At 38.8% G+C, this 72,089-nt stretch overlaps 1 protein-coding gene across 2 annotated transcripts; it reads left to right on the forward strand.

The window, feature by feature from the left end:
- The first annotated feature begins 30,938 nt into the window (after positions 1-30,938).
- WDR75 (WD repeat domain 75) lies at positions 30,939-48,616 on the forward strand. Of its 2 annotated transcripts, none has more exons than XM_074911310.1 (21): positions 30,939-31,039; positions 31,203-31,332; positions 32,212-32,277; positions 32,941-33,034; positions 33,751-33,875; positions 34,218-34,288; positions 34,824-34,940; positions 35,504-35,592; positions 36,372-36,530; positions 36,871-36,930; positions 37,020-37,135; positions 37,587-37,759; positions 38,572-38,752; positions 40,925-41,103; positions 42,957-43,051; positions 43,449-43,544; positions 44,127-44,296; positions 44,883-44,942; positions 46,020-46,163; positions 46,242-46,333; positions 48,248-48,616. In XM_074911310.1, exons 1-21 carry the CDS (start codon positions 30,954-30,956, stop codon positions 48,453-48,455), a joined length of 2,511 nt encoding a protein of 836 aa, XP_074767411.1. In that variant the 5' UTR covers positions 30,939-30,953; the 3' UTR covers positions 48,456-48,616. The 2 variants fall into 2 exon arrangements, with proteins under 2 accessions (XP_074767411.1, XP_074767410.1); XM_074911309.1 differs by having other exon boundaries at positions 38,572-38,735; positions 40,920-41,103; positions 48,248-48,614.
- The last annotated feature ends 23,473 nt before the right edge of the window (positions 48,617-72,089 follow it).

The following is a 72,089-nucleotide window of genomic DNA, read 5'->3' on the forward strand; positions in this document are numbered from 1 at the left end:
GTTTGTTCCCTGGACAAAAGCACAATGCCAGAGTGAAAATTTTGCCCTTCCCAATAGTCAAGGGCATGAAGGCCTCACCAAGGCAAGGATTAAGTTTCTACCACCATCATCCAGAACTCTTCACGGGCGCTAAGAAAGCAAGACAGGCATTGCTGCTCACTCTGTAGTCTCTGCAGTGGGACAGCTGTCTCCTGAATAAAAGTTATTAAACATGATACACAAGTGGTATCTAAAAAAGTTTATAGGAACCAAAATTTCTCACAATGAGAACAATGAGCCATTAGAATAATCTCCCCAGGGAAGTGGTGGATTCCACAACTTTGGACACTCTTGAGATTCAGTTGGACAGAGTACTGGGTCATCTTGTCTAGACCATGCTTTTGCCACAAAAGGTCAGACAGGATGACCCTTGAGGTCCCTTGCATCTGGGTATTCTATGATTCTGTGATAAGGATCCTGAGACCAACTTTACCGTGCTTAGTTTTTAGGCACAGTTTTACCAGTTTCAGTTAAACCTGAACTCAGTGTTTTCCACGGGTTTCACTGGGATATGATTTTAGCCTGAGATGTAACACTTTAGTATCAACCGTTCCACACAGTAATGTGTGTGAAAATGCACACAATGATTTCTCAGCATTCTAGACGCGTTTTAGAGCAAGACAGCTCCAGCTGTCTATACAGCAGGTTAGCCAGCTCTCAAACTCCAGGAAGTGCTTGGAGTGCTTTTAAACCAACCTCTAGCTGGCTTATGACTCTGCCTGAAGTCTGTGCTCTGAGCACCCAGCAATCTCGGACTAGACCTCCAAGTGTGGAGGCCTGAAATGCCATATGATACCCGGGAGATCATAAAAACCAGCCAAACTCAAACCCAGTCACTCTGCCTTTGGAAGTTGACTGTATGCAGAGAAATTGTTCTCATACCTCTACTATCTATATAACCTACTTTGCTCAGCTTTATTTATAAGTTAGGTTCCCAAAATTTGTTTCTAGAGCTTTGCTGATTCCTTACTTAGCAGCCATGTAGCAGCAGCGATTTTCACTTTGGCTACTTATTCAAAACAGATCCTAAAAATGCAGAGATATGAGCCCCCAAAACCTTCTCTCAACAGACCCATGCATTCCCCAGTGCACACCAGTTCAAGGGTAATTTGTTACAACTGCATGTAAATCTACAAGAGATTACCATGGGAAACCAAGAGTCTGCTGCCCTTGAAAGCTTCACACCCTTAACTCAGAGGCACAGCATGCTTGCCAATGTAATTTTTTTTAAAAAAAAGTATCCTTTATATTTGCAACAAAAAGTAGGGGAGTTTGGGAAGCGTAGTAGCTGTGGAAACTTTTCTTCTTACTTTCCATGAAAACATGGAAACCTTCCATGAAAGGTGGGCTGACAGTGGCAATGTACATGTCACCTCATTGCTGATAACAATGGAAAAATCATCTGCGGTGCAAGAGCTGGATTGAGCACTAAACTGCAAAGTGGGGATGAAAGTCTGGAGTGTATCCATGCTTGGAAAGCTTTATTACATCCATGTGAACATAGTGAAATGCAGAGAATAGCTAGGGTTGTCCTAGGTTTGACTTCTTAGACAGTCAGAGAAAGTATTTCTTTCCTTACCTCTTTACAGCTGCTCTTTCTGAAGACAGACAGATTTCTAGCATACTTCAAGAAAAAAGACATACAACACTAGACTCTCTGCCACTACCATTTATGCATTCCTCCTGCTTACTCCCTGACATTTGACACAGAAGCCTGAAAGAAAGGGTCCAAGTTTCATGCGGTATCTGTTGCAGAATACAAAAATTTAGTAAACAATGGATTTTTTCCCTTATTTGAACCATGTGTGTTCTGCTCTGTAATCTACCACAGATGGTACTGTCCTTGTTACAAAGATGTAGCATCTACTACTTTTAAGGAGTTATATGTGCGTGTTTTATGAGGGAAAAATATGATACTGTGAATTCAAGCAAAGATCTTTAAAAACAACCTGAAGGGTAGTTTATAATTACGGGGAGGCATAAAGCTACCTGGCATTGATGTGTACACAGAAGGACTGTTAAGGACAACAGACCACCTATTTGACTACAGCAAGACAAGGCCAGACAAGTTCAGTTGCTGATTCTTTTTGAGCATACTCAACATTTGTAAGCGTTCAGAGAAACAGTTCTGCTTCTATTTTCTGCATTAATTACCAGGCTGTTGACAATTTCTTTGGTTTCAATTTAAAGTTTGGACAAAAACCAAAATAAAAATCAAGCATACCCTTTAACACCTGTAAAAATACTGCAATTAATGGATGCCTAGGAGAGTGGGTCAGAAGAGAATATTTGAACACAGATAAAAGACATTTCCTTTGGCCACAATAGATTTTTTTATTAGCTACATATTTGAGGTCCTTTATTCAAATCCTGCAAAGAGTTTGAAAGAGATTTTAGACTAAAAATTGGTCAGCTGGGTAGTAGGAGATCGATGTGGTTCCTCTGATGTAGGATAAAATGAATTAAGAGTGTAGATATATTTCAGAGAGAGAAGCTTATTGTGAAAAAATGGGTTTGATTACAAATATAAAAGGAAAGATTCTTGAGAACTGGATTAAATTTCTGTGGCCATCAGATATTAGAAAGCAACAAGAACAGAAAACCTTGCCTATTACAACAGCAGTCACCACTAATGTGTGTTTTGAGGGAAATTTTAAGGTATTGTGTCTTTCTGTAAGGATTTCAAATCCAACCTGCAAGACAAGCACATATTCATTTTATAGTTTAAAGGAAAAAATTAAATTAATAGCACACTTTCATGCACTCAAGTGACCATTTGACTTCATTTTTTAAATCTAAACGTATCTTTGCAAGGTTAACATTTCTACTTTCCAGTTTTCAAAGAAAGAATATTCATTTTAGTGCCTGAAGAAAGGTAAGAACTTTGAGACTGTTTCTTGATGCTCTTTAATCTACGCAGCTAAGACAAATGGAGATCAAAGTCCAGTTAATAAATTACGTTAATAATTCACCTCTCTGAATATACAATTACTTCATTGGTTTCCTACAAACAATGGAGAGTTTAAAATATGTGGATGAACTATGACATCACAGGAAGGTAAAAGAAGAGTTGAAGCTTGCTTTGACATCGCAGTCCAGGCTGTGAAAAACAGGTAAATTCTACTACCTTGTATTAGAAGTAGGGAAAACTATTTATCTCTGTGTCTCATATCTTACATAGACACATGCTTTCTCAAATGCATACCAGAAAACTCACTTCAGAAGTGAATAATGCATTAAAACAAAGTTTCCCCTCCAAAACATTTTAGGTTGCCTTGAGAAGCACCTACAGCACAAACTGAAATATATATAAATTACTTTTAACCAAAATAGCAGAAGTGATTTCTCAGTCAGGTAAACACATCCATCATAATCCTCTGATATAAGCATACCAGTTAAAACTTATTTTACCACTCTAGCAAAACAGCTTAGCTTTACTGAGAATCAGAAAAGAAATCCAATCCAGATTAAGAAATATTACTTTAACTAGCAAATACTACTGCTCTATTATGTTTCTATAAAATTTCTCTTGTAGATTATTGGGCTGCTTGTAAAAACAAAACTTCAAATAGATTCAGCATATGGTTTGCAGATCGGATAGTTCACAGCTTTGTAGTTAGAGGTTTTGTTTTGATTTTAAGATACAACTTATACTTCATATTTCACATTTTATTAATGGGCATAGACCTAACCATCTGGTGTGTAAGAAGAGTCTAATTTTTTAACCCTTATCCAGCCCAGTCGATATGTTACCATTTTTCTGTTGTCAGTTTATGAAGCTTTCATTGAAATGTCAGTCATTCACATAGGTAACAAAGCCAGAGATAGGAGGGGAATTCACCTAACTGAGTTTTAGAGAAAATCTGTAGCTATTGTAGTCATGGTAATCACTGCCCTGGAATAAGTTCAGCCTTTTTTTTTTTTTTTTTTTAAATTTAAAGCAAATTATAGAGGTCAAATCCACAAAAGCCAATCACTTCACAGAATCAACTAGGTTGGAAAGGACCTCAAAGATCATCTAGTCCAACCATTAACCTCACACTGACAGTTCCCAACTACACCAGATCCTTAAGCTCTAAGTCAACCCGACTCTTAAACCTCTCCAGGGATGGGGACTCCACCATCTCCCTGGGCAGCCCATTCCAACGCCCGACAGCCCGTTCTGGAAATAAATACTTCCTGACATCTAGTCTAAACATTCCCTAGCACAACTTGAGGCCATTCCCTCTCGTCCTGTCACTTTCTACTAGGCTAAAGAGACTCATGCCCAGCTCTCTGCACCCTCCTTTCAGGGAGCTGTAGAGGGCGATGAGGTCTCCCCTCAGCCTCCTCTTCTCCAGACTAAACCCCCCCAGTTCCCTCAGCCGCTCCCCGTACGACCTGTGCTCCAGACCCTGCACCAGCTCCGTTGCCCTTCTCTGGACATGCTCGAGTCACTCAATGTCCTTTTCGTAGTGAGGGGCCCAAAACTGAACCCAGTCATCGAGGTGCGGCCTCACCAGTGCCGAGTACAGGGGTGAGATCCCTTCCCTGTCCCTGCTGGCCACGCTATTGCTGACACAAGCCAGGATGCCATTGGCCTTCTTGGCCACCTGGGCACACTGCTGGCTCCTGTTCAGCCGGCTGTCAATCACCCCCCAGGTCCCTCTCTGACTGGCAGCTCTCCAGCCACTCCTCCCCAAGCCTGTAGCGCTGCTGGGGGTTGTTGTGGCCCAAGGGCAGCCCCCGGCATTTGCCCTTATTGAAACTCCTCCAGTTGGGCTCAGCCCATGGCTCCAGCCTGTCCAGGTCTCTCTGCAGAGCCTCCCTGCCCTCGAGCACATCAACACTCCCACCCAACTGGGTGTCATCTGCAAACTGACTGAGGGTGCACTTGATCCCCTCATCCAGATCATCAATAAAGATGTTAAACAGGAGTGGCCCATGGACTTATTTCCATTCTTTTCACACATGTGCAAACCCTGAATAACAACTGAGAGGGAATGCAATCAACAGCTCTGATGCTTGAAAACAAGGAAATCTAGGGAATAACTTCTGCCTTTAGATACTCAACTGAGTATAGCTGCAGATAGTAGAAGTTACCAGTGCCCCATTTATTCAAGTAGGACTGTCTACACAGGTAAGCATTTGTCCATATAATTTTCCTTGTGTTACTGAAAATCAGCATGGATAGATCCTTGCTGGCAGATTTTAAAAATGGCTGTAAAATTCAAGATATCCAGGGGGATTTTTGTTTTTTCATACTACAGATTTTTATCTCCTCTCAATCATTTCCAGTGAATTAGTTGGGAGCAGAGAAATCAACAATATAGATATTAGTATCACAAAATATTAATAATTGTTTCTGGGTATTGCTGCAAAGTTTTACTGTACAAAAGAACTAATAATTCATCTGCATTTGTGGGTAAAATCTAACATTAACAATCTCCAGAAACTGAGTCCAAAAAGATCTGCAGGTGTCTGGTACACAAAGGCACAGCTATTACAGCATTCGTCTCATGTCAAAAATAATGGTTTCACACACTAGGAAACTCAACTTACGTTTCAGGAAAAAATTCTTCATATTTCTCCTTGGCCCTGCCACAGAGCTAAGTCCTATTAATTACTGACTTTCTTGGACTACCCTGGGGCAAGACTTCTCAAACTTTAACTCCTGCTACATTCCAAAGCTCCATACCTTCTCCAGAGATTATTTTTTAGTGCAATTAATATTTTTTTAAAATGTATTTTACCTGTTTGAAATTGCCTGCTTATTAGAAACAGGCAATAATTTCAAATAGCAGAAACCTAGGCTTTGCAGGTAGGTTTTGTCACGGAAAATTCTATTATGAGCATGCTACGTGTTGTTTCATTGTCAAAAAGGGCCGTAAGCATAACCAGATGGAGAGATCTACTAGAAACCCCTTATTATTTTTCTTTCTGAAATAGTATTTATTGTGGTGGCAGTTTAGCATTCAATTACCCAGCGATTCTGGTGGTAAATCTATTTTTGTGATGAAATGGTCCTGCAATACACTTCTTTAAAGTGCCAGCACGAGGCATGAGTGCAACTGTGAGGTCAGTTGCAGATTTATCATAAGCAAGGGTAAAATAATTGTGTTAACGTTAAACATGCAATAAAACTACTTAGTAAGTCCTCAAACCCGGAATTACAGTCATAACATGGCAAAGTGATATAGCACAGGTGGTGATATGGGAATACGAGCACCTCTGCTAAGCACAGACTAGCACTGGCATACTAAAGAAAGATTTACAGGAGGACAGACATAAGTCCGTGACAGTGGTTTCAATTGACTCAGATATAAACTTCTATAAATGTTTGAAATCAATGGGAAAATAAAAGTTCTTACTGATTTAGAAAGCAGTGGCAGCTGCTATGCTATATACCTGGTCAATGCAGTTCCAAGGAATCAGTGAAGTTCAGAGTTTAATTTTAGGATATTTCTGTTTGACTGACAAGAGCATCAGATGGTTCCTGGATTTCTTTTTATGGCATCAAAATCAGTTGGACATAATCTCTGGAATATATACAAGTGTTTATCCAGTTTTATTCTCCTCCTGTAGTTTTATAGTGCCTATTAAAGGGGGGGGGAAACAAACCCAACTTTCCATTCTCTCAACAAAGCTTTTCCAAATTTTGTCTTGCTGTGCTTCAAATCTATCCAAATGATTTGTGAAACAACTTTGAAACAGGGAGAAACTGTTCCTCAGAGCTAAGTTATTGTTACCTGCAGTAAGGTAAATCAATTCTAGTTTGAAAATAAACCCTCAACAGAGCCAAGAGACTGGGTAATAGAATAGACTCTATAACAGCCCATTAAAGAGGTTCAAACACATGTTTCATTATAAAGTCTTGGAAAGCTGCTGGTATGTATCCAACCAAGTTTTGCTTGTATGTATATGAAGCTGATGAAGGTTAAATCTACAGTGTATGAATGCTTAAAAATCTCGGCTGCTTAGAAACTTCATGTATAGGGTCCATCAGGCTCTAAAAATCTGTCTTACATGAGCAGACTTAATTAATTATATTTTTGGAAAAAAAAAATCAACTGAATAGTAAAAAAAAATTAAAGCCAGAAACTACAGTACCTAGTTGAAGCCTAGATGTTTACTTAAAAAGGTATCACTAGTTCTATGGTAAAACACCTTTAATGAACAGCTAAGGAATGAAGGCATCTTCTAATCAGTGATTACAGGATGACCTGCAGATTCCTCCTGCAATTTTGCAATAAGTGAATAATTATGTGCTGAGTGTGGTGGGATGTCTATATGGCATATATAAAGAAAGAACATGGAAATCCCAATATTATGATAGGAGACCATCCTGAATTTTTTTTTTTTTTTCAAACTTTCAAGAGGAAACAATAAAGTAAAATCTTTGTACCAATCTTCCATTAGTCCCAATGTTTTTTCTGAGAAAGTATCACACAACCAGTTCAGCTCTGGCAGAAAAGAAAATAAACAGAAAAAAAAAAAAATATCGGAGAAAAATCAAAATTTTATGGCGGAAAAAATTAAGTATGTTTATGGTTTCTTTTAAGAGAAACCAAAGAAGCAAGCAGAATATGAAAGTCTAAATACATGAAAGATTTAAACATTGAAGGGGAAACAGTACTCAGAAAATACTAATTAGGAGCACTGATAAAAAAATTCAGAGGTACACACGCTTCCTAACAATGAAATTGAGGGATTTCACTGTCAGCTGATATAGCTCCTTCTGCCAGTAGAACTACTTAGAGCCCTGTTCTTTAACAAAAAGCAAAAACACACTAATGTGGCAAAACACAAGCTGTGTCATGGACCCTATAATCCTACACTTTGCAAGAAAGCAGGCTATGATTTACAAGACATAGCTCTCAAGTCTGACTTGAAAGTGATCTTTGAAGGCTGGTTCTGAAGGAAAGAACAGTTCAATTATTAAATCCACCCTGTTTTCACATGCCTGATCTTTTACAAACCCATGGCAAAGTTTGGATTCACATTTGTATTGAAAGTTTTGTTGGAACCAGAAGTGAGATTACAAAACCAGGAGTAGGTTTTTAGCTGTAATACCACATCTTTTGCCAGGATGGAAAGAGCTGTAATAAATAGCACAGAATGTTCCAAAGGCTGGTAGAGATGAAAAATGTTGTGGGTTTGGTTTTTATTAATCCTGCTTGGACTAAGCTTTGTAAGCACAGACAAAAATGTGAGCAAGTTGCAGCTGATTCAGATATAAGTAGATTTCATCTCCAAACTGAAAGTCAATGGAGTTTTGTTAAATGCTTTATCCACCTTTATTCACAATTCTGAGGCAAAGGCAGCTTCCTTTCTGTAACTGAAGCAATGGGAACAGATCAAAGTAGGACTGATAATATACAGAGCTAAAATGCAGTTTTATAATTTCCACATATAATAATTTAAATTTTAAGATTGGAGAAAAATTATTTTAAAATTTCCTGGAAAAGCATTTTGAGAGCTCCATGGATAACTCCATGCCGAGAAAGAGGGGGAGACACCACCATTTGTCCTGCATCAGCACTTCCAGACACATGCAGGAGGCCAAGTGTCCAATACTCAGACATTATCTCCAGCTCTAGGACTCTGTCACTCCCATCTTCATTACCTGATAGCATTATCTGAGATACCACAGATTTCCCAACTTTCTTCAGAGGCTTAAGAAATAAATTCACTGGCACTTGTCTCATAGACTTAGGCAGACTGGCAATAAATAGTGTCCCATGCTGCAATAATAGTGATTTTTTTTTAAAAAAAAGTGTATAAATATAAAATGTGTACATATATCCAAAAATTATATATATAAAAAATAAAAACTTTATTAATGAGATAAAACTATGCAGTAGTGTTTCTGAACATAAACTGTAACTAGAAGATTAGAGGAGTTATGGAAAAACTGAGCTTTCAGCTGAAAAAAATCCACTGGTTTATTTTAGAAATTATTTAACTGGCAGTTGCTACACTTGGCCTTTTATCTGTTCCACAGTATAAACTCTGATGGTCTAACACACTCTTTCTTTCTCTCACTGCTGGCCAGTTCAAAGTGTGCATTTTCCAGTGACTATGTAATTCTGTTTTGGACTGATGTCATGGCTGCCACTCCAGCAGACACATTAAAAATATAAAACATACACATCTAGAACTTAAGCTGTTATCCAAACCAGAACCATGTGATTGCAGAAGCAAGCTATGCCACCTTATAAATGGGTTTTGTTATACAGATTCTGTTTTACTGAGAAATGCTGTAGATTCTTAACAACTAAATGTACACACAATTTAAGAGCATTTAAACTCCAGAAAAACAACACTGTGCAGCATGACAAGAATACCAGATTCCCCCAACTTTCTCTGATTGCAACTGTAGCCATAATAATATAATACATTGATGCAACTGTATTACTTATCAAAAGCACTATTCCACTAACATTCTTTCATGAAGCTGTATTATAATTCACTGGAACACAAGATTAAAGAGTGACAAGGCTGCTGCTTGAAAAAAAGCTTAATTAAGACATTAAAATAGGACTAAAATATAGCAAAAAATTCAGTGTTCCTTCAAAATGCAATCTCTTCGGGAATGCTGCACAAAAGGTCAAAAAAGATTTAAAAGCTTTTAAAAAGCGTACTTGATGACACTGGTCAGAAGACAAGTTGCCAAAAATCCATTTTCGTGCACAAAAGACTCATTTCACAGCATGTGCATATTTGAGAAAAGATGGACAGAAATAACTCAAAGGCATGCTTCGGCAAGTGTGTGATGAACATGCTTCCTTTCCTCTTAACTTTAAAAAACATCCCGTAGACATGAGGTTCTACACTTCATCATAGCAAGACCAGGTAACCGATAAGTACAGAAAAGCTTTAGTTTAGATTTATGAATCAAAAGATCAGTAGAATTTCTGAAAAAGATTGCATGTGTGGTACTAAAACTGTCAGCAAGAAGCAATTGCTAATAATTCTAGAAAAAAAACACATTTATTAAGGCTATTGCTGTCAATTATCTTGCCCAAATACACACAGGCTACACAACTGTGCTTTGAACTCAGGTGACTCTAGCTACATAATGTGGCTGTAATAGTGGAAAAGTCAGTAGGGTTAACTGCTTATCTAGTTTTCCTCAGAATGTAGAGTACAGCAGCTCAAGCGAAAACAAGTGACAGGTTAAAGAAAAAAACACCATTCACTACCAATGATGAAGAACTACAAATTCTCAAGCCTGACAACAAAAAGCTGTCTGAGTGACATCAGCAGTTCATCCTTTCTTAACTGTTGTTCATGGTTAGGTAGTGGCTAGTAACAAGGAAAATCATGACAAGAAAACAAAAGCCAAAAATTTACATTTTCATACAGAAGTATTTCATGGTCTCATTAACTAAGTCAGCACATGATATCTGGTACACCTGGACATAGCTAACAGATTGGAACAGACTGTTGATGCAGCTTTAAGGCAGATAGTTGGTTAAATATATTGATCAATATATTGATCACAGAATTCTAATGAGCAATCAAAAGGAATAGAGATCTTGAAAAAACTACATATCAACACTTTTTTTGTTAACATAGATTTTAAATATTTATTGCTGACTTGTATTGTACAAACAAACCAACCTATCCATAAGTCAACTTTCTGACAAAAAGTTTTTCAAAAGAGGTTCAAAACATACCAATACTAATTTACCTAGGAGTAAGAGTTTGCCATATACTTTCTCTTCCCATCCATCTCAAACATTAGGCAATGGAAATTCTTCTTTCACTACAACCAATTACAGGAACAATCTCCTTTAAACTACTGTAATAACATACACAACCGCAGCAGAGTAGTCAGAAGATATGCTAGACAGCAGAAGTGAAGGTATTAGCAAGCACAGATGATTTGACACCTCTGGTTGTACCTATCTTTGGGGAGACATGGACTAGTATAATCCTTTCTTAGACATACCTTCTTAGGACCACACCTACTTGTGATGCCAACTATACACATCACACACCTGAATGATGGTTAAGAAGACAGTGACTTGATTACTCCAGGTGTCAACAAAGACCCCCTTGAAGAAAAGTATCATTCTCTACTGCAAGTGCTGATATTCACACTCCTTATGTAGCACAGGGAAAGACATGGCTGACAAGTCCTGGCTGTTACCTGGCACTGATATCCAAAAGGGAAGGGGGGGAAGCTTCAGAGAGATCCAGAGAACTGTTTAAATTGTAGAGCTAACTTTTCTGAATTACTGCCAGTAAGTGCATTAAACTGAGAGCATTCCAACGCCACAATGCAAACTACAGAACACATTACTTGGTTTTCCTTCAGCCTCCCATCTTCTTTTCCTCCATCCTTCATGAAGAAAAGAGATGGCCACTAAAGTGTGCTTTCAGATAGTTAGGGTTGAAGTATTTCCTTTTCCTTGCTTTGGTCGCTTCCTGCAGAAAAACCACACCAACGTACAAAGCTAATGACTTGACATAGGCAGAACACACACAAATCAAAGTGATCTAATTACACTTTTAAATCAACACATTTCAAAGGAAGGATTTCCTAAAATTGTGATGATGCTGTAGTTTATTTCATTGTCTTAAAATTGTAATGACTTTTTTTTTAAAAAAAAGGAAACATCACAGACCAGTTCTTAACAATAAATGTGAAAACATCACTGTGATTTTTCTTCTGCTTTTGGGAGTGGGATTTTTGTGTTTGGGTATGAATAATTTAATCTCTACATTTCAGAAGCCATGGGGTCTTGGGAGTTTAAAAAGTTTACTGATTAGCCTTCAGTAATTAATCCTATTTCTGCATATTCTAGGAAGACAAAAAAAAAAAAAAAAAAAAAAAGTATCTGTAAAGAATCAATAAACTAAATAAGAGGAAACTTCCATTTCCTGATGAAGAGTTTTACTACCTGGCTGACACATGCCAGTGACTAACAGAGCCAGTGACACTGACATAACATCACATGACTTTTCCAGTTGTCTCTGTACAGCTACTGCTGGAAGACTTTGTTATTTGTTTCATTTACAAACTGAACAGCTTCAGTGATTTTAGTAAATTAGGTGAAAAAACACCTCCGAAGCAGGAATTCTGAGTAACTCTTAAGGCCCAGTTTGAGCTGAAACGATCATGTGCATCACATGACAAATTCCATCCTTAATGCTATTAAGCAGGAACATCCAATATTTTGTGCAATAGAAAGGAAAGTGAGTGCTGACAGACACTTCTAGAAGAGTGCCAAATAACAAAAATTAGAGAAGATTTATCCATTAGTCATGTTTATTTTGCCTTTCCGCTCCTGACAAATGCTGTTGTCACTTCTTCTCCAGAGCAGTAGTAGACCTTCCAGCACTTCCAGCCAGCAAAGAATAAAATGAAGTTACTGCTAGGCTTTTATTTCTGCTCAGGGTGTACGTGCTGACCAGGGACACTGGAGAGAGTTACAGTACATTAAACACCTTACAGATTGCAAAGCTGCCCATCACATGTCACGTAGAACAAGATGGCTAGAGATGGGAGAGAACCCAGGCACTAACTGGATAATGCAGCACATGAATCTTTGTTATCTTAATTAATTTACCACCTGTTTATTATTAAAAACCAGACCTTAGAACACAAAGCTAAACCGTTCTGGTCTCATTAGCCAAAGCCACAAACATAGGCAAGAGCCAAGACAGTACAGATTTTTTAGATATTAAGCTCAAATGATCAGATAAATGACTAGTTTTCAGTATTTTTTTTTTAAAGCAGTATTAGCTAAGTCTGCATGAAATGACAACCAAATAAAACAGAAAACTGAAAAGAATCCACTGTAGAGTCAAAAAGATACATTCCATCAGCACATTCAGCATCTTTCAACTACCTCATGGTAGCCTCAAAAGATGGAAAAATAGCTTGTCGTTAGAAGGAATGTTTTCAATATAAAAATACTACTGCCCTTATGAACACTGAAAAAGTTGTTCAAAAAGAGTAAGAGAACGTGTGTTTAGGTTACTGAGAACAAACAAGAAGGAAGAAACAAAAATTGTTAATCTCACTTTTTAAAACACAATGATGGACGAGTTATCCTGTCACCAACAATGGACAACAACAGGTGTCAGGAGATAATCCCACGTATAGGTCAAACCTATACTGATATTTTCCCACTGTCTAGTCATCCGAGCTAGTACAGGTCTCTGTAGGTGACTTGCAATCACTCAGCCTATGTAAAACATGACTGAAAATACTGACATGCAGTATTATATTTTGTATTCTGTATTTTGAGATCTTTGAACTATGAAGGATTTAAATATTAGCTAAAATGATCATTCTTAAAGGCCAAATAAGACACATCTATTTTAATTTATTTTGAACAAGTGTCTCAGGAATACAGAACAAAGATATTATTTTAGGTATCTGATATTTAAGTGTCCTTTTTAAAATGCCACAGTTTCAGAAAGCAGCATAGGGGATTAAGAGAAAATAATCCCACTCCTGACCAAAACCAGAAAGAAGAAAGAATGCAAAATATTTGTGTTAAGAGCATTTTGATGGAAAATCCCAGACCTCTATAGAAAAAGTAAGACAGTTGGTGCTCATACATGGAGTCTGTGAACTGCAAAGGTTATCTAAATAGTTTAGTGAAGAGAGCAGTGCAACATGAAAAAAAGAAACATCATGAGGATGGCTGTGCTGTATACTGTGTTGTTCCTCATGAAATTTCTATACTTTCTCTTCAGTTTTTGCTTGCAAGCATATCCCATAGAACTGCTTTTACAACCAAGCTAGTCTGAAGTTTTCAATGTGCAAATTACTTTTGTTTTTGATTTGCCTCCTGAATCCACTTATTCTAGCATCACTGCTGTTATTCTGCAGGTGTAAATCCCGTTTTAGAGGATTCCAGTTACTCCCATCCCCACCTTTCACAGCATCATCTGTAGTATCAACCCAGTCACACATCACAATTTAACATTGCTAACTGCTGTCGTGTGCAGTGAAGTCAAAAGAGCCACATGGGGGGAATCAACAACATTTACAAGTACTAAACTCCTGAAGATGAACACAAAAGAGCCAAAAATAAACATTTAGCTCTCTATTTGCAATCTGAAATTTTAAAGCCTGGTTCTCGGCATAGGTGGATCATGTAGATTTTCCAGTGAAGGCAGGTGGTTGTGAGCAAATTTGGGATTGGGAGGAAAAGTGTCACTTGATACGGCATTATGTTAAGTGCTTAGAAGATGCTGGCTTTGCCCTGTTCAATACAAGAAGGTATTCTGTAGGTATCTGGATTATGCAAAATAATCAGAAATCTGTTTTCTAAAAACATTCTAACGCTTACACTGATTATCAAAGAAGACCTCTGGGGGAAAAAAAAAAAAAAAATAATTTCAAATTCCCCCCACTGTTTCAGTCACTAATACAAATACCTATTTTGCAGTCTAGCTAAAATGCAAGGACACCTCCTTGAGTAGGAATAAAAGTCCCCTTTTTTTCCTACTAAAATCCCTTATATTTTTTTGATTAATAACGTGTCACATATTTGCTTGGCTGGTCTAACAACATGATGGAATGCTTTTTCCACTGTAACTAGAAAAAAGTTATTCCTATTCAGCATATGAATTATGACTTTGCTTTCCTCTAAAGAATTGGCTTTGAAATTGTTTTAGGCAACACCTTAAAAATAATGAGGGCTGGATACTACTTTTACTCTCCGAGAGGGTCAGTTCTACTAGACATCACTTTGAGTAAACACTGGAAACAGAATCAGGCTTTAAGACGCTCAAAATAACTAATGCTAAAATATTAAATAAAATATTAGTTTACATGCCCAAGTAATCTATATGTAGAATACTGGTAAACTACAAGTTTCATCACTCAGAGAAGGTGGGATATGTAGGAAGGATGGGATATAGGTAAGAAATACTGTTACAGAATACACATTGTTGAACTATATACATTAACCAGTGTAACTCTAGGATCCAAATGTATGTCAAAATTTTACATGCAAGTTAAACACAGCAGTCTGAGGTTTCTTGTTTTCAATCCACATTATCATTCATAAAATAACGAAAGGAACACAACAGATTTGCTGCTAGAGAACTAGTTAATTACTGAATGCCATTCTTGTATCACACCTCAGGACTTCATCTTTTTCCTACGCAGTGTAATGCACACCTAGGAGGAGCTAGTTTATTTAGGATGAGATACAGGCTTTGACCTTCTCCTACCTAAGCACCATAAAGTTCGAATATTTTGGCACTTATGTCTCAGTACAGAACAAGCGATACACTTCAAGCAAAATGTTTTGCCTTGGAAAAGTAATCCTTCCAAGTCTCAGCTGTACTCCTAAAGGCTGAATGGAAATGCACACAATTCAGGTTTCTCCATAGATTTGGCTGGTGCTTCAGATTTTAGGATATTTTTACTTTTCTTAAAATAAACCCATAGTCTCAAGACTTGTCTACACAACGTCTGTAGACTCCCCTCAAAGTTGCTAAAATCAAGAACACTGTTGTGTGGAGAGGACTAAAAGGAATTCATTCAGGTTTTATGGAAGACTGTCTTGAAGACCTCTTGCTTAAGCAATTAGTAATTAGTATTTTATTTTCTTTAAAAAATATGATGTCACATTCTAGAAAGCATATCCTGTGTTTGCCAGGGGACAGGCTTCAAAGACAAATTAAGCTTTTACGCAAAGGGCAAGTTATTTCCAACATTCTCCTTACTTATGGTAAGGTCTCCTGGAACTAAAAAGCATGACTGGAAATGAGCTGAAAGACACTACTCCCTTTTCATGAAAGGGAGGTAGAAGACTAAGTAATTAATTCAAAACAAAAATACCACTGTTTCGTTTTGAATTAACTGATCAACATAAAAAAAAATCTTAACTGCTCGGTATGAATCATTAGGCTCCAGCCACTCCTATTTCCTATGACACATCATCTTCCAGAATGTGGGGAGGATGACTTAGGAGCTGACTTCATGCAAACTCATTCAATCAGGGCTGTCCCCTGAATCCAGAAAGAGGAGCTGGCACAAAGAAAGTAGAGGAAGGGATTTTGAAACCATGTAGATATATAAAGGTGAACTAATAAACAACTGGGAACAGTATGAGCTGATGCAGGTTCCCTAATATATATTATCACACGTGTACTCTTCCTAAAATCACAGGGAGATATCCTTTAGCACCTGCTATGGTGACTATTTATTGAGCAGCTATCAGTATCTACATGGTGTATATTTAAACATACAGGCTACTGATGTACATAAATTATAACTTCCTCACACATTCTGAGAGCTAATTTATTAAACACCAGTGTGTAACATAAGGTGCTCAACAGTTACCTCAGTGGAAAAAATGATCAAATTGTTCCTCTGCCTGCTTCTCCCTCAGCCTGCTGCCAGAACACGGGGCAGCTGCCAAGGGGGAGTGCACAGCAGTCACATACGTTGATCATATTCTACAGCTCCTGTAAAAAGTCACAGGAGACTGTCTCAGAGAAAGCTGCAGGTGAGTAGAAACAAGGTCACACACTCCTGACAGTTGCAGAGCAGTGAAACTAGCACCCATGCCACTCACGTCTCCTGCTTTAGCAACTCCATACCTTTAACAGTTTGAACAGGAATCAGGATATCTAAGGGCAACCAAGAAAAAAAAAAAAAAAAAAAAAAAAAACACACCAAAAGCTGCACAGAAGTTACTATTCTTCTACCTCCTTTCTGTCTTCATTTTTAGGCATTTCATATTAGTCCTCTCAGTCAAAGAGTGTCCAGCCACTGCTTTTCTTCCTTCTGTCTCCCTCATTTAGGCTTTTAACAAATTTAGACCACAAAACTTTGTCTTTTCAATTTATTTTTTTTTTTTTTTTGCCGTTGCAAACAAGAAAACGCTATTGCCAAGGTTCAGGCAAACAGATCTTCTCTGCCAGTATTAACCTAGTTTCCTGAGAGAATAAGCCTTACCAACATCATGCCTGCTCTTAGTTTCAGTTTAACATATTTTAAACTAAATGTATGCATTTAAACTGAGTAATTTGAGAGATAAACAATACTGAAGAAAATGCAAGTATTACTGTGTCCTCCACAGACACATCCAAGGACCTCTCTTAGCTCTCTTAGCTGCAGCCATACACAACTCTCCCTCACAGTCACGAAACGATCCATCACTTCCAGCCCCTGAAATCAGCATTTTCCCAGCCTGTTCTCATATGCCTGTACTAGTAACAATTGTTTCTATCTACATGCCAGAAATAAGCATTATTTGACTTTATCCTTTTGATGCAGAGATCCAGAATATTCTGTATCTATAACCTGTCCTTTTCCTCATTAATCATGATGCCAGTCTCTCCTATCTGCAAACTTTGGTAATAATGTACTACAGCTATTAATAAACAACCTGTGTCTGCCTTCTCTTTCCAGATCTATCTGCTACAAGAGAATGATTCAGTTCTGACACAGTCATCATGACTTCCCCAGCTCTGCGGCAGTATGTAAGTACAGCCACATTCAAGTCAGCATAGTGTGCTTCAGCATTTATGAAGGTTGCTCTCAAAGAACAGCATCACATATAAAATGACAGCAAATATAACTGTTAAGACAGATGTGCCATGAGACAGTAACATTAGTCACAAGCAAAAATAGGCCAAATCAATTCTAGATAAAATTCTAACTTAATACAAGAATGAGTTTCACATGAAATAATTTAAACTTGGTAACAACTAAAAATGCTCATCACACACCACTTTTACATCAGAATTGAAGATGCAATTATCAAGTTCACTTATAGTCTGATCTTCACACTTTAAAAATTGTTCCACGTGCTTAGTAGCCCACTTTTTCATGTAAATTTCTGCTTGAATTACAAAGCCATTTTATAGAAAAAATACAACTGCATTCTTTTTCACTGCATAATTCCCAGCCCAAACTTTTCCAGCACCTCCATTTTGAATGGAATGACCTAATGAAAACACCTGAAAACAGATGCTTTCCCTAATATGCTCAGAGAAAAACGGCTGGTATTCTCCCATCAGCAGGACACTGCCAGTGGCAAGGTCCCTTCCTAAAAGGATTATCAGCTCTCCCTCAGGTAATTTCACTTTACCTATGTAAATTGTATCATCCACAGGGGCAATACAGAAACAAACCTCTGTAAACCTCCTCCTGTACTCGCATTCAGGGTAAATACTACCTACATGACCATTTGGATGAAATTGCAGCATGGTTGCATGTCATTCTGTGATTATTTGCTGCAAACTCAAAAGTTAGATGTTCATACTTCGTGCTCTAGTAAGACTGATAGTGAAAAACCTTTGGAAGGGATAAAAAGACCCTGATAAGAGAGGCCTGTCTTTGCTGCCAGGAACATGTTCATTTTGTTACCTGTGAAAGATTAAGCTGGCAATTTCCACTGTTTAATTTACAAGTTCTCTTTTTTCAGACTATATGTAATTTTATGGCTAATGAAGTGGGAGACAATGGTGAAAACTAGGAACTATGATTTCACCCACACAGCACAGGCAGTTGGCAGTAGTTGGCCTGTTTAACCATCTCCAGTTTCTCAAAACTCTGGGCTAGGTAACATCCCTAGAAACAAGTAAAATGCAAGTGATTCAGTTTCATGCTCTTCTAGTCCTTTGTACTTCTGCTGATCCTTCACCCCAAGTACAAATTTCTTGTTGTGTTGATGACTTTCCATAAGTATCTTTTCTGTATCTTGACCTTAGTCTTCTCAGGTCATTTCACATGGGACACAAAGGGAAAGACATTCCTCATTGTTAAGTCTCAAAAGTTTCAACCTAGGGCCTGCCTTTTCAGACTGTAATTACAGTCTACAACATTCAGCTTTCAACGCTGTCTTTCCCTCTCTTCCAAAAGCCTCACCTTTTTCACCCAGATACACTGTTCTGTTCAAGATTGTCTAAGAATTCCTGGTGTGCTTAACGAGTCAGAAGGCTGTAACATCACACTGAGATGTGTTCCCTCACTTATCACATGTTCTGTTCACCTACTGCCTTTTCAATATTGTCAGAAGAAAAGATATTTCTATCTTCATGCCATCTTGCTTCACCATCTTGACTCCCCTCTTATATTTTTATACATTACTTCTTTTGCTGCTGGAAAACCCAGCTGTCCTCTAGCTTTCAAAATCACACTGAGACAAAAAAATAATCTATTCAACAAAACTTTTTCCTCTTGTCCTTGAGAAGGTTCTTTTTCATCCGTCTGTGCCTAACACTAACATGCCTCTTAGGAATCTAGCATAAAATATTAAATATATTTGAAGGAAATGCTTGATAGATACCAAAAGCTATTTTTCAGTTTGAAGTTTTGAAGCAAAATTATTACATATGCAACCACAAAAAAAAAAAAAAAAAAAAAAAAAAGGAAATTAAAGCTTTAGTAATTTTTTTCAATATTATTCCATTTTAGTTTCAGGTGACTGTGTTTTTGACATCTGAACATCCTGGATCAAAGCAGGCTCTGTACTGGAAGCCTGTGTAATCCAAATTGTGAGTAAGGATAAAACTTACTTCTTTCCTTTGGACTTCCAAGGCAGCAAACAGCATAGCTTGCAATTGAAGCGTATTGTATGTTTCAGAGAAAAATATTTTTGTTGATTTCAGTCCATATCAAACAGAAGAGTTTCTACAGAACTTTCATACTTACTGCATTTTATTTTGGTTTATGTTTCGGTTTCTTCCACACACCTATAGATCAAACACTACACCTCCTGCACACAACCATAACAGACTTACCACCACAATGTGAGGGACAAGAGGGTAAGACATCAACACATGTACCCAAAAGAGAAAACAACAAAAAAATTATCCAACTAATCAGGTTGTGCCTGATACTTGCCTACCAGACACGACTAGCAAGGTCTGCTATTGTAACAGAAACAATAATGCTTCTTGTAACATTATTATAAAAGAGCAATTCTCAGAAATAACCTTTCATCAGTCAACATTCAATCAGCTTCAAGTAACAGAAAATAAGAACCTGCAGTACTGCTCATGGAAATAGTTTAGAAATACAGTAGTAATAGAGTTCTTTTGCTTGTGGGATCTCAGTAATACCAGCATCCAAGTAAAAGTAAACTGTAAGAAATTTCACTCAAACCATTTCATATGGAATTCCCTTAAACCATTTGTCCTTTTTTTAAAATCTAAATTGAACTCTTTAATCCACAAAGTTAATAGTTCGTTACTTCCACGGGCCTGAAGCACACCCATTCAAACAAAATGCAGATGTAAGCAAATTTCAGCATTTGCCATAGGCTGACTGAAGCCTGGCTTTCTAGATCTGTGCAGGAAACCTTTGTTGTATTTGGCAGCCACTCTCTTGTGGAGCTCTCAGGATTTTTTTTTTTGGTCTAGGGACATAATTGCTCAATACAGGAAGAAAATTTAGCCAAAAAAGTCAGTTGCAGATACCTTTGCTATTTTACTTTGACAATCTAGATTATTTTGAATGTTTCAAAAGCTACACATCCTCTACGACAAGATTGTTTAACACTACAAAATAACCTTCAGTCCTGCTACTCGGACCTGATAGTTACTTAAGAGCACAGATTCCACACAAGTCATTGTGTGGCTAACAAACAATACATTTTATACAGAAACTGAGTACTTATCAAATGCTCTGCTTTGTCAGCCAAGTCATTTAGTTCCTTCTAGGCCATCATGTAAGAGACTAAACATTTCTGATTCCTTTTTCTCCTCCATGCAGAAGTCACTGGATGCACTGCAGTAACAACATACCTAGTCTCTGGGGGAAGGGAGGGCCTCAAATTGCTCAAGAGCTAGCCTGCTGGCTAACCAAAGAGAAGATTTCAATGGCTCTGGCAGGAGCTCTGTCTGACCTTTCACAGCCAGGAACCCTGAGTTCTCCTAAATGATGACAGCTGCAATTCTTAGGGAAGAGCGGAAGGCAAAATATTTATCCACAAGTGTCAAGTATCATCTAATTTAATCATCTTTGAAATAGGAAATATCTGCATGAAATGATAAAAAGCAGGCACATGGCAAAATCTTAATGTAATTAATTAAAGGACATTAGCTACCTAAACACCTATTAAGGCAGCAAAACAGCAGGACACACCATCAGGACACAGATGTGGAATGCATTGGGAACATTTTTCTTTGGAGACAGAGGAAATCCCTAGGGAGTGTCAGTTTCTTTACCTCTGATACTGATCATGAAGCTATTCACAAATTTGAAATTCGGAAGAAATTAATTTGGAAATTTAAAAGTTTTGTATTCTAAGCAGGAAAGGTGTAGCAGTAGTAAAGACAGTGGGCTTCAGAGGAAAAAAAAAAAACATTTAATGCCGTTTTACTGTAGTTTACAAGTACAATAGCACTGAAGACAATTGAAAGCCTCTTACAGATCTTGAAGCAAAAGTACACAGAACGTATCACAAGAATTTATATGAATTACCTTCAAAAAGGGTGTAATAAAAGTTGAAGTAGTAAGGTCAGACTGAAGTCTGTTGGACTATGGAAACGATAATAGCTTCAGGATGTATTAATTTACTCAGAGCAAGCCATGAATTAAATACATAGTCAATAGGAGAATGCATTGAAACAAACAAACAGAAAAAAGGAACCAGCACAAATAAGCAAATAATTCCAATTAAAAATTTTGGAGGGAAAGGATTTAGAGGAACAGGTGTCTTGGGAAGATTCTCTCTCACAGGAATTACAAGTATGCAAAAAATAGGTAAATCAGATTAACATTAATTTTACCACAATGTCCAAAGAATTTTAATTGGCCTAAACTGACCCAGATGTCCTAAAACAGTACAATCTGAGGTGTTTATTCATAAAAACAAGACTTTAGTCCAAGAGAAAGAGAGTAAAACTACATCAAATACAATTTGAACAGGAGGCTGAGTTAGTGTTCATGAACACCAAGGTACCCCAAATAAACGCTTTCATTACACAGCGTGTGTTCTCTCACGTCCATTTAACTAATTATAAATTGTTTCTAATATCTGGTAAACTCCACCAGTTCTGTAACTCTTAAAAGCAAGTTTCTTTTACAGTGTTTTGGTGCAGATGGACCAGAAGCACAGTATGTAGCAACCTCAGGTTTTTTCTGTAGAATACATTTCAAGGCGGTCATGAAGTAAGTCCAGAAGTTCATGCAAGTGCTCATGCTGGGATCCTTCAATGAGACCTGCCATCATTTGAAGACAGCAAAGTCGTTGCTACTTCTGCCTGAAAAAATATGGCACTATCTTTATTAGTTCATTGGAACAATACCTTCCTTCTAAGTCATTAAATCAGTTGGAGATCGGTACTATGAACTTTTTACACTGTCAGTGCCCTGTGAGTACACTGTGTGGATCAGGAGCACACTGTGCCAATATAACATGCAGTCACTAGAAAAGATGTGCCAATAAAAGCTACAAATCATTAGCAACATGACTGATAGCAACAGTTGCTAAAGGCAACATGAACCTCAACCCAAAGACAGTATTTGCTCCTCCAGCTACCAAGTTCTAGTAAACTTTGGGAAAGGGTATGTAAAGTATGTAATGGATTAATATGTGCATACCATTTTATAAGATCCTTTAGTTAGAATTAGTGCCTATGAATTAAGGTTGTGAAAAGGGCAGGCATGCAATAGTATAACTGAGCAACTGTGTCTGGGTTAGGCAGGAGAGAATTTGAAGGGTGTCATGCCTAAACCACACTTCACACATTCACATAACCTGTTACTTGCAGGTAAGCTAGGAGATAGTCTCCTGTTAACTTATGCTTGTCAGTCCAATAGGTTTTAAGAAACAAAGCTATTTCATTGATGATAACTGTTGTTTCTAAAAGCCCCAGTTCAGAATACATCATGGTTTGAGGTGTTTGTTGTTTTTCTCCTGCTACTTAGAGCAGCAGCATTTACTCAGAATAATAAAAACATTGTGCATTAAATGATACCATGCAACTCTGAAATAAACAGTAAATCTGGACTCACTCTCCCTTCCAACATCTCTCTCTCAGTAGAGATCATGGTAACAACCACTTGGCAACAAAACAGTTTTCCCTACTATGAAACTCAATACAACTGTTCAAAAAATCCACTCTGCAGCTGCAGAGAAAAACCCAGACTTTACCAACAGGCATCTGGACTTGGGCCCTGGAACCAATTTGGAAAACGAGTTTTACCTCAGTTTGCATATACTTATAAACTAGAGTTCTGCTGGCATTGTTTATCTCAGAGCAGATCTGTAAATAGGAAAGGGTACATAGCCTTCAGCATCAGCCCATGTGTGTCAAATGCCAAGGCCTGACAGAAACCTCGGTGCAGAATGCAGGACAAAAGCAGAGGATACACTTCTCATGAAAAACAGGTGAGAGGAAAAAAAAAAAGGTAAACCCTACTAGTTGCAACACCAAAAGAGGGGAAGTGGGTCATGAACCTGACCCATTGTATTACATTACTTTGTTCAGAACACCCACTACTTCTAAGGCAGTTTAAAAGTAACTAACAAAAATATTGAAAAAATAAGTCTGTGCTTGCTGTCTGAATTGCTTCTCCAAAAGCAGTGCAGACAGTTAATCCTAATGAACTAATGCAAAAAAGTACCATTTTTCTCCATGAGTTCCAATTTTTACAATGAGACTTTTCACAAAGACACTTGCAGTTTAACCCCAGCTGGCAACTCAGCATCATGCAGCCACTTGCTCACTGTTCCCCCCCTGCCAGGCAGTCCCCAAGCAGCAATTGCCGCTCCCCCCCCTGCCAACTCCCCCCCGTTTCTGTAGGGAGCATGATGTCCTGTGGTATGGAATAGCCCTTTGGCTAGTTCAGGTCAGCTCTCCTGGCCGTGCTGCCTCCCAGCTTTTGGTGCACCTCCTGGCTGGCAGAGCACGGGAAACTGAAAAAAAATCCTTAATTTAGGATAAGCACTACTTAGCAACAATTAAAACATTATTCTCACACTAAATCCAAAACACAGCACTGTACCAGCTACTAGGAAGAAAATTAACTCTGGCCAGCCACAACCAGGATAACACTAAAAGCTGCTCCAAGACCCCAGTCTCTCTGGCCTGCTTCTTCCACATACTGTGCACAGCTGCAGGGCCCTGCTCTTCGTGGTTTCAACCAGAACAGGATGTGATCTAAAAAACCGAGTGACCATCAGTAATAGGGAAGTAACACAAGTCAGATGAAAAGAGAACAGTACAGTTTACAATCTGTTGCTTTGTGGCTGGAAATGCTAAGAGCAGAACACTGTTTACACACAGTAATACATAGTTACAGTTGGTTTGTATCAAGAGGAAAGGCCGTGAACATTTGTTAGACTACAAGCACAGAGTTTCTAATAGACTGAGTCTCTCCTTTTAATCCAGAATCTTTTAGTAAATATTGCAGTACTCACTCTCCCTAGCTGGACAAAGCTTGGCCTCTTTTACTAGTGGTAAAAAAAAAAAAATAAAAATTCAAAAACATTATGGAACAGGAAAGACTAGAGATTCAGCAGCTGCTTGAGGTAAATAAGCTCACTAGACTCATTTGATTCCCCACTCCTCTCAAACTGTATCATTGCTTACTAACAGCAACTATATAAAGAGAACAAAACATTGAAGCAAGATCTTCATACATAATATTTACATTCTTAAAGTATGTTTTTTTATAGCAGATTCTCTGCACAGAACAGTTTCAGTTCAGAATGAAGTTAAAGATACAGGTTCTGGTTTGCTTATCAGGGTATCTTTGGAATACTCAACATCTGCTTAGGAAAGTATGAGTTGCTCTGTTTTCAAGTTTGTGAAAGGAAGAAATGTCCAGCAGTAGTCAATGCCTTATCGATAAAGTAATTTAGTGTCATGGCTGACTACAAAGGACTTACTCTTGTTTATTTCAGAGGTTCTTTTTGTTACCAGTAGAGAGATGCCAGAACATAAAACCAGCACTGCACCTCTGCATCTGCCTGGTAGTAACAAACAGTTAAGAACAATGGGATGTGACTGGCATTGCCATCACAGAAGTGTACAATACATAACATCTATTTTTCAATGAGCAAAAATGTATGTGGATTAACACTCTGGCTCCACTCTCTCTGTTGGGTCAATATAGAAGACACTCCTGGAACTTGCTTGCCCACTTGAAGTCCTGACCTTTCTACGATTGCATTGGTATAAGGCACATACAGATGCATATAATGCAGGTGATGCACAGCTTTTTAAAACTGCCGCATGGGACAAGACATACACAGGCCCATATACAGGTCCTATACACAGCCCGCACACAAGAGCACAGCTGTACCTGTAGGGAGTTTGTTGGTAGCACATCTCCACAGGCTGTCCTTTCCAAAGGGAAAGGCACGACTCAGCGAATGAAGAAAAAGTTCAAACACATCCGCACTACCATAAGGTGAGCTTCTGCTGGCCTTTTACATTACAGTTTTTTTCTATTTCCATAAAAAGAAGAGCTTATTAACTACTAGAAATTACCAGAAAACAAAGCCTATTCCCTTTTGTCCCATTTAAACAAACAAACAAAAATTCGGAAACTCATGAAATGGGAAGAAATGTCGTTGAAATTTATGTTGGCAAATTCTAAAATGAATTCTCCACTTTATTTACTTGCAAGGCTTCTCACCATGTCATTACCTCCCTACTAGGTAACAGATATCATAAAATGTTGGTAACAAAACTTCCAACAAGCTCTATTGACAAACTAAATGCACTTCAGAAATTTGAGAACTTGCTGGCCAATATTTCCAAGATACTTAAAGAAATTATAAACCCCAAACTATTACGGGATGACATTATAATCAAGAACTCTGTAGTATGAAATATTCTTATAATCTCCAAAAGAGAACAATACATTCAAAATTAACTATTTAAAATTATACTAATTACTGTTTCACAGTTAACCAGAGACCAAAGCATACAGAGAGATTAAATTATTTAAAAGCTTACCTTCAGAATCACTATCAAAATTCAGATTTCCATTTATAAAACCTGCCTCTACTCATTCTTGCCAGATGCTAACAGTCATAATCTGCTAATTTACAGATGTCTCAAAGCAAAACTTCTTTGAAAAAATGGTTAGTTTAAATGATTTACATATGTTTTAAATAAAAAACACTAGCTAAAATACTCTTATGATGATGTTTTGCATCAGGAGGTGCTGGCCCATTATGATCTCAGTAAGAAAGGTTCTCAGACTTTGTAAATTATCATTTAAAATGCTATTGTTAAGGGCTAACACTATAGGGAGAGAATAGTCTAGATAATCTGAAATCCCTTTAGATGGTGGTGTAGCATCAAACAGGGCTCCACTCCACATGCAGCACACTGGGCAAACCCCACCTCCGTAGAAGAGCTTCTCCCCTTCCATCCATGAAGATCCTATCATAGGATTTTCTTACAAGAAAACCACTCTGCTGGTCATTTCCAGTGTCTAACGTAAGGGCTGCTCACATGAGGACTTCTTGCTGCATTCACAGAGGCCAGGCCACGCAGGCAGCATAGCCAGCGGTACCGCGCGGGAGGCTCCTCTGCTGCGGCGAGCTGGCTGAGCTCACCCCGTGGCCGAGGCATTTGTGCCACACAACGCAGGCCGATGGCTGAGCTGCACCCGCAGCGCAGTGCTGCTCATACGGGCTGGGGCGTACACAAGCTAGTTGTGCCATGGAGCACTAACTCCTCGGTGTACAATCGTCTGCTGGCCAGCATCACTCCTACATATGGTAACAGTCAATTAAGATGAGCATTTACACTTGAATTCTTCTTATGCTTTTTACTTTTGATGACACGTTGACGCTTTCATGGTCTCCTACAAGATACTATCATCTGTTGACCACTGCTGAGGAAACCGAGTATGCTACACAGCAGAGTTGCTATAGGTGACCGCCCTCCCTCTGCCTGTAGCAGATGCAGTAGCAGAACGCCAGCGTGCCATCTCTGGCAAGGCTGGGATGGAACTGATCTCTAAGGGACATCACAGCTCCAGCAAGTTCCACTTTTCTGGTATGCTGGGCTTTAAATACCGAGTTCTTCATGTTGCAGTTATTCTAGCACCCTCTGGTGTTCACAGCAACCACGAATTGTTACCGTAACGGGGACACGATCTCGTTTTAAACCGATCTTCCTCTCTAGGAAGAGCTGCTTTCCCAACTCAAAAAAGAAAACTACTGATGTGCTCCACTCTAGGAACTCCCCATCACAGCACATGTCCCTGTCGCATACCAAGTCGTAATCTCTGTCACGTTACATCTTATTTCAGTAAATAAATGAGATGCTAGTTTTCATGTACCACAGAATGGAAAACAATGTCATTTCCCTTCAAATAAATATATTCCTCAAACTGGAAATTAACATATGAATTCACTGCCTTAGCATTAAGCAAGTTTACACAGGCAAATCTGTAATCAATTACTTGAGTCGGTCATATAACCTAAACGACAGAGCTACAAAAACAAGCAGCCTTTCTGATCTCTTATTTCATTACAGAAGACAGCAAGGCATAAATTTCACAATGCTTTGCAATCCACAAGTTAGTTGAGGAAAAAAAAAAAAACCAAACCCCACAGCACAAAATTAAAGACCTGACACTATCTGATTTTTTTCTGTTACTTTGATTTTTGATGACAAAAAGATATTTAAGACCAACGCTGGAGTTTACAAACAGATCAAATTTTGAAATGTACCAGTGACATTGTCCTCATGCTGAAATGTCAGCTGACCAGGGTCTCACCGTGAAAGCAGTGTGCAGGGGAGCTGATCACCACACTCTAAGCAGCCTTCAGAACAGTCATTGATACACAGCCGGATAGTCCATGAAGGTGCAAGGCTGAGATGAAATAAGGTCTGAGAAAGTAAGAAAACTGCTGAAAAGGAAGTCAAATGTATAATATAATTAGCATTTCAAAACAGTTTTTGTCCTAAACTGTATTACTGACTTCATGAATTACAATGGTACCGTAGTGTTTCACACCCTGCCTTAAGGGACTGCCACCACGCTGCTCCCCTGAAGTCAGAGCTGTGGCTTTTTCCTGGTGGCTCTTATACTTTATTGACTGTATGGGCTTTCACAGATTTCTGAACTAGTAAGAAATTTACAGCCTAGACACAGTACACAAACCTAACTAGTAACCTTTGTTCAGAAAGAACTTGCCTCTTTGCATAGGATTTTATTTCTGAGATTTTCTTCTAAACTGATGATATTCAAATGTAATTCTGTTTTAATCTACAACATTCAGAACAAACGTTTCAGAACTACAAATGCCTTCTCTCCAATTAGTTTACCTAGAATTACACAATCACAGAGTGAATTCTAAATGCAGACAAATCTTTGGCCAATACATTGACTGTTTGCTCTATTCATTACAATACATTAACTACACTTTTACAGACACTTCTGAAAGAGTCAGAAATTAATTCCTCCTAAATAACCATCGGGCTTAATACACTAGAATTCTTACTGCATCAAGACATTACAAAACATTACTTCGGGAGAGACAAAGGCAAATTTCTTCAGACTTGCACAGACACAAATGAATTTTATATACTAGAAATGTAAATTTAAACAAATAAAGCAGAAAACCACCCAAAGCCCCCACTTCAACCAAATGCAATACCACAAACCAGATACTTTGAGCATCTCCTACTACCTCAAAGCCCAAGACCAGCACAGGTTAAGTTATGTTCTTTATACACCTGCACACCAAGCCACATTTTCCCCACTTAGAAATACAGGTTATGAAACTGAACTAAAAGGCTAAGTGCATTTAAAAAAACAGGAACAAAACTTTTTTCTTTTAAACTGCTACTACATTTAGGGCAACGATTTTAACTTTGAATACAAAAATCTTTAAGAGTTTTTTTTAAAATGAAACTCTGGTAAAATACTACCAGTTGCTTCATGAAGTGAGACCTGACCATCAGTTGTATACATAAGCTTATATTAATTAAATATGAGACAAAGTTTTCAGGATCAAATTTCTTTATAAACATCACAGTGGAAAGCCATTCAAATGGATGAAAAAAAATGGCAGGACAAATTTTAAATAAATTTAAAACAAAAAAAAGAGTAGAAAAGGAACACATAGCATTGGGTAGGAGCACAGACAGATAAAATAAGCCATATGCCACCGGTACCAGTAAAGAACACAGCTCCCCAGAGCACACTCACTGATTTCAGCAGTGAGTTTCTCTGCTTCCAGAAGCACAAGTTAATTCATATTTTCCTTTCCATGCTTAAGCATTAGAACACAGTGATGCAGCTACAAACAATCAACGTGATTTCAGTAGCAAAAGACCATTTGGTAGTTATGATATACAGGGTTTTTTCATCTGTAGGTGCATTGTCTAATTGTTCTAATTAATGCTTTCCAAAGATAGTAGTGCTATTCTAAGTACAGAACACATTACAAGTGAACTGGATTGTGTCACTATAATAGAACTGATACTTACCCTCCTACTTTGGGGGCAGTCTTGAGTTCTGTATGGTTTATTATCTTCAAAGCTCATGACCGACTTCTTAAAATGATAAAATCCAATGTGCATCACAATAGTATTATAAAAACATATGCATTAAGATGCACAAGATTTCATCAAGAAGAAAATTAAACAGGCCAAGTTTCTGTTTTAACTAGGCTTAGCTAGATGTAGCATAGACTTTGACTAAAGGGATTACTTTTCCCATTCACATAATTAAACGTGGTTTAAATTAAATGGACTATCGTTTCCTAGAGACCTTATGGTAGAACTCCAGCTTTACCCAGTAGCTGTGGCTCAGAATTCAGTCCTGCCATAGTCCCTCACAGGAAGAGCGTTGCAGTACATCTGCCTTCACTTTCTAAATATTCACCAGAATGAGAGACACAGCTGTTAAACCCAACAACTGTAATTAGGCAGAACTTGTAAATTCTGCTCTCAGCTCCAGAAGACGCATACTGTTTAACTAAAGCATTTGAGATTAGGAGCCAAGTTTCTGGATGCATTATGCTCTCTCACCCCCGTACCCAGTTCCCTGTAACCACAACACTCCAGTGTGTGCACTACTCTCCCTGTATGATCCTCACTTAACCTACAGACTAGAATTAAATCAGCAATTACGGAAAGGACATAACTTGGCCTACAGTAGGATAATCACAACCAGCCCTGTAGAATGCACCTGTTACTCCTATTGTTAAGTGGGACTGTTTAAAAATCAATTATGGGCATACCAGAGATTCTTTCAATAGCGTGAACAGCAGCCAAAAACGCACAGCTGTGCAACAATTCTAACTACTATTTTAAAGCAGAAGTGAAGCGCCCGGACATCACAAATCATGCCTTATTCCAGACATTGTTTGCTTCTGACAGTTGTCCTTCCGACGTGTTTCACGTACGTCATCAGCAACTCGGCAAACTCGCAGTTCGTCGAATTCAGTGAATAAGCGGGGTTTAACACAGCACACCCATCTATTTTTGCTGCTCGGCCTTTTCTGCCCACTTCAACGAGAGGGATATGCATTTTTCTCCTCAGATTATCGTACCCGCGCAATGCCAGGCCCAGCCAGAGGGCTGTCCCTTGCAGCAGCCCGGCAGCCTGCGCAGCCCTCCGCCGGAGTGGAGCGCTCCCGCTCCTGCCCCCGGGCTGGCGGGATCCCGCCCCAGGGCTCCCTCCGGCGCTCTAGCGCGGGAGCGCAGGAGGGCGGCCGGGGCCGGGGGACAGCCTCTACGGGAGGGCCGGACTCGGCCGACGGCCCAGCTCTGCCCCACGGGCCGCGACGCCAGCGCCCCCGCCGAGGGGTGCACCAGGCGGCGGAGCGCCCCGCAGCGGCGGGCGGGCGCAGGAGCGGGCGCGGCCCGCCCTCCGCGCGTCACGGGCGCGGCGCCGCCCCGCCGCCATGCCGCTGGCGGGCGGAACAGCCGCGCAGCCGGGCACGCCGAGGGGCGGCGGGGGGCGGGGCCAGAGCGGCCGGGCAGGGTGAAAGGTCGGGGCCGCGCCGAGGAAGATGGCGGCGCCGGCGACGCTCCGCGTGGTGCGATGCGGCGGCAGCACCCTTCACGGCGCCAGGGCTGTCTTCTCCGTCGATGCCAAGCAAGTGGGGCCGGGGGCCGGGACCTCCCGCCCTCGGGCGGGATTATGAGCTCCGCAGCGGGGGTGGCTGCTGGCCGGTGTTACCGCGGCCTGCCGCTCCCCGGGGGGCAGCTGTGTCCCCTCCCCCGCGGGCGGCAGAGTAATGGCTTTCCTGCCCCTCCAGGTACCTGCTCTGCGCCTCCGGCGACTTCGTGAAGATGTACAGCGTGGCGACCGAAAGGACTCTGCGCGTCATGGGGGGCCACGCCGACCTGGTGACGGGCATCCAGCTCAACCCCCACAACTACATGCAGGTCTCGGGGGGCGAAGTCGGGGTGGGGGGTGCTCCTGCCTCCTCGGCCGGGCTTCAGTGCCTCCGCGGGGCTTGTCACGTTGTTCGGGGGCTGGCTGGAATCTGAGAACGAGCTGTAAGCGATTATAGCGTTAAGATACCGTTTCTCCAAAATCTTCCGGGAAGGGTAAACCTTATATCCGTTTTCTCCAAATAAAAATGTGAAACTTCATGTGGATTACACTTGTTGAATGAAACGTCAGCAGAATGGGAATATCTACAAAACTCATGGGTTTTTATGTTTGAAGAGGGAGAAGCATGTAACAAAATGAGCAAAGCTTACAGTGCTCGGTGTTCGTCCCTCTCTGTCGGCTGACACAGATGCAGATTTGACTAAATCCCTTTAATTTGCCCAGTGGCTCTCTGCCTGTCGGCAGCATGCTTTCCCGATTCACTGACACTCCTGCTCCGGCTTTCAGTTTGCTCGGGTTTTTTTGGTGACTTAGCAAGAATTATTTGGTGTCTAAACAAGAATTATTTGCTAAAAAGTATGGCATCTGCATGTCATCTATGAAAAACCTGATCCAAATGTTAATAGGTGTTTACATAATGGACATTTAAATGCTCTGTTAGTCTCAAGTGATTAAACACGAATACCTGTTGTTTCTTTCACACTTCATGAAAACGTATGTTTCAAGGTAGAATAGTAGTGTTGTATTTCTGTGTCATTTTCTTCAAAGGCAGCACAGAGCTGCTCTGCGTCCTGTGTTTCTGGTGATTCAGCCACTTGGAGTCACAGTTTCATTGATCAATACAACTTTTAAACTGTGATTATATGTAAAAGCTGGCTTTGATATATTACTTTAACTTATAAATAACTGGATTTTTTTTTTTTCCTTAGCTCTATTCTGCCTCTCTTGATGGCAGCATTAAGCTGTGGGACTTCATGGATGGGATACTCATTAAAGTATGTTGAGTTATTTCTGTTGAGTAAATGTCAAAATTTTTCTTGACCCATTGATGGTAGAATGAGGATTTCTGCAGCTAATACAAATGAGCACAAATCAGTGAGATGTGTTGTTGTTCTGACATCCACACAGCCTGAAAACCGTCCATTTATGGCAGTAATGGAATATGGCAATTGATACTTGTGTCGATGCAGAATCTTTTTGGGGAAAAAGATGGGATATGTACTGATGTGCTAACTTGGCTACTTACTGCAGTTCAGAGTCCAGTGTAGCTCTTCAGGAGTGTGCTGCAGTTTGTGGTATGCCAATAGGAATTAATATGGTGGCTTGAAAATGTGGACTGCTAACTGTCTTGTTGCTCCTGTTTTCTTCTAGAGACACTTTCCTATAGGTGGGTGTACTAGGGGTAAATTACTTCAGGTTTTTTAGCAAACGTGATGTCTCATATTTTATTAGTACTGTCTTAATAATCACATTAGTCCTTGATAGACTAAAGGTCTTTTTATTTGACTTAGAATTGAGAATTTTATTTAATACATTAAGGTTTCTTTAAAGCAAATGTGTTTTCCTTATTGTAAAAACTTAGCATTATTCACTGTTGAAAACCATATGCGAAAGTGTAATGATTGTTGACCTCCTTTTCGCTTTTTGGGTTTTTTTAGACTTTCACTGTAGGATCCAAACTCCTGGCGCTGTACGCACCTGATAGTTTTGAGGACTCTGTGTTTGTTGTAATTCCGAAGAGTGGTGAAAGAGGTACTGTATGATTAGCATCATCCTTGTCATCTAAGACATTTTGTTTCTAAGCTGCTGTCATGTCAGTGAATGGTGTGCTGCAAGAACATGCTTTAATATATTAATATTGAAAATATTTCCTGAGTCCTATGACAGATGTCTGCAGTCCTGTATTTTGTACCTTTTTTCTGTTTTCTATGACATCTGGCTTTTTAGTATTTGTCTAGAATAGTGGTTAGCTTCACTTTTGAAGCATATACTATGTGTATTTGGTGTTGCAGATGCAATAAATATTTTAGTGCTTACCATGGTACAGGGTATGCTACAGTACTTGAGACTGCTTTAAGCAGTATTGACATAAATATACTTGTCCTGTTTTACAGCATGCCTAGATATGTTTTCCTTGGCTTTTGTCTGAAATGTAGCTTGACTTTACCCTTGCTATATTGCTACCGATGTCACTTGAGAGCAAGAGCAAATATTATGCAGCTTTGCTTGGCTTCTGCTTACAGTTGCACTGGTATCCGCTATCTAGTCTTCAATCTTCAATACTATTGTTTGAATCAACACCTGAAACATTTTTTTTTTAAAAGTATTACAGATTTTTTTTCAAACGTAAAAATATTCGAAGGTAGTAACATGTTTTGATGTAGAAGGGGTGTAAATCCCTTTGTCAGGGGTGTACATAAACTTGTTCATAAAAGCGTTTTGATAACAGATTTTTTTTCTTTGGTCAGATACATTCCAACTGGTCTCAGTTAAGCTGACAAAAGCAGTAGGCCAAGATCTGGAAGCCAAGGAACTGTCAGTCACTTTGGATGATGTGGATGCGTCACCAAAGTGTATTGCATTTGGAAGAGAAGTATATTCACTTTTTGGTTTTTTTTTTTTTTTTCTGTTGGGTATTGGTTGGGGTTTTTTTTTTTTCTTCTCAAATGAACTAGATGCTGTTTATGCTTTTATACAGGCACAGCAGCACTCAAACAAAACTGAAAGTAAATGAATCTGTGTAAGACCTATGCATTTTTTTATTAAAAAAAACCCCAAAACCTTCCACTATTTAATGTGAAAAATATTTACTTAACATCAGTTTTATTTTACAGTTTACAATTTTAAGTACTTTGTGGTGAAACATGATTTTATTTTTTCTTTCACGTGTGAGAGCATAATCTATATGTTCTAAGTTGCTATTTTACTATAACAGGGTGAATATGTGGCATCAGTGAAGGAGATCAATCTCCAAGTTTATTTTTTTAAACAGAAACAGTTGAACAGGTAAGAATGAAAATGTATTGATTCAATCTGATATATCATAAATGTTTGTTAACTGGTGATGTGTGTACACATTATTTTATATTTGTCAGCAACCATTTGGGTTTATGCGAGAGGGGACGTAGGCACTATATAAGAAGCTTCCCATAGAGGCAGACAGTGAGGTGCTGCAGTGGCGTTGGTAGCTTATCTTTTCAGCTCAGGCATGTATTTTTTCAGGTAGGTGCTTAGGCTGATGCTGGGATGAAACAAATGACAGTTTGGTCAGGGCCAAGACAGGGGCAGAGGGAGGAAGGGATCATGGAAGAAGAGAGAAAGAAAGAGGGAAGAATCTTTCAGCATGACTGAAGGCAAAGAACTAATGAAACAAAGTGAAAAATAAGTCTGTCACTATTTTTTGGAGAGTGCACGTAACTGTAACAACTTGGAAATGTTTAATTTTGCTAGTCAGAATTGTTTTTATGTGCATTAGCTGATTCTTTTGAAGTTTTTTTTAAAGGTACACATATGATGAAAGATGCTTTCTTAACTTTTGAAGGTTTTCTGTAAGTGCAGCGAAGACAAAAAGTGGAAACAATCACTTCATGTGCATAGCATGCCATCCTACGGAGGATTGTATTGCAACTGGCCATGCTGATGGAAAGATTCGCCTCTGGTATGCATATTTGGATTCAACTGTGTACCCCATACACTGATGTGACCACAGGAATTAAGTGAGACCTGAGTAAAGCAGTCTAATTCGTCCTTAGCATTGCCATTTTCAGAAGTCAGAATGAGTAAAGAATGGCAGGCCCTGTGAAGCTGCAGTGCTGACATTGACTTCAGGGTACAGCTTCAGTTTAATGTTAAATGGGAAAATACTCTGATTAAGCTATACTCTACCATTCTAAACTGTAATTGAAAAAGGTAGTGCAGGAGCAGCTGAAGTAACTCTTTATGGGCGAGTAGAGTCCTAGGGAGGGCACACGTGTGAAACTCCATGGTCAAGAACAATATGCTTTTCGAGTTGCTCAGTATGTCTAGGATGCTTGGTGTGCATCATGAAGGTGCCATAAACCAGCTACTGCGGTTCCTTCCCTCCCTTTGCACCACTTGAGCATACAAGAAACTCTAGTCTAGAAATTGAAAGGATGGTATACTTGATTCAATTCAGTATTTCCTTTCAGTAGCTCTGTTGCTGATGTTGTTTAAAGAACAGTTCTGTTCCTCCCCACATAGGAGGAATTTCCACCACAAGAAAGAGTACACATTTTCCACACTGCACTGGCATCATGATACCGTCATGGATCTAGCTTTTTCTCTACAGGGTGAGTTTAAAAAAAAAAAAAATTAAAAAAAAAAAAAAATTAAAAAAAAAAAAAAATTAAAAAAAAAAAAAAATCCTGAGAGTTGCTGTGGGGAGGGAAAAATCAATATAAGCTCAAGTTTGTCCACTTAGTAACAAATTAATTTCTAGAACTTTAAATATGTCCAGGAAGGAGCTAAAATAAAAATAGAAGCATTTTTTATTTTTTTATTTATTTTGATTGGCGTTCATAATGTCAAATACCTACCTTCTGTGGTAGAATGTAAAATCTAACCCCTCCTCTCTCCTCTTTTCCCCCACCTCCACTCTCCTTCCTCACCCCCCTTTCATCAGTAATGCTGATGAGGTCTTGCCAGAGTCTTATTTGCATGCAGAAAAAACAGCCAGTCTTGTCAGAGCTCAAACCTAGTGGCGAAAATACTGATCTGAACTGTTCTCCTTAGGATATTTATTACTCCAATGTAAGTTCTGATAGGAGAACAGTTCAGCTACGTTCTCATCTGATTCAGAAAGCATGGGATCTACTGCTCCCAAAGCATTGTTTAAATTCTACTGTAGTCACAAATTCTTGTTACTTAATCCAAGTTTCTCTAGCAATTTAACATGGGAGAACGAGAAACATATCTCTGTTGCCCAGGCTAGATAGGAGGAATAATTGCATTGTATGTGACAGTTTAAGAAAGGTTTTTGAGAAGCTTGTGTTTTTCACTGTAAACGTGTATGCTAATGATACTTTTTTTTTAAGCAAAACCTGTAACTATGTTTTTATTACCGGAAAAGGAACCAGCTTGCTGAGTGGTGGAGTTGAATCTGTTATAGTTCTGTGGCGCAACGAATCGGAGCGTCAGAGGGATTTCCTTCCTCGCTTGGGATCTGCTATTGAGTACATCTCCGTGTCACCTGATGGCACACTCTGTTGCACCTTGCATACCGACAACAGTAAGCTAAAATATATTTTAAGTATCACTTAATGCAGAATGGAATGCAAATCTGTATGAGCTTTTTTATTAATTTCAGATGAATTAACTAGATACTATGTGAGTTCAATACTGATTTGAAGAAACAGATGCTTGAAGTGATCTCTTGCTTTTTCATTAGTTCTGTGAATTTGTCTGGTGACTGCTGCAACTTGGCTTTACCACCTTGATGTAGGGTGTCATAAATTGAGAAAAGATATGTTTATGGAATTAAGTGCCGTTGGTTAAGGTCCCTTCCCCACCATGAGATGTCGTTAGATTGCAGAAGCCTTTTGCAAGACTTTATCTGCTTTTCCTTTCAGGAATTACAATAATCAACAGCAACCTAAGATTTTCCAGAAGTATTCAAGGGCTGATCAAAAGTAAGTGCAATAAAATTTATCTTACACTTAGAGAGCTGAATGTGTCACTTCACATCTTGGGTCATTTGTCATCTGATTTTTGTTTCCAGGTACAAATGTTAAGACTGGTCTCGTGGTTGATCCTAGAACCAAAGCTTTGGTCCTGAATGGAGAGCCTGGCCACTTGCAGTTCTATTGTCTCCAGAGTGACCAACAGCTGTTCAGTGTAAGTTGGATGGGCTTTTACTAAAACTTATTCAATCAAGTTATGCATCAATTTATTTGAAGATGAAATATGGCAAACAGGGAAAAAAAACGGTAGCTATACTGTGAGACAGATTCCAAGCTGAAATGTTTCTGATTTTATCGCAAATTTCTTTTACTTGTTAAGCATAGCTAAATGTTGATAGCTAAATAAATACTTCAAAACAGTGTGCTGCTCCTGTTAAATGTCAAAATTTTCTTTTTTTTTCCTATTTCCTACACTTAGCGTTATTGTGGAATATATATATATATATATATGCGCCCTAATTCTGCCTTCCCTATGTAGTTTTTTTTACATCACAGCCCAGTCAATTCTAATCAGTGCTTTCAGAACATCCTTTCTCCATGGTTTTATGAATATCATCTCTAAATCTACACTTCTGAAATTTCCTATTGGCCTTGTTGTTTTGCAGTTGGATATTGTGCAACGACAGTACATTCATCAGTCAGGCTTAAACCAAACTGACTTGGTAAAAGTTGCGTTTAGTGCACAAGGAGAGTGGTTGGCAACAGTAGAAGAGAGAGAAGAAGTAACTGACCCTGAGCTGCAGTTGAAGCTGTGGTTCTATGATGAAGAAACACAAAGGTAAGGATAATAGAGCTGGATTTCTAGGAGTCAAAATCTAAAATATCACACAGATATCTCCACAGGCTTTGTCTTGCAAAGGCAGTTTTTCCAGATCAACTAGTAAAACTCTAGGGAAGATCCTGGGGAGAGTTTACCATGCATGCTACACATGTCTGAAACAACACACAGAGTTGAAGCAAACACAGATTGGAAATAATTGCTCTGAATCTAATTTACTTATATTATTCAAACAGGCTGTTCTAACCATGGGACTTAAATTCACATATTTACTTAGTATTAAAAATCACGGACTTGACAGAATGGTTCTATAGCTTGTTCAGTTTTCCCACCTCTCTCTAATCCATCATCAATTAGTCCTTCTCAGATACAGAAGATTATGGCTTTATTGTTGTTTTTTTTTCTTTAGCTAACATATGCATCTGGTTCAGACACTTTTCCCAGTTTTCTTACTTACCAAAAAATTACTTTGACCATAAATTTGTATTAAGAAACAAAGCAAAATAAACTAATCTGTGTAGTAGCTATGTGACTGATTTTTCTAAGCACTGGAAAGACTGCCCAGAGTTCAGGCTGAATATTTGAGTGATGCTTGTTTAGTGATAATCCTTTCTCAGTGCTGGGCTACAGTCTCTCTTGCTGTATGGAAGTGATTAGGGAAACCTGCTCTGTAAATGCAATACCATTCAGCTATCTAATTAGACAGACATTTCTTGGATTCCTCTTCTCCCTTCCATCATCTTTAAACTGAAATCTTCCCTAAACTTCAAAAGAAATAAAATGGCATATATTTCTGTTTTGTTTCCCTATAGCTTTAAGCTGAATACTAGAATAAGTATGCCCCATGAGGACCACATAACAGACATGTGCTTTCGTTACATGGATGAAGTGGAAGATGAATCTCTGATATTGGTAACAACTGGCAGCGACTGTGTGTTTAAGGTCTGGGCGATGGTAGAAGACACTGATCCAGAAGGCAAGTATGGTCAAAAAGTGACTTGCTCTTACACGCCACCTTATAACATGCTGTAGGAATTCAGACCCTAACTTCATCTTTTGAGAACTAGGCCCTCGAGTCTCATGCATGTATTTTTCTGGTGTTGTATGGAGTATTGTGCTCTCCTGAGCATCCTCTGTGATGGACTTCTCTCATAGCTTTGCAGTATTATGGATTGATATGGAGGTTCCTGAAACAGCAAAGACCTTGCTGAGCCTGCTGCAGAAAGGAACAGCAGCCTGTGTTGTTTAAAGTATTTGTGGTCGTGATTTTTCCATGCTGGGAAAATGGATTTTTGTCATTCCTTTGGGTAGTCTCTTTATTTGAGACTTCTGCTCGAGGGAGCAGGATGCAGAAGTGTGCTACTCTGTTTTAGCTGACAATGTAAAATAGTAACACTTTGCCATTCTGCAGCTCTGCCACTTCAGAGTTCATTTTTTGAACATCCTTCCCGTTAAATATTTGAACATCCTAGAATGGATTTTTGGGATCCATTTCTAAGATACTTAAGCAGCCAAATTTCTTCTCTCAAAATGCATGCTGTTGTTCACTTGTTTCAAACAGAATATGTGAGGGTTGTGTATTACCCTGTATGCCTTTGGATGTGAAATACAAATGCGTCTTAGTTTCATTTTACTTAAATGTCATGATAGTGCCAGGCACACTTAAATGAGCTGGAACTTTACTGCCACTTGGGTGTCTTATCTTTTCATATGCCCAAATAGATGTGGTGGTGGTCTTGCTGAACTGCTTGCAGTTTGGTGTGTGTTTTCTTAGGCAGGTGAGAACATGTTCAGAAGTACTTTTGAACTACTAAGGTTTCCATTTGGTAAACTTACTTTGCCAAATTGACTTTCTCTATCCAAGCTATTTGCTCCTCAACAGTGGCTGCTCATGAGATGAAGAACAAAAGCTTGTCTTGATTTTTGTAGGATTTATGCATATATTTACGTAATAACTCCCTCAATGGTATCTGAAAGAGGGGTTTTTTTGTTTCTAGTTTGTAAGTGATTCTAAGCCTAGATTGTATCTTAATTTAATGAGCAGATACTTTGATCTTAAGTACAGTGTAGGCTGGAGATGAAACCTAATGGGGGTCTGTTTCCTTCAACAGTATGTTTTTGTATCTGCTGACTGGCCTTATCAGGGGCTTTTTGTGTGTATTTGTTTTGTTTTTTCAGTGACTATAGAGTTGTTTCATGGCACGTGTAAAAGTAGAGATTAGTGCTGACTTCTGCAGTGTATTTGCCCAGCAGGGGCAGCATAGGAATGCTCAGGTAGAAAGTTTCAACATGCTGCAGCTCCTGTGCAGCAAATATTAACAAACTAATCAGTTCATAAGTAGAATACACTCTGGCATGTTTTTATTTGCAGCAGATCTCTCACTGTGCCTTTAGATGGTGCCATGCAGTTTAAAGTGGTGAATAGTTTCTGGGTTTTTTTACAGATGGGTCTTTTAATCATCAACTCATAGCCATTATATAAAGGATATCTTAGCATAGGGTGAGCTTATTTTCCTTTCTTTACTCATGCTACTCACACATTTAAAAAGCATGCTGTATGAATTTTATACTGGGAAATGTAGGTTATGTGGTAAGTACATCACTTTGCTTCTGTTTATTGTACAGTAATTTTCAACAATAGGAAAGGCATCCCATCTGAATGTGCTGGCATGCTAACCAATGTGAGGAAGCATGGTGATAGGTCACTGTGATCCTCAAACTTTACATAAATAAACCATGAGCCTTGTTGGACTCTTGTGTTCAGATTTTTAGTAATGCTTGTGTTCTTGCTACAGTTTTAAAAGAACAGTATGTTTCAGAACATTAAATATTGAATCTACTTCAGCATCTTTTTTTCTTTTATCTAACATCTGCCTGTTTGAGAGCAAGTTAATGTAGTTGGCATATTCATGAAGTTATCATGAATATTGTACCATGTCAATCTGGATTCACTGTTCAAATGCAAAACTGAGGGAAAATGGAAAACCTGCTAGATGATGTTTCCTGTACTAGAACAGGGAATATTCTCCATACTCCTCAAAAATGTAAGACTTCTGAAACAAAACTATCTTGTTCTTGAGCCTATTTTGTAGCCCTGATACTTGAATTCTTCTTTCTTCATGTATAGACTGGAATTAACTAGCTTGTTTATTCAACGCAGCACAGCAAAGTGTGAGCTGGAGCTGTGACTTTGTAGGCAGCTACCACAACTACCAAGCTACTAACTGCTGTTTCTCAGAAGATGGCTCTTTGCTTGCTGTTAGCTTTGAAGAAACTGTCACTGTATGGGACTCGCTTACTTGGGATCTTAAGTGTACATTTTGCTATTCTCCTGGAAAAATAAGGTACGTTTTTAATCTCTTTTTTTGTCTTGAACTCTTGGAACAGAAAGAATCAATTCATAGTAGTCAAAGTCCATGTGTATATTCATATGAGCATTGAATTTAACAGTCTTAAGTTCATATATAGAAAAGACTCTAACATGGCTTTTAGGTGGTTGGTAACTTACTGGTAAAAATAATAAGATCAAGCTTTGCAGTCTCACCTTCTTACTTGCTTATGACTCCTGTACCATACTCAAATAGGTATCATTGGGCACGCAGCAGTGTGTTAATAAGCTTTCTCATTTTTCATCATTAATCTAGGGATGACTCAAATTATTGAAAAAGTATAAATGCAAGAAGCTTGTTCTTTATTCATGTATACAAATGGAAATTATATCAATAAACCATAAAAGCATATTGGCCTTTACCTGTATTATATATATCCTGATCCTTTCTAACCTCTGCTGGAAAATCCATGTTTGCCTGACAGACTGTCTCAGTGTGCTCCGTTGTGTGCTGTCATGATAAAAGACATCCTGAAGGTCTAGATACTGTTCTGTTGTTTAAGGGTAATGAGGGATAGTATAAGTCAATGGTAGAGATAAAAGGTAAGAGACTCAAATTATAGGACAGCCTTAATATTGAGCTTCGTGGACTGTGCAAATACACAGCGGTTTTTCATCCAGGTAAAGTATCATTTTTTTTCTTATGATAATATTGGGAAAAAAAATAGGGCAATAGGTGACCTCACTGGTTCATCTACTTAATCTCTGTGCCAGATCTCTGTATCTAAACAGTTGCTGAAACAGGAAGATGCTACAAACCTGCTGTGGCATTCTCCTTCAGTACTAAGGTTTTTCTAACTGCTTCTCAAAGTCATTACTGCAGCAATGTTACAGGTATTTCATATACCCACTTCCAGGAAACACCTAAAAGGGAAAGCAAAAATTACATGGTCACAATGTTTTAAAGACTTTGACATAGAGAATCAGAAAGATAAGAGACTTCTCATTTCCATATTTTTATGTGTATGTTTGTAAGGCTTTCTTTTGTGTGATCAAGTCAGTTCTGTTTATACTGGTCATCTAAGATTAGAAATTCAGAAACAAAAAATTGGTGTGCAGGAAAACAGTGGGAGACGTGTAAGCCACATCTTTACTATATCTATAGAGAAGACTTCTCTTGACAGCTTGGTACAGTGGCAAGTTTTTTTCCAGGCCGGCTGCTCCTTTTGTAGCCTTTACTATATGATATATTAAAAGGAAATAAATTACTCTAGGACTAAATTAAATGATGGTATTAATTGCATAACTTCAAAAGTCTGTGTTTTAATAGAGACATTCCATCCCTTACTAGATTTTTTTGAACATGTGCTATAGCATTAGAAATCAAAAGGCTGTTCTATTAATTTCTCATTCTCTTGCTTGAGAATAAAATAGGTGAAAGCAAATCATACACTTTCCTCAATTGGAGCAGCCTATAAGAATAACCTTTTTTTTTACTACTCTCTAGTGCTTACAGCAATAGTAGGAAATCTTTAAATATGTAATTTATTTTCCAGTCCCAGTGTCAACACTTACTTACATGTTTAACTTATTTAAGAGCTTAAAATCACTCCTTGAAATCAGAATGTTGTAGGAACATGTAATCCTTGTAGATTTACGAATACTTCTAAATCTCCCAGACCTACCTGTCTGGTGGTTGTGTGTGAAGTGTCATGCCTCTAGAAGTGAAAGCAAAAAAGAAATACTTCTGATTTAAATATCAGAAAGAAATTTTAACTGAATCTTTTTGACTTGTGAATCATTACTTCATAGAGAAACAAAGATGAAACCTGAAGGTCACTAACTTGTTTTGAATTTTCACTTCTGTAGGAACATCTGCTTTGGGAGACTAACATGTTCCAAGTACCTTATTGGTGCCACTGATCATGGCTTTCTGTGTTGCTGGAACCTGCTCAGTTGTGCATGTAAGATCAGCTTAGATATGTGCTAGAGTGGTAACATGTAATGCTTGAATTTACTGTGAAACCTTAAAATAACTCTAGTTTAATTGCATATTGACCCACTACTAAATGTCCTGTGGAAATGTAACGACTTTCATGCTTCAGTCAAGATTATATTCTGTCCAGCATGCTTCATGTGCATGTGCAGAGTAAAGTCTAAGTTAAATGACCAATAACATAGTAATAGCTAGTATTTCCTACATTTGTGTAGAAGTTAACAGTATTTGTGTATTTATATTCATATAAGTTAGTGAAGCTGCATGCCTCTTCCAGAGGTTAAGGCCCTTTTGTTTGGCAAAGTAGTGGGATAGAACTGAATGCTGCCTTTTCACGTCTGGCTGTTACTGTGTTTGCTTTTCAGTGGAATGGAGTGCCTACCTCAACGTCATAGTTCTACAACCTGATCCTCTTTCAGAACATATTGCTGCTATCTCATGGCTCTCGAAAGACTCCAGCTGTAAGTACAAAGGCTTCTTTGACAAGTAATAGTCAGTGGAATTTAAAACTGTGAAAGTATAATTTCTAGAACAGGTTTTCTTAGAATTCAGCCCCATGAAACCGTAAGACAGACTGGAGTATGTGTTTGCACCTGTGGAAAACTGAGCTGTGTCTGACAGCAGCAGTCAAGTAAAGCATGTTGGCTCTGCATCTTTTCTTCCAGCAGTTAGTTTCTAGTACAGAATATACCACAGGATTAAGCATGTGCTCTGGGTGAGAGTCTTGAATGTTCTTGACCCACTCCTGTAAATGCGAAACTGTGGTTGAGTTGTGCAGCTACATTTTAGTGCTTTGACCGTAAGTTATGATTACTCTCTCTAGAGCTACAGAAACATTAATTTCCAAGTATGTTCTCTGGGTTGGAATACTGTGAAAGGTACCTTCTCTTATGCAGTAAGGTTATCCAGTTATAATTCCTGCCAACTAGTGCTTAAAGGCAATCATGTCCAGCCCTTACTGGCTATGATACATAGGGCCTTGACAGCTATCCAGGAAAGTCAGAATTTCATGATTTAAAGAGAAGACATTCTTGGTTTTGCAGTGTTTGTGTTTAAACCAAATGAGCCGCGGCCAATCTATATCCAGAGAAACTTTTGTAAAGAAAAGATTCAGCTTGCTGCCTTTGTTCCAAGAGAAGAACCTGAAACTGTTGGCTCAGCAAAATACCTCTGGCTAAGAAGATCCCAACTATTTTTTCTTACGGCTACACAAGTAAGAAAATAGTGATTGGCAGGTGGTTCCTGGGGAAAAAGTATTTTTCTGAATGCAAACTGATACACTCAAGAGCAGAACTCTGAATTTGTAAGAGGTTTTTTTGTGATTTCAAGGCAGCATAAACCATGCTTTGTTCTTTAGTTAAAGCTTTTAACTGCCAAAACAGTTGAAGTTTAAAATTAGTTATTTACTGGTTTTCTACTGCTAGTAATTTCTGCTGCCTCATAGAAGAAATTAGATAATTTGGGAACATTGCCTATGCTGCTTAACTTAAACATGTAGCAGCTGTATTATTGCTGATTATCCAGGTGTTTCATATGATACTCAGTTTTCCTTATAACTTGGGGGGAGGGTGTCTTTTGCTTTCTCAGAAAGTCTATATAGTCTATAGCTATATAAAAGTCTAGGTCCATTCCTGCTTCCTTTCAGTTTCTTTACCAAATCAAGAGGAAGAGATATGTTTGCCTCTTCCACTTGACTGACAAAAGCTTTTGGGCCAGTTGGAAGCTTCTGTAGGCAAGGTATGGAAATATGGAAAGCAGTTTCACATATTACAACTCTGCTGCGTCATTCTGTATTTTAGGAGCTAATAACGCTTAGCATGAAGTCTCTAGAAGAAAGGCTTACACCGTCGAGCAAACAGGTACCTCTTACAGCAGTTCTGACAGATGTACAGAGCACTTAAAAACTCTGTTTAGTTTGTCAGATTCAAATTCCCTTCTGTCATGAAAATGCACACCAGATTCCTGGAGTCATAGGCACTTAGTTGCAGGGGCAGTAATCTGTATTTGCTTCTTTTTTGACAGAGTTGCTGTTTGTAAAAACACTTAAAAAAACCAAAGTGAGTTACTGCCTCCTTTTTCTGATTTACCCTGCACGAAAAAAAGTGATACTTTTCTAAAAGGATTCAGGCTACATAAATGAAGCAAAACCACTTGATGTTTGAATAAGCTCTTTCTTTATCTTGGTTTATTTAATACTTGGAACCTTGAGTGTGGCCTGAGCTGTGTTCTCTGAGGATGAACAGTTGTCAGTCAGTTGTCATCAGTGAGAAGGAATTTCAGAATTACATTCCAGTATGTACTTCTGTGGAGAAGTAGTCTGGGAAATTTGATCTTTCAAATTCATGTTGAAGTTTCATACCCACTGAACAGAATAAAACTAGCACTGATTGATCTGGTTGGTTAGATAAAACAGATCAAAATAGAAGTTAATGTCTTTCTGATACATTCCTGCTGGATTTTGTAGTTATAAGAAATCAGTTTCTTTGGAGTCTGGGGGAATAATTTGTTGCTCAGGTTAAGGTATATGGATCTAGGCATATGCCAGAAGGGAACTTGCCTGGTTTTGCTTTCAGTTACATAATTAAATCACTTGGCAGATGATGCTGGGGTATAAATGATCTTTTAGTCATGTGGAATCTGGAAGCCATACTTAGTTTTTCTGGCACACACACCAACTTTTGTATTTGGCTGTTAATTGGTACATCAACCAACTAAAATCTGTTCTTGAATCCAGATCCTGGAGAGTTTTACTACCTCTGTTTAGGATTCTCTCAGGATGCCTGACAGAGAATGAGTACAAACAGCTGTATGATTCAGTCGAGTTAAACTTGAGTGTAGAGCTTTGTCACCTAGGTTAATTTTGAATTTTGGTAACTCAAAATGAGATAGAACTTAGATTTGTGACACTAAAACTTAAAGCTTTCACCTTTTTCAAGCTGGCAGTAGAAGAAAGTCTTCCTGTGACGCCATTTAGCTTGCTATTGGGGAAGCACAGACGTCATCAATCACAAGAGGATATAGACCTTGGAAAACTAGTTGTTTGTAATAAGCCTGAGCAAGATTCACCTGCTGTCAAAGAGGTAGGAGTAATTACATTAAGTGTACAAACAAAATCATGATAAACAAAATCTTTCATAAAGCTTGTTTTATTTTTTCAGCTTTTGCACACTCCAGCACATGTTTTGCCATCTGCTTCCTTCCTCTGTCCAGTATTTATTAATTCATTGCTCATCTCCAAAGAGAACACAAGGTAAGAAGAGTTGAAGAACTCTCTGTAGTTACTGAAATTATCTTAGAGTATGTACATCTTTGTTTAAAGTGTAAAAGCAGTTTTCCAACACTTCATTCTTCTATTGATGTAAGTTAGTAGAACACTTCATTGAGGCAAGATTTTTTTTTTTTTTAAAAAAAACCTCGAGTTTTCAGAGGAATGTGGACTGGCTGTTAAGTCTGGCTGTTTTGTTGCTGTCAGTTGCTGTTAAGCATAATATGCTGGTATGCAAAATGTTGCCTTTGGTACTCAAATGTTCTTCATGAATTTAACTTTATTCCAGGGATTTACTGGTTTTAGTGGTATTTTTGCATGTCAGATTCTCAACTTTATTTGATGTATGATGACTTTCTGCATAATTCTTGGTTTCAGTTTCTAGATACACCAAGAATTTAGTCCTTTAAATTTATCTTAACAGTTTTAGAACTCAAATTTCATTCCTAAATAAGCCACAAAATATAAGTGTGTACTGTGAACACCATTAGCTAAGCTGGCCTTAAAATGCATTAATCCCACTTTAATGGAGTATTTTGATAGGTACTTAAAATGTGTTGTAGCTTGCCCCTCTGAGACTGATATATGCTACTAGAAAATACATGCCGGCACAGGGCTTTTGACTGTGGGCCTGTATTAGGATTAATACTGTCACACTGAAGCCAATTAAATGCTGGTATTTTTTTGTGCAATCTGTTCATTAAAGTGTTTAAAACTGCCAAGCCAGAGATGATAATGTGTCATTGGTATCAGCTGCCGTTCTGAATTTGCAAAGACTAGCGAGAGGTTGCTTTACACTGCCAGGCTTTACCCAGAAGAAAACACCAGTTTGAGTAGTCTTTTGCATGTGCATTATATGATCAGTTCTGCTGTGGTGTTGGCCAGTATTGCTGGCTTTCTTACTAGATGACAAGTAAGTCTTTTTGCCACATCAACAAAACACTGGCAGAAATCTAATACAAGGAGTATATAGAAACTTACATGTAGTTTCAGTACTGAAGAATTTGGGAGTTCAGTGGCCTGTGTAAATATTTGCACATGTAGAGCTTGTACTTTGATACTGGTAATGGGTATGACTCTGCACTTAGAGTTACATATAAGGACTGTAGAACTGGACTCAAAGAATATATCACTATATAGGTTAATTTTCTTACTAATGTTAAATCATTAATATTATATATTATATTGCCAAGGAAAATAAAAATGTATAATATGTGTTTGACCATTTACATTGTGAGCAATAAATAGCTTGTATTTATATAGTTGAACAGATGGTTTTTAGCAGACCCGTACGGTTCTGCCATGTAGGTCATTCCTAATGAGATCCAAAACATTTGTACAGCAGACATTTGAGTTAATTTTTGGAAGTGTGCTTTCTACTTCAGCACAGGTTTAACTCAAGTCAGAAGGGAGCAGCCACTTTAAGCACCTCCCTATGGTTAAAAAAAACCAAACCAAACTTTTTCTAGTAACAATCTAGGTACTGCAGCCGTTCTTAAGACAAAGTGACCTTTTTCAGATTCGAAAGAGAAGAATTGCCTTCTTGAATATTGACACATCTACCAGTGTATCCCAGTGCTTCTAATCCTGTAGGAGTGTGAGATTATAATTTTTTACATAATTCTGATCTGCCTGTTCTGACATTATTATAGTTGGAGAAAGAAAGAAAATTATTTTAAGTTTACTTAAAATAGAGGACAGCTATTTGAAAAATGGCCTGTAATTGAGATGGCAAGAGAAGTAGTCTGCAAGTAGCCTGAGATTAAAAAGTAAATCCAATGTACACTTTGATATTTGCATGATAACTTACCTCTCTCCTATAGTATGCAATACTATAGTATGCGAAAGTACCCATTAATTTTATTAATTGGATTGTTTTCAATCATCTTCCTATTACAGTGCTGAAGAAGTTGCTGATGAAGTAGAAATGGAAAGTGAAAAAACAGAAGATGATTCAGATGAGGAAAGAGATGTTACTGAAATGGAACAAGAAGATACAAATCCTATGGAATTATTAGGAGAGATTACATGTAAACTGTCTAAATCCCAGGAAAAAGAGCTACGGAAACTAAGAAAAATGGACTACAGTTGGATATCAGCTTTCTAAACAGACATTTTGTGGGGTTTTTTCTATACTGTAAAATGAAGCTTTGTGGATTAAATATTCTTAAAAAAAAAATCTTTCAAATCCTTTGGCCATAAATTTTAGCAGCCTCTATCTCAATGAGAAAAGAGAACTTTGAGGGAGGGATTAGTTTTGAAAAGTTGGTTCTGCTCCTAGTTTATTACTGATTCTCTGTGACCTTAGAAAACATTTAACCTGTGGGTTGTTTTTTCCCCTTGCAAGTGTATTTAAAAGGCTAATAGCAAAACTGAATTCATTATCTGACACTTGCTCAGTTAGCAAAGTGACAACTAAGCTGCTGAAAATTTCCCCCCACTGCAGCTGGGCTACTACTGCCAAAGCAACAGCAGCAAACAGTAAGACTACATAATTCAAGATTTGGTAGGGGGAATTGGGATAGGTCTGAGTAGTGATCTACACAGGTAAGAACCAAATCTGCTCCTTAGAAGTTCCTCTCTAGCTCTTGGGACAGAGGACAAATGGTTTAATATGCCTGATTCTAGAATACAGGTAGCTTACCTGTTTGCTGGTGGAGTGCAGAGATTGCTAGGCATAGGGTATATATGTGTTTCAGAGCATAATTAAACCCTTTACAAATATCAAGAACACTACACCATGTAGATGAAAATGTATCTGTTTTCCTGACAGCCAGCTTAGTAGGCCTCTTGTGCAACAACTATAGTTTCTATATATCACACACATACATCAGAGGGTATGGTTTGAAGCAGTAAATGTGAAGACGTAAAGTGAATAGTGTCTCCTGTGGTGTTGCAGTATGAGGGCAAGCTGGTGAAAATTTTACAGGTCACTAAAAGCTCTGAAGAAACAATATTTTGCTAAAAACACTCATTTAAAAACACTCATTTAAAAACAGTGGGAAAAAGAATGATGAATCAACTCTTGTCTGTGAAAGCTCTGCTGTCCCTATTTTGCTCCTGCTTTGAAAACAAAGCAGGTCTCTTTCCTCCTTCCCCTTTTCTAACGCCATAGATTGGAAGGCAATTCGTGGTAACACTTTACTTTTGGGACGCATATCTCTACAACAGGCTAAAACATGCGTACTCTCATCCATTACAGAAAACAGTGAAATTTGGCCTGAAGCATCAAGGAAAGCACCTCAATGATTTTGCTGGAAGGTTTATTTCTCACTTCTTAACATTAATGCAAATGTTTGTTTGTAGTAAGCAGTGATGACTGTTGACATGCAGGCACATCAGCCATCCTTCACCTCTGTATTAATGATTGATGCCTGTTCTAGCATTACCTGGAAGGTGACAGAGCAATGACTTCACCTGTATAGTCAGCAGTGTGGTACATTGTGTTGGGGCTGCTAGTGTGAGGGGTGAGTACTCTGCTTTGAACTCAGTTTTGTTAAGAGGACGAACATGAGAAGCCCCTTTTTAGCATGCTAGTAACTTAAGTATTGCTATTTCTCAAACTTACAGGGAGATGAGAAGGAAAACACAGTAACACTGTCATAACTACAGCCAGTTTTCTGCTTTTGTATTTTTTCCCTTTTTATAACAGCTTGTTTAGATAATCTTCTGATTATACACAGATGAAAAGAAGAATCACAGCTTCCCAAATATTATGCAATTTTTATTTCCATCCCTCTTATCTACAGATCTTGAACTGGTACAGCCTCTTCAGAACCTTGGACCCAATAGATTTTTTTCCTTAAGTGAAAAGTTTGAACAGAACAAATAGGGAAAACATGTTAAGACACGAACTGACAAATGACAGGTTTTGAAAATTCAGAGGTTTCATAAAATAGAAAGTAGAGAAAAAAAAAATATTAGGAAACAGATTTTGACACACACCCCTTAAAACTTGTACTATACTAGGAAAGACTGAGAGGTTTTCTGTTTTTTCTTAAATATCAGACTTCAGCTCTGTGAAAAACAAGTGTGAGTTGAGTAGAGAGATCTATATGCCTATTTTAAAAACACTGTCTGCATTAAAGCCTGGTATTGTGTTACTGTGTCAGCAACCCTTAAGTGTAGCTTTAAAGGTAAGAAGAAAATCTCAGTACTTGTTAATATATATTTTTTTAAAACTTCACATGTTCTTGTGAAAGTGTTCTACTGGTAAATAACCAGCGATGAAGAAGAGACAATTTAGATGCAGTTTAATTTTGTGTTCAGACAGTAGAGCAGTGTGTTAGGAATCTTCATCAAGAAAAGATAGTTAACTATATTTTCTAACCCTTGCCTTTACTAAATTTGTTTTGCTTTGCACAGCAGATTGAATGTACTGGGATGACAAAAAGAGTCCTCCTCACTTTGTAGTTTTGTGTGTATGGGTTTTTTTCTACTCAAGGAGGAAATACATTTCTGGTTAGAGTTTTATTATACTTAGGCACATTCTGGCCAACCTTTTTGAAAATGTCTTCTGAAAGATTTTGCAATTACAGCAATGAAGATTTCTGGAGGGAAGACTGCAACTCATCTGTCTGCGCCTGCTCTGGGATGCCTTATTTTTAGAACAGTTGTTTTCTGCTGTTCCTCTATTATTTTTTTAAAAAAAATCTTGGCCAGGGAAGTTCTCTATATTTACTGCAATGCCCTAAGTGAAATCCTAATTTGATTTTTTTTTGGTTTCTGCTTCTTCCTTCTAAAGGCTTTATAAGGATTTTATTATTTTTCATCACAAAGATTTGATACAAAAGACCATAGAGAAAGAGATTGAACTTAATCTCATGATTCCAGTTACCTGATAAATACAACAGGTTATAAAATACTTCTGCAGTCAGTGGTCAATAACTACGGGTGCCCCATGCATCACCACAGAACAGCAATTTTCACAGAAGCAGCCACAGCTTTATTTAAGCTGAGGGACAAAGGACAGACCATGCAAGGGGGGCAGGAGCCTAGAAGGGGAATTGCTTACTTTCCAAATTTTCCACTCAGACAAGTGGTCAGATAAACATGGGAACCTGAAACTTCAGCAGCTATGGAAAGCATTATAAAAAATGAATAGAGAGGCAAGGCCTTATGAAGTACATCATGGCAATGGGATTTGACTGAGATGAGTTTTTTTCTTTCCTGCAAAATTTCTATTCTTCCATGTTTGTTGTAAACTGATAATAATCTTTAGGAAAAAATGAAAGCATGCTACTGTTTCCTTTAAACAGAAAACCTCCTCTAACACTTCATTTTTGTTTTTCTCTAGGCCCTTAGAAGCATCACAATTATCCTCCAGACCTTTGGGCTAATTGCTTATAGGTCAGTTATTGTTCTAATTTATTATAATTTCAAGGACAGATCTTGTCAGGTTCATTTAACACTGATAAATGTTTCTGAATAGTCCTAAAGGCTGTTCTTTCTCTGTTCTGGCTTGTATTCCTTGTTGATAACCTTTAGTATCTGCCACAGTCTTTTTTGGTGACGGCAGAAGCAAAGGAAGCAATTTATATCTCAGCTAATGCCATGGCATTACACAGCAAACACTGGTTCAGATACAGAATCTCTGCAGGACACCATTCTCCGGGGATACCCCGTTCAGATTGAATGGTGCGGGCACTAGTTTTGGCCTCTATGCAACATTTCTAAGTAGTAGATTATAATTATGTAAACTGGAATTTAGCCAGGGCAGCAGGGTCACTCTACTCTAAGGTTGCAGAAGACATTTAAATAATACTCTGAACAGCTTAGGATTTTAACTGCTTTACTAACTTATCACATAAAGAGCAGAACTTGCACAACAGAGTATCTCCACAAGAAGAAATTATCAGATGGCAGAAATCATGAATGAAATTTGTGTTACTGTAAAGAAACTCAGTATGAAATCCTGACTCAGAAATTTTGACTTTATAGTCCAGGGTCACAAAGACATATACTCAACAAGATAAAGTATTAAATCTTAAGATGCTATAAATATAAATCTCAAGGTATAAATCTTAAACTGCTATACAGTATTCTGAGTGGTATGTTTGATTTGAAAGTAAAAGTAGTCCAAGCTACTTATAAAGAACAACTTCTTAATATTGTTCATAACATTTGATCTGGTCACCTGGGATATGTAGAAGGCTGAGGTACTCAACAACTTTTTTGCCTCAGTCTTCACTGGCAAGTGCTCCAGCCACACCAACCAAGATGCAGAAGGCAAAGGTGGGGGTCTTGCTTGGAGAAGGGAGAACCACCCACTGTAGGAGAAGATCACGTTCAAGACCATCGAAGGAACCTGAAGGTGCACAAGTCCATGGGACCTGATGAGATGCATCCACAGGTCCTGAGGGAACTGGCAGGTGAAGTGGCTCAACCACTCTCCATCATATTTGAGAAGTCATGGCAGTCCAGTGAAGTTCCCACTGACTGGAAAAGGGGAAACATAACCCCCATTTTTAAAGAGAGAAAAACAGAAAACCCAGGCCAGTCAGTAACTACAGGCCACTCAGTTCCCACCTCTGTGCCCAGCAAGATCGTGGAGCAGATCCTCCTGGAAGCTGTGCTAGGGCACATGGAAAACAAGGAGGTGGCTGGTGACAGCCAACATGGCTTCACTAAGGGCAAATTGTGCCTGACAAATTTGGTGGCCTTCTACAATGGGGTTACAGCGCTGGTGGGTAAGGGAAGAGCAACTGGCATCATCTGCCTGGACGTGTGCAAAGCATTTGAAACTGTCCAACACACCATCCTTGTCTCTAAACTGGAGACACACAGATGTGATATGTAGACCGCTCGGTAGATAAGGAATTGACTGGATGGTCACATCCAAAGAGTTGCAGTCAATGGCTCAATGTCCAAGTGGAGAGCAGTGACGAGTGGCATCCTCAGGGGTCGGTGTTGGGACCAGCACTGGCTTTTTAACATCTTTCTTTGAGGACATGAACAGTGGGGTTCAGTGCACCCTCAGCAAGCTGTGTGGTGCGGTCAATATGCTGGAGGGAAGGGATGTGCCATCCAGAGGGACCTGGACAGGCTGGAGAGGTGGGACCAGGCAAACCTCATGGAGTTCAACAAGGCCAAAGGCAAGGTCCTGCACAGACTATGAGCCAACAATGTGCGCTCACAGCCCAGAAAGCCAACCGTGTGCTGGGCTGCACCAAGAGAAGTGTGGCCAGCAGGGTGAGGGAGGGGATTCTCCCCCTCTATTCTGCTCCTGTGAGACCCCCCCTGCAGTGCTGTGTCCAGCTCTGGGGGCACCAGCACAAGAGGGACATGGACCTGCTCGAGTGGGTCCAGAGGAGGCCGTAATGATGCTCAGGGGCTGGAGCACCTCCCCTGTGAGGACAGGCTGAGAGAGTTGGGGGTGTTCAGCCCGGAGAAGAGAAGGCTCTGGGGAGACCTTATAGCGGCCTCCCAGTGCTGAAAGGGGATACAGGAACGGTGGGGAGGGACTCTGCATCAGGGAGGGTAGGGATAGGATGAGGGGTAACAGGTTTAAACTGAAAAAGGGTAAATTTAGATTAGATATAAGGAAGAAGTTCTTCCCTGTGAGGGTGGTGAGGCCCTGGCACAGGTTTCCCAGAGAAGTGTGGCTGCCCCCTCCCTGGCAGTGTTCCAGGCCAGGTTGGACGGGGCTGTGAGCAACCTGGGCTAGTGGAAGGTGTCCCTGCCCGTGGCTGGGGGTGGAACTGGATGATCTTTAAGGTCCCTTCCAACCCAAAGCATTCTATGATAATATACCAGATGAAGTCCTTTAGGTAAATAAAAATGTGGCTGTAAGGAAGAGTTATCACACAGCTCTGGGAATGTGCATATCAGCAGTTTCTGAGGTTGCAAGTTTCTCAAATGCTTTGAATCCATGCAAAGAAACATTCTCACCTTTCAGCTAACATCCACTGCTCACTTCTGCATCACCTTTGCCAACACAAGCTGTCATTATGGCCTTTGTGGGGAACTAGGCTGGGGGAAAAGAATCTGGCTGACAACAAAACCAGATAATACAGAAATAAATAGCTTAAGATGTTCACAGAACTACAGCCAAGTTCCACCAAGAACAGGGAAGGACTTTTCTTCAAGAGGTTTTTGTATGCTGAGGAGATCAGGTTTTAATGTTATATATCAGAAATCCCCCACTTTTCTCACAGAGCCTGTCCCTTGTCTTAGGAGAGCCACAACCACACCTAGAGCATTCCTGAGAGGCGTATGTTTGATGTGATACACAAGACACCTCAGCTCTAACAAAGCGATTCCTGGTTTCTCCTCCTCTTCTTTCTCTCCCAAACTAATGGGCTAAATAAACAAATTTCAAATAAGGCAGTGGCCTGCAGTTCAAAGAAAACACTTTTAGACAGATACTAGCATGTCATTAAACTGTTAAGGGAGAATCTTTTCTTAGTTTCTACAATTTTTTTAACATATAATAAAGTATCATTACTGGAGCCATGACCTTCGTCCTCTGTTGACCTTCAAAGATACAGCTGTGTTTCTAAGAATTAGGCTTATCTTTCAAGCACAGACATTGCAGTCATAAACTCACCTAATTTCTTCATGAGAGCAGGTACAAAAGAATAGGTTTTGAGATAGAAGGTACTACCTAGAAAAGCAAGGGGTTTTTTCCAACTTTCAAAATGGCTTTCTTACACTGCTAACTCCATTATTTTAAAATAGCACAGAATTTAAATTATCTTGGCCATCAAGCTGGTTATCGTTTTTTGTTATTGATGCCTCAACTTATGTTTGTTTGCAGTGCTACTTAGTTTATTATATTTTTAGATTTGAGACTGTGATCAAAGCTTCAGATATCTTGACTATTTTATTTCCTGTAGTGACCAAAGGAGTTTTCATTTCTTCCTCAAATCAGTAAAACAAGCCAACAAACAAACAAACTCTCGAACATTATCTGAGATGTCATCTCTTTCATTTTTAGCCACCTACTTTAGAAATAATAAATAAAAAGTAACTTGGCACTCTTGTAAAGTTTGTTACTCAAAGGCAATATGCAGTTTTCACCAACAAAACTCAGATGCTTCTGCAATTAAAGGTTTTGTCCCACTTGTTTCCTCTGTGCTTTGAGCTTCCCAGGGCCCTGCTCCTCTCTTGCTTTCAGTCCCAGCTTTCAGACCCATTTTCTACTTTGAAAATTAAGCTTAATGTAACAAGAAGTCCAGGGGATTAGTTAAAATTATGTTAAAGATGATTTCCCAGTATGAAAGAGAACTCAAAAGATCAAAGACCTGTCTTGGAAGAAGAATTGGACTGGGTTTGTCACCTTCTGTGTATGCACTGTGACCAAGCACACACTGTCGCGAACATGACTGCAAAGACAATAAAGCCCCAAAGCACATCACTTTAATTTCCTTATTTTTCACATGAACTCACAGAGGCTGCAGACTGCTCTATTTCCCATGTCACTTCAAAATCACAGAAGGAAAAGTATTAAAAATATAAACAAAGGTAAAAATCAGTGCATATGCTCTTAGTACAAAGAGACTATTTAAACCCTGAAATATCCCATAATGAAAAGAGCCCTTTTTTGCTTGGCGTAGTGCAAATGAAAGCTGTATTTCTAAGAACTATAACATATGCTAGGAAAGGAAAATTTTCATAGTGCATCAGTCAGTACAGCATGTTATTTCTGGACAGCATATTCTCTGAGTAGACAGTTTATCTTTCCTTTTCTGTGTGAAATCCACTAACTGATCTCAAGGATTAAGTGGAAAGAAAACCTCACATCCCTTGCAAAATAAAAAACCACTTCTAAATCAACTGGTTTACACGAAGCCAGAAAACCACCCTGAACACACATCGGTGCAAGTCACCTGGAAGCAATAAACAATAGCTTTCCAGTTAACCAGCAAAGAATGTTCCAAAAATATTTCAACTTTGAATAATGCATTGTAAGTAGAACTACTTAAAAAATAAAGATGGGCTGGGATATACAGTGGAGGTTTCCTGCTGCCCTTCTCAACTCAGTAATAAATCAAGCCTCTTACATAGTCAAGGAAAAAAAATCCAGTAGATCCAACAGCAGTGCTGAAAAGACCTCACCTTAAAGATGGGTACCAGTCATATACAGACAATTAAAAAAAAAAAAAAAAAAAAAAAAGCTGCCTATGTATGGTAAAAAAATATTCAGAAGTTCTCAAGCAGTTTTTCAGACTAAATACAACTGTGTAATATATAATACTGAAATCCTACATCCAGAGAAATATAGTTTAAGCAGGCTTAGCTCTTTATTACTTAAGAAAGGATGAATCTGCAGAGACTCACAGGTACCTGCTCAGATTGCAAGAGTAGTGACAGCAAGAGAAGGAATAGCAAAGAACTGACAAAAAAAGAAAAAGGAAAAAAAAAAAAGAGAAACATGCCTTAAAGCTTTAGGAAAAAGAGAAACAAAAAGGTTCTATGCACAGCACCGTGCTGCTAGTTTTCCCATAATTTTGTGGCTTTGGGTTTCATTTGATCTCCAATGGCTACTTTGCATCTACCTGGAGCATTCATGTCTCTTTTCCACGTGAATTCTCTGGTGCCAAGCCACAGACGACTCTTCAGTGGGACGCTCATGGCGACTCTCTTCTCTTACCAACCACTCATCTCAACTTTCTGTAGTGTAACCTCTCATCCAACAGGGTTAAAACTAACCAAAGGGTTCAAAAGTTATTTGGAAGGGAAGGGGAGGGAGACTCACACAGAGAAATTGCAGGAAGTTTTATTTTTCTAATGGAACCAACCTAGAAATCAATTCTCTCCTTTTGTGTAACTCCACTAGCAAGTCATGCCAAGTTGGAGAGACAGCTGCTGTGCCTTGCCCCTCTACTCACACGCTTGGCCACCTGCAGTACTGGGCGATGGAAAGTGATCCAGATGATCAGGCACGAATGCACAGCAACCAGAATGCCACATCAAGACCCTGCTGATCTATGGACTTTAAAATACAAGATTCAACAAGAAGACATCTAACAAATTCACTCTAGGTCTAGAGTAAGAATAATCAGGAAAAGCAGAAAGGAGGCTTCCTGCAGCCATGTCAAATGGGCTTGAAAAGTTACTAAAATGTTGTAATCTTTTTATTACAGTAATTCAGATTGTTATAAAGATGTTCACCCAGAGACAACCCAAAAACTTTACAAGTGCAACACAGCAGGTCGCACAATAGAAAACAACACTATATAACAGATTAGGTTTGACTGTGGGCAACAATTACTTTTTTTTAAAGGAAAATTTCTATTGGTGCAAGGCTCTAGGTTCTATGAATTTGGAGCAAGATATTAAGAATATAGCTAAAACAACAACAGAGATCAAAACAGATGAAAATAACCAGACAGCAGATGCTAAAGAGTACTCTTACAGAAGAAATTTATGAGACTTCAGTGAATCTACAGGAAATAACTATCAGGTCTATAATCCTCCAATTGATAATCACAGGAATAAAAACTAAAATAAACAGGGATCTTCAAAAAGAAAAAATAAATAAATAAAAAGGAAGACCTTTACAGAGAAGTAAAAGGTCTCCAAAGAAGATATAGATAGCATCTGGGAACTGTTTTTTGTTTCTGTTCTAATTTCCGCATGTAATCAAGCTCTGGCCGTCATGTCTGTGGTACTCCTAACTGCAGCGCAGTTTGCTTTTGCCCAAGCAAAGCCCTGTCAGGAATAGTGAACTTCTGTTGTTTTCAAAGCACACGCACTTTTCCCATTCACAAGAACTTGCTGATCAAACAAAATGCTACAGACGAGAAATATTCTCAGCTCCATCCTGAAGTGTGGAACAAGCCATTGTGTTCTTATGTGCTAAATATTCATTAACAAGAAAACAGAACTGAGCTGTAGAAGTAGGCTACTTTTATTAAGGAATCTAAATCATACAGTTGTTTTAGACATCTTTTTTAAAAAGATTCAAGAGTTACTAAGAAACAACATCTAGACTAATGCAAACATGGCTCTGATCTAAACAAAGTTTAAAATATGAACAGCTTGACTGACCTCAGAAAACTAAATTTTTTTGCAAGTCATTTGTTATAATTTTTTCCTCCATAGGAGAAAAAAAAAAAATCTGTCCACTTAACAGTAAGGATTAGGTTAATTTTCTTAACATTTTACTGAAATAATCACGTTAATTGTAATTTTCTTTTAAGTTTCATAACAGCTGTAGGCTCAGGTCTACAGAATTTAATAGGAATGAAATCAGCAGGGTTCCACAGAAATGATCTCGGAATCTTTAGGTGTTGCCATTTCTCAAGAAATTAGAAGAATAAGGAATTTCATAGTAAATATTCAATTTAAAATGATAAATTTAAAAGTCTACCTTTTTATTAGATCTAGTCAACATTAATTATTCATTAAGTAGAATCTGAGAAGCACAAAGCAGCTTTTTTTTACACTGTGTTAATTTTCCAGATTCAGTTTGACTATTCATTAATGAGATCGCACTCAAAGAAAGAAATATGAACCAACCCATTGTGCAAGTCTGCTAATCCTGTATTTACTACTTGCTCAAACTATAAAAAAGGTTAGGTGTTTCATGTTCATAAAGAAAAATTAGCATAAAATGAAGAAAATTATATTTAAAGAAAGAAAAACCGGAATATTAGAAATCTTTGGAAAAACTTAAACAATTGGAAAATGCTGAAATGCCCTGTAAGAAGGTGTTATTAAGGCACAGGCAAATACTATGTTGATCCAAGTTTTTCAAGGGAAAAAGGCTCCCATTGCTTCTTCTGACTAGGTGAAGCCTGCCTCCTGCTATGGGGGGTGGCTGCTGCTTAAATACAGGCCAAATGTCACCTGGGGCAAAGTGACATTTGTGCACGGTCACTGACACAAGCAGAAATGAGAGCCAAAAGCAAATTTGTTGTGTTTTCATACTCAGGGCCTGTAAAGCCAAATACATATCCCAGATACAGCAGAAAGGGGACCCTGTGAACATATTTGTTTGTGCATTTTGCTCTCACACTGACAGAGACAAGATGCATCTTAAAAGCAATTACTGGAAGCTCAGTTTTATTCATTTCATGGCTTTGAGAGTAACTTACAAACCAGAAAGCAACATCAGAAAAAAAAAACCACAACCAAAACCCAAGCCAATTTTCCATTCACTTCCCTCTGCCCCACCCCCTCCAATTTGGAGAGCAAGAATATCTGTAATTTGATATTATGGGCTTTGAAGAAATAAGGTTTGTCAACCCTATGTGTTTTGTTTGCTCACTTCCTGAGTCCCTCATGAGAGAGGTAAAAAACAAATAAACATATGAAACAGCTGTGTTTGCATTTAAACAAACATTAATTGATTGAAGTAATAAGTAACCTCAAAAATAGTTTAGAAAGTTCATAGCATCCTTCAAATATTTGTGGTCTATTAGAATTTAACTAATTTAATTAGGTAAGTAATCTTTTATTACAAGAGTATCTGGAAACAAGGAGGGGAAAGTGCACCACATTGGTACGTCTAAGATAATGAACAGAAATAAAAGATGAAATGTGACTTAAATACTTTGAAAAGTTCTCCTGAGAGTAAATCTACCTTCAGCTTCAAGTTTCCAGAGGACACAGTTCAGTTACGCTTCTGTTCTTTCAAGAGAAAAGAGAGGAAAACTATTGTAGAAGTACCCAAACAGCTGTGTCTCTGGCTTTCTCCATTACTCCACCTCCTGCAAATCTATTGAGATATCCAATAGATACATGAGCAGATCTTCGTATGTACAGCATGTTCTCTTTAGAGAAATGTGATAAGTCCTAACTGATAGCTTAGAGAAGGTACGCAGACAGTCTTGAACCCCAAGAATAGCTGGGAAGGAAACACAGCACCCATTGCTAATAAGAATACTATCCCATGGCTGTGCTCAACTGAAGGAAATGAAAAGATGAAAAAAAAGGAAGAACACAGTTTAGACATGTATAGTACATCTTTAAAGGAATTTGACATATCAATTATATATTTCAAGGAGCAAGACAAGAATTTCTTGCCATATCCTTTACCAAGTGTCATTCCTGGGATGCCAGATATCACTGCTTAGTCAGAATTTGCTAACCACTTGTTCCATTAAACATTGTTGGACTCTGAAAACAACCGGTCATTTTGAAAGAGGAAATGCAACTTTTAGGACTATTTGGTTTTTAATCCATCTACTTTTCTGAACATCTTAGCCGAAAGAAGTTTTTAGGAAACTCTGCTATTTATTTGCTTTAAATTTCATGACTACAATTAATTTATATTCCTATAATACTTGAACCACTTATTTTTTACTTTCTTCTATGAAAATTATAATTAATGTAAAAGGATCCTTTAAGTGGTCCATAAATACAATACAGGGCACTGTTCTGTAGCAAAGAATCTCTTTTCCTTTCAGTATTTTCCCTTGCCTGTAGTTTAAGCAATACCAACTCCCAACTGTGTGCTAACAAGAGAAATCAGGGAACTCTCTGTGATGCAGCAATATGCCCAGAAATCACTGAGCTATATGGCAGGCAAGTCCAAAACATGTATCTCATTAATCAATACCATGTTTGTGTACTGTCCCCTTCTTTGCTGAATATGTAGCGAATAAAGTAGGTAATCAGAACCAGATGATATACACAGAACATTTATGATTTGTTTTGTTTAATTTCTCTAAAACTCTGAAGCAGGTACTATTATTTAAAAGGATAAAACCAAAGAAATTCTAATTAAATTTAGCTTGGAATTATGGTAGTTTAGCACACTAAATAAATAATTCCCCTCAAATCAAGCCTTGACTGTAGACACATAAAGCTGTACGTGCAGGGAACACACAACAGTAGACTGAGGGACACTGCTAATTAGCTAAAGCTAGTCAGAAAAACTATTCCCTTTGCCAGACATTTAGAGTTGTTCCTACAATACTAGATGCAGTTCTAGTGTGTTGATTTTACCAATACAAATAAGATCTAAATCTTTCTCAGTCTTTCTCTGTTCAGAACTTTAATATCATTAAAGTTACAAGCTAAAAGACGCAGTCCTTCCACGTGGGTTAGAGCACATAAAATTAAACTAATTTAATTTATTGGAACAATTCAAATGTGTTAGAAATTACTTACATACACATTCACAAAAATCAAAGGCTTCTAGAGCCTTTCAGAGAGTGGTAAATGAAGTAGGAGAGGAGGCAGAAATCTCATGTCAAGGAGGTAAGCACCACATGTTCTCAACGAGCTTCTGATTTTCCACCACATAAATTGAAGAAGTTCTAAAAGATTAAGTATGTGCTAACAGGCTATTAAGTTTAATGACGTTCATTATCTCCCCAAAGAACTGAGTTCCTAGATCTACCAAAAAGAAAAAGATTCTTTGGACAGCAATTGAACTACTTGTGCATACATCCATGTTTAAGCTTACAAACAAATCCCACTGAAGCCCATGAGGTCAATCAGATGGAAAAGTTGGGCTAAGCAGAATCTTCAACTGAGCAAACACATGCATGATCATTCTCAGTTCATGCTTGTAATGTATAATAATGATTCAAGGTAATCAGGTATGTAATTATAGTTGTAGTTTGTGTCTTTGTATTTCCTAAGGTTGTGTGGTTTAAAAGAATTTACATCTTTGAAATAACAGTGCATCTCTATAGATGCTTTTCATATTTTCTGTTATAAACATACCTCTCTATGCATAATGGAATGAATCCTGGTGTGGTAACATCTAGAGCCAGTTCTCAGAGTCATTAAAGGTATAGATTACCTCATGTTCCTGGGCTGCACTGTCTCCCAACAGCAGGCATATTATCTAATAGGCTCACTCAGCACGAGCGGTTATCGACTGCAGTAGCTCCTAAGCAAGGAGCTAAGACCTGTAAATGCAGTGGGAAACCCAAAGCATCTAATGCTAAGAAAGGGCTCATACCCAGAAGTGATATCATGCATCCACAAACCCAAAAGTGAGGTTGCCACCGAAAGGATGAGGACTCTTGCTCCATGGCACTGAAATCAAGTGTAATTGGGTGTTAACTTTCTGCACCCTTAGGGAAGATAGTGCAAGATGGCACTAGACAATATTTCAGCAGTCAAGGAATTTGTGACACATTAGCAGTTATGAATGATTAAAAGAACCTCTCTGAAAAGTCTGTTTGTGCCAGGGACTTACTAAAGGCTTGTTTCTTGGGATCATTTGGGAAACCATCAGCGTTACTGCACAGTTTCAGGCTTCTCTGTTAGAAAAGTCAAGGATGCCCCTGAGAATCTTTTTTCATGTGTCATGCTGTTGAAAAGCTTTTAAACCTACAGCTTTTTAAGAAAGATGGTGAACAAAGTTATTCTCTATTTATGTAAAGGATTAAAAATGTGTGTAATAAAGAGGCATCTTGTATTGAGTGGCAAAGGCCTCTTACTGACAATCCATTTGGAGGCACCTTTATTCAGAAAAGCAGTAATGCCTCCAAGTACACTGGTGATGTTTCAATATATACATTTTTTCACTTTCAGTTCTGGAGAAACTAAAGCAAACCCATTTTATGATCACAGACTTGGAAAATATAAAAATAGTGTCAGACCCAAATTATCATGTCAAATTAGACAGTTTTGAGGCCTGATAGATCCCAAAGATTAATGTTAAAAGCATGATCCACAACTATTTACACTACCAAGAATGCTGATCTCACATGGGAGCAATAATATTTCTGCAGATGGTATAGAGTCTACTTTAATATTTTGTAGTTTATAATTTCTCACACATGGTTTTTAAATTTCTAGTTTTCCATGTGAAAAAAAATTTCTTGTAATAAATCAAACCTGAAAACCATGCCAAACTTTGCCTTAACCCCAGGAATATGTTTTCCAGATCAAAATCATATGATTTAAAGGTCATTTTTACTCCTCAACTGTTACTTCAGAAACATCTGGTCATTGAACCAGTCACAAGTCACAGCACTTCTCTCCTGCTACCAGTACCTAAACCAACCAGAAAGCTGACACAGCAAATATGCTGTGGCTTGGATCGTTTACAAAAGGGGATCTTTCATGCTTAGCAATCTCCATAGTTATGCAGAGAAAGGACAGTTTGACTAACCACAAAAACAAAACAACTATTGAGTAATGCACTGTCTTCATTTTAGCCCTCTCGTTGTGTCCAGTTTTTAACATGTTTTTTGGTTTTCCTTTACATTTTCATACACTGTTTATTTAAGTATCCTGCCAAAGAATGAACAGCCCAGCAGATAAAGTAAGGGAACTGGTTTTGTAGTTTCACTGGAATATATTCCCACAAAGACCTCCAGGGCCGCAGAAAGGACCAAAACAAGAAACAAAAACAATCCTGAATAATTTACTTCCCACAAAGCATACCTTGCGCTGTGTGGCCTCATTCTGCTGAAGCACCTTTTAGACTGTCTCAAAGCGCAACTTTTATTCTAGATAAAACCTGCTTTTAGAAAAGAACTGTAAAGTATCTGAGATGGAGAAAGCGTGCAGTATGCCTCTCACTGAGTGCTTCTATTTTCCATTTGTGATCCACAGCCAACTATATGACTGAAGGAAAAAGATACCATTTTTCCTATTTAAAAATATGCCTATACCAAGGATTTTATACCATGTTTGAGTTCCAAAGAGAAAAGACATTCAGAGATTAGCAACATATACATCTCTCTTCAACTGACAAAATGCAACTTGGTTAGATTAATCACAAAAACTCTGAGGCTAATGTGAAACAGGAAAAGTATTTCCTTCCTCCAGTTTTCCTGAGAGCTGAGTGCCTTCATGAGATGAAATATATTTTATACGGCTGGGCATGTAGGCAGCTCTGCTGCCCTCGGCCACGCCACATAGCCATCCTGACAGAAAATATATTGTAGAGGAAAAGAGGGGAATAAAACCTGAGAACATGCAAACTCACCCTGTCCACTGCTGAAGGAGAACAAGGGAGTGATGAACGCTATTAGGCTCTGGTTACTAGAAAATTTTAGTTTTCAAGTTTTTATCATCTTTACTATGCAAATTAAACCTCAGACTGATAGAGCCACTAAGCAGTTTGACATGTAGGAGAATCTGACTATGCATCGGGGTTAATGGAGTTCATGTTATTCCCCTTGGATTTGGCTCCAGCAAGTCTGGCAGTCTGAACAAATAAATCGGTCTGAAGGCAGGCAGAGATGTCTAAGGGCAACTGAGGAGATGGGAAGAAAGCACCATGTCTAAACTGGAGGCCCTAGACACTTCATTTTTATTTCTCTTTCCAAGACTTTGCTCTTGGGCTGGCCTGGAAAGAAACGCATCTTGATGAAGAATTGAGGGTCTGTAAGTAGAAAGAGAAAACACAGAGATTTAAAATAAAAATATGAAATAGAAATGTTAACAGCACAACAGAAGAGATGTGTAATCCTTACTCCTGACTGGGATTCTGCCCGAGATGGAGGTTTGGGGCTGAGGAGTGAGGTTTCCCTGTTCTGAGAGGAGCATTTGTCCATCTAAGTCACACAGTCAGAAAGGCAAAGTAATTTATCTGCAATAGCGTACATCTCTGCTGTTGCTGTTACCAGCGCAACAGCAGCCTGGAAAGCAAAATAATTTTGCTACCTCAGCTCCTAGCCACAAGGAACTAGAGTATGAAAGAAAAAAAATTTGTGTCTTAGCTTTGTTCTTGAACCTAACCATGACCTCACCCCATTTAAAAAACTTCAAGTCTAAAGAGGTTTGTAATAAAGGTTTGTAATAGAGGGAAATATAATACTGAAACACAACTACAACCATCTCTTTCCCCATGGAGGCATACAGCTTCTTGAGAAAATTACCAACACAGTGGCTTGAATGGACAGTTTAGTGTGAATGTAGTACAAAATTGAGGCCATCTTGACCTTTTCAGGAAACAGAAACAACATTCAGTTCACACAAGTTTTGGACTGGGTGTGAATTCCAAAAGCAAAACATTCACAACTGGCTTTCTGCAAATAATCTGCAGAAACAGCAGTTTTCATTGACCAAATCAAGATTTCAGCAGTACAGGATGGTCACATCACCATGGTGGCAAAAACTGTACACAGTTACACCCAGTGATCAGAGACAAGGATTTGAGTTTTTCTATGATTTGGTCAGCACAAAGGTCCACATTTTTTACTAGTTAACACTGAACTCTTATTCTGAGGATGAAGTGAATTGCTTAATTCTTGGATCAAAAAACTGGGGTTATCATGGAATGTCATGTTCAACAGGTGGCTATACCGATAGACTCTTACAGTACAATATGCAGAACATGTAGATTTTTATAGTATGAATAATCTCATTTCTGTTTTTAATTCATTTTTCCCAGTATTTTAGTTGCATCATAAGCATGATGTTAAACAGCCTGTGCAGACAGCAGTTTAATCCACTAAGCATAAGACAACAGGACTGGGTTTTTCTTAAAACTCTTACCCATAGGAACAATGCAAACACAACAAGGGTATGGTCCTGAGGAGCAAAATCGTACTATATAAGACTAGACCACCCAGATACTTAAACTGAAATATTTGGAGATATATCAGACTATAATCACACTACAATCACACAGCAGGTAAGGTGTGGAGATGACCACTCTTATAATTCTTTGCAAACACAGAGAGAATTAGCAACAATTATAAGTGGTCCTTATTCTGAAACAGTGAACCATATTTTCTTTCTGGCAAGCAGCTTAGTTATTAATGTTTGTAAAGTATACCAAGAGCTATCAATAGAAAGTGTACTAGTAGCGGAAAACACATCATCATCCATGTGTTATACAGACTTGCATTAATTTTACTCCTTTGAAACCTAGTTTGAATTAAGAATGACATAAAACTTTGATGTAAAGCAAATAATTGTTCTGCTCAAAACACAAGCTGTTTTTGTGCTTTGAAGATGTGTGGCAGTAAAGATCGGGAAGTCACAGATTATTTCCATGGGAAACATATGACCCCACAGTACTCCTATCATTGCTCAGACATCCACTCCTGGGTCTTCTGATTACCTTGTGAAAGGATGTGAAACCTCAGAAGCATTATTTCTTGTATATTTTTACATGTCATGAGCACAATGAATGTAATTGCTCCCAGGGGCAAATCACAGAGCATGCTTATGGCTAGAATCAAAATGCACAAAACTCAGGTTTTGATCTATTAAAATAGACTATTTACAGCTAAGGTTTCCTTTTTGAAGAAACTTCCCATTCTGAAATCTCAGGTTTTTTGCACATTTGGAGTTTGATAGTACATGTAGGCTTACATGAGGACACACCGTTATGCATGGTGCACACATTATGGTTTTGGTACTAAATAGCAAAAGCTGACATAGCATTACCTGTTTTCCCTTGAACATGTAGTTCTCCAAGAGAAAATCACCAAAACTTAGCCAAGAAACCCATCCTCCCTGTTTGTAGAGGGCAGAGTATTTTCAGGACTTATAAAAAAATGCATTTCTGATGCTGTAGTAAATAAATTGGATAAGAAATAACTTTCATTCACCCAAAGGCAGAAACGACACCTGACTGACTTTAGCAGATGACACCTCAGAAAACATATTACAGCTTTATAGGCAGACAGACTACATGCTTTTACATACCTTACTGGATTTTATAAGTTTTCATCATGCACCTCTCAAAATGTCTGAATATCTTAGCAATATCTTCCTGCCCAGTGCCTCTTAGCAACACTCAGCCATTTCACAGTTACTGCCTCTCATCCCTGCATTTCTAGCAAGTGTCTGTATGACGTGACAAATAACTTTCGGTCCATAACACTAATTCTACAAAACCGCTTTTAGTTAAAATGTCATTTGAGAATCCCATCTTACCCTAGCATCTGAAATTACTTAAAACTTATATTATACATATATTTAAAACCCTTAAAATATTTATAAAATATTTACCTTCAGTTTTAAGCTTGTCTTTTTTTTTTTTTTTTTTTTTTTTAAATTCTAGACGGCATTAGAAAAAAGTAACTTCTCTGAGAGTGTGTAAGCAGGAACTAGGGGGTCATTCCAGAACATATGTAAGGTGAAAGAGCACATTAGCTCTTTTCAAGACAAAAATAAAGATCATGTGAGGAATGTGCCAACTTTCCATAGATAACCAATAGACAGCGATCTGACTTCCTAATTGTATTTCTGTTTTTCCAAGGACAGAGGAAAGAGAAGAACTTCAAGGAAATGAAACTCCCCAGTTACAAGTATCAGCATGATTAGATTTGCTATATCTGTGCTGGAAACACATTTTCTTCTTTCTAAGTACAGAAAAAACAGCAAATATTCTAACAAGTGATCCTGAGGTAAGAGGTACCACATGAATTTTCTGGTTCACAGAAACATGATATTTTGGAGTTGGCAGATCCTTATATTCAAAGTCATGGTAAGCCCTTTTGATGTTGACTAGACACTGGGGCAGGCTCTTTGATGGCTAATGCATCCTTGATATTCATAGCCTCTGAACAAGCACATGAATCTGCTCTCCAGCACAGCATTTCTTCTGTATAAGTGGCTGCATGGAAGACATACATTTCATGGCTCAGGTGAAGTTCATTGTATTAAATGAAGCATAGACTTGGTACACTGCTGAAGGTGTGTTATACATCACTGACCTCATATCCATATCTTTTTAATGTGCTTAGAAATGTTTAACTGTACCTTGCATCTGTCTTTAAGTATTTCCACTATTTCATCAGTAAATTAGAATTTGAAGCCTAACAAAATATAATTAAGACTACTGATTTTCCACCAAAAGCAGCTCAAAAGTTTCCAGTAATAGATACACTATGATAGAACTATAGCATTAGAACTGAGCCCTGTGTCACACAGCGTTTGGAGATGCAGTGCTCCAAAGAGAATGGAGGGGATAAGGGTGAAGGTGTGGACAGGACCCCTCAGCCATTTCTTAATTAATCCTTTGAAAGCTCTACCACTTAAGTGGAAGCTCAGGAGAGAAAAAAGCTCAAGCTAGGATATCAAGGTAAAGATGATCAGCAGGTCTGAATGTTAGAGTAACCTTAAAGGTGTCTAACTGCTAGTTCATAGAGAACATTTGTGTTTACTCTTCTAGAGAGCAGGACAGCTGAAATTTCCACTTTGTTGGTAGTTAAGCAGAAATTTTCCAGAATCTGACAACTTTTTGTTGCTTCTCTGCAAAGGGTGATGAACAGCTATCTGTTCTCAAAACATGAGATCTTCTTTTAGAGTGTTGGTTAATGCAGGCTATTTTTTTCTTGTGCCCACTCCTACATCTCAGCCCATCAACAGAAACTAGGCTGTTTTGAAAAAACAACTTCTATGCACATTTTTCACTTGTGGTCTCTCAAACTGTGTAGTTTTCCTGGTTTCTGTGTAATTCAGGAAGCAGAACCAATAATAAGCACTATTACAGGCAAAGGGAGAAATAATTATTTGGGTTGGAATGCCATTTCTTGTATGTAAAGCCTAATTTGAAAGAGAAACTTGGACTTGGAAAAAAATTTAAAATCCTAACCACCAGATTATTACTATTTTACCTCAAAGCAACAAATCGCTTCCTACTTAAGGAGATAGATTATTGTGTTCTGCAACAGCTGTTTTGTGACTTGACAATCAGAATTCAGGTTTGTGATTTAATGCAATTCAAAATACACATTAGTTATAATAAACCTGTCTTATAGCAGACAACACACATATCCTGACCCTGTGAGTAGAACTTCTATTCATGTAAGTAAAGAATCAAGGTCTGCAGTCAGAAAATTATTCTGTGATCAGCTGTAATCGTCATTCTGATAATACTTTACTAGTAAGACAAGCAATTATTTTAGTTCCTTCTCATTCCTAAAGGCAATAGTCCATATTTGTGTAAAGTATTTGATGCAATAGTTTAAAATGAAAGCTTCCTTGAAAAATAAAAGTTTAAGACTCAAATCAATAGCTGTATCAGATTTGTGGCATCCAACCTTTATGTTTATATCCTTCTCATTCTAATAATAAACATTTTCAGAATTTGAAATGAAAGCTGAGTGGTAAATGCAGTATGCTTTTCTTTTAAATGATGGAATATCCTGTACAGATTTCTCTCTGTTTTCATTAAGTGGTGTTAATCCAGGTGAAGAGATTTCAGAGTCTGATTTGAAAGGGTGTTTGCTTTTCCAGGCATACAGAACCACTGGCATGTACAGTTTGAGTAGCATGATGTTTTACATAGAAGAATAAAGCTAAAGCAGGTAAAAGCAAGTGATATGGTTAACATTCAAGGTTCACCTCCTCCAAGCTCAGGAGCAATGCATCCCATTAAAGAGGAAGACAGTTAAGAACTCCAGGAGACCTACAGGGATGAACAAGTTGCTCCTGGACAAGCTCAAACACAAAAGTGAAGCCTACACAGGGTGGAAGCAAGAACAGGTAGCCTGGAAGGAATACAGAGAAACTGAGAAGTCAGGGATCAGGTTAGGAAGGCCAAAGCCCTGACAGAATTAAATCTGGTCAGGGATGTCAAGGGCAACAAGAAAAGCTTCTATAGGTACATCGGTGAAAAAAGGAACTAAGTAAAATGTGGGCCCCCTCCAGAAGGGAATGGGAGACCTGATTAACTGAAATATGTAGAAGGCTGACTCAACTTTTTTGCCTCAGTCTTCACTGGCAAGTGCTCCAGCCACACCAACCAAGATGCAGAAGGAAAAGGTGGGGGTCTTGCTTGGAGAAGGGAGAACCACCCACTGTAGGAGAAGATCACGTTCAAGACCATCGAAGGAACCTGAAGGTGCACAAGTCCATGGGACCTGATGAGATGCATCCACAGGTCCTGAGGGAACTGGCAGGTGAAGTGGCTCAACCACTCTCCATCATATTTGAGAAGTCATGGCAGTCTAGTGAAGTTCCCACTGACTGGAAAAGGGGAAACATAACCCCCATTTTTAAGGAGAGAAAAACAGAAAACCCAGGCCAGTCAGTAACTACAGGCCACTCAGTTCCCACCTCTGTGCCCAGCAAGATCGTGGAGCAGATCCTCCTGGAAGCTGTGCTAGGGCACATGGAAAATAAGGAGGTGGCTGGTGACAGCCAACATGGCTTCACTAAGGGAAAATTGTGCCTGACAAATTTGGTGGCCTTCTACAATGGGCTTACAGCGCTGGTGGGTAAGGGAAGAGCAACTGGCATCATCTGCCTGGATGTGTGCAAAGCATTTGAAACTGTCCAACACACCATCCTTGTCTCTAAACTGGAGACACACAGATGTGATATGTAGACCGCTCGGTAGATAAGGAATTGGCTGGATGGTCACATCCAAAGAGTTGCAGTCAATGGCTCAATGTCCAAGTGGAGAGCAGTGACGAGTGGCATCCTCAGGGGTCAGTGTTGGGACCAGCACTGGTTTTTTAACATCTTTCTTTGAGGACATGAACAGTGGGGTTCAGTGCACCCTCAGCAAGCTGTGTGATGCGGTCAATATGCTGGAGGGAAGGGATGTGCCATCCAGAGGGACCTGGACAGGCTGGAGAGGTGGGACCAGGCAAACCTCATGGAGTTCAACAAGGCCAAGGGCAAGGTCCTGCACATGGATTGGGGCAATCCCAAGCACAAATACAGGCTGGGCCATGAGTGGGTTGAGAGCAGCCCCAAGGAGAAGGACTTGGGGGTACTGGTGGATGGAAAACTGACTGTGAGCCAGCAATGTGTGCTCACAGCCCAGAAAGCCAACCGTGTGCTGGGCTGCACCAAGAGAAGTGTGGTCAGCAGGGCGAGGGAGGGGATTCTCCCCCTCTACTCTGCTCCTGTGAGACCCCCCCTGCAGTGCTGTGTCCAGCTCTGGGGCACCCAACACGAGAGGGACATGGACCTGCTCGAGCAGGTCCAGAGGAGGCCGTAATGGTGCTCAGGGGCTGGAGCACCTCCCCTGTGAGGACAGGCTGAGAGAGTTGGGGGTGTTCAGCCTGGAGAAGAGAAGGCTCCGGGGAGACCTTATAGCGGCCTCCCAGTGCTGAAAGGGGCTACAGGAAAGGTGGGGAGGGACTCTGCATCAGGGAGGGTAGGGATAGGACAAGGGGTAACAGTTTTAAACTGACAGAGGGCAGATTTAGATTAGATCTAAGGAAGAAATTCTTCCCTGTGAGGGTGGTGAGGCCCTGGCACAGGTTTCCCAGAGCAGCTGTGGCTGCCCCCTCCCTGGCAGTGTTCCAGGCCAGGTTGGACGGGGCTGTGAGCAACCTGGGCTAGTGGAAGGTGTCCCTGCCCGTGGCTGGGGGGTGGGAGCTAGATGGTCTTTAAGGCCCCTTCCAACCCAAAGCATTCTGTGATTCTATGATATCTCCACCCAGAAGCATAATGTGTGTAAGGGACTTTCTTACACGGAGGAAAAAAAGAAAAAAAACAAAAAACAAACCAGAAAGAGAAGGCTGTCATCACCCAGGAATTTCACAAGTACCTTTGCTAAAAGGATCTAAAATAAGCACAAGATATTGTAGAAGCATTACCTCTACCAGTGCTCTGGATTGCCACAGATTTCTTTTTTATAGAAGCATCTGCTTGAAGTGATTGAAAGTTCCAAAGAAATTTCAATACTTTTAAGAATTTATCAAGTAACAAACACAGAAATTTCAAGAGTCAATTCTGGGTTTTTCCCACCCCCCAAAAAAAGACACAGGTATAATGTCAAATGTCCTCTGTCAGATTCTCAGAGACCAAAATAGGGAGACATTCAAAACAGCCGTGGCAAGGCTCCAGCAGTGGTAGGAGGAAAGCTTTGTCACGCCTGCCAAGAATCTCAGCAATGGAGAGCAGAGAGCTGAACTTTGCCTTACATAGTGGCTGACAAGCCCAGAGGTCTGTAAGGCTT

This window comes from Athene noctua, chromosome 7 (assembly GCF_965140245.1).
Source record: "Athene noctua chromosome 7, bAthNoc1.hap1.1, whole genome shotgun sequence".
Classification (NCBI taxonomy): domain Eukaryota; kingdom Metazoa; phylum Chordata; class Aves; order Strigiformes; family Strigidae; genus Athene; species Athene noctua.

Excerpts from the sequence above, each read along its gene's own strand:
- WDR75 (XM_074911310.1), top strand. The coding sequence starts at position 30,954 with ATGGCGGCGCCGGCGACGCTCCGCGTGGTGCGATGCGGCGGCAGCACC. Across the intron at positions 31,040-31,202 it reads GTCTTCTCCGTCGATGCCAA|GTACCTGCTCTGCGCCTCCG; the intron begins GCAAGTGGGGCC and ends CTGCCCCTCCAG. Across the intron at positions 34,289-34,823 it reads AAACAGAAACAGTTGAACAG|GTTTTCTGTAAGTGCAGCGA; the intron begins GTAAGAATGAAA and ends TAACTTTTGAAG.